Genomic DNA, 72,089 nt, shown 5'->3' on the forward strand with positions numbered 1-72,089 from the left:
GGTAAAAGTGAAGGCGCTCTCCTAGGGACGTAATGGTTTAGCATGCTTGTCAGCTATCTAAATTGAAAACACAGCTTTACTCAACAAGTCAGGAGCCGAGTCAAATAAAGCTGTGTTTACTTTTTAGCCCCTAGCAGTAACAAGAATGCAGCTCACACACGTCCAGCACTCAAGTCACAGCCATGTTATAGCCAAATATAGGCCTTGCTAAGGAGATGTGCATTTGTATAGATATCTCCTGAACTGGCTATGTCCTATTTACTTGTTATACAGAGACTTTTTATTATTATGTATGTTTTTAAATTCTCAATCACATCTGGAAAACATACTGCTGGGATCAAATTAATCACTGGAAACAGGTTTTTTTTTAATTTATAATTTTTCAGCTGTTCTTGATTAAACAAATGAAATCTTGATAAGGGCCACGTTCAGACGCTGTAAGAACAGTGGCTAAGTCACACAGCAGTGTCAAACAATGGCCACTGTCTGACATGTTCACCCGGCCGATACTGCAGTATCAGCCGGATAAACATCACTTTATTTTAGCTGGAATGTGGGCACATTTGGGTGTGCCTGCGCTCTAATTTGCCATAGACCACAGTGTAAAGTATGGCCAGGTGCCATACTTTACACTGTGAGCACAGGCTATTTTGTACGGCAGCAGCTGCTGTACAAAATGGACCTGTCAATTATTTTGTGTGGCCGCAGAGAACAACAGTCGTAGTGTATACAGGGTGTATACACTACAGGTGTTGTTCCATGCACTGCAATGTAATGAAGCAGTGCTGTTAAACAACGGTCGTTGTACTCTGCAACAACGACCATTGTCCATTGTTTAACAGCCAAATATGGAGTGAGAACATGGCCTATATCTGATGACTGTATAATATATCGCCCATACACCTTTAACAGCCAAACATTTGTATGGCCATTAGCTGTGTCTCCTGTTCACCACATACATATGAACATTTAGTTTAGCAGATCATTTATGTGTTCTGAATAGGTCAAACAGGAGGTTATCCACTGTAACATAGATTTACCCCAAAACACATGGGACGGGCAGATGAAATCCAACATGCCTTATCTCTTTTCCAATGTCATCACATTAGAGAGTTGGCCAGTCCTGCTAAAATAAGCAAGGTTGGCAAATGTGTATGGGGACCTTAAGGGATATTCCTGTTGATCTTGAGAATGGAGACTTAAGTTCTTTCTCTTGTGCACCCATAGACCACAAGTATTACTAAACAGAATGGATCAACAGATTGGCAGCTACAGATAAAGATATATGTGTAATAATGAAGTGTGATGATCAAAGACTTTAGGATTAAGTAGACGGAGGGTGAAAGTGCAAGGGAAATATGCGGAGGAAATCTGACCTATTATAAACATGTTCAGTAGAATAGCAGCTGAAAAAGCAATGTCATCTTACACTCCAATGCTAAGAGGTCACTTCACCCGAGTTATTCCGGTAATCACCACATATAAGAAAGTACACTCATGTCGTCTACAGGCAAGGATAAAGGGAAATGTTCATATTTTACATTGCCCTTTGTCTGCTTTCTAAAAAATTTTGATTGTTGCATTGTAAACCACTTGTAAACAGAACAAAGACTCACCAATTCCGAAAAGACATGGCTATGTGCATAGTTTATAAGGCCATATTTTCAGCCTGAAAAACATGACTGTTCTAAAGGCAAAAACCTTCTCAAACTATTTCTTTTCTGCTATTTGGAATGTTGTTTAGACTTGTGAGCTATTCTTTATAGGTTTTTTTCCCAAAACTTTTTTTGGTCTATAGCTATTTGCGAAGCATACACTTTGGAACGGTAATGTCTCAAATAATGTCCCAAAATACCTGCTAAAAAGTGAAATTTTTTGACAATCTTCATGGACAGGTTTGAAAACATAAAGCAGCCAAAACACTGGTGTGCACATAGCATTGGGGTAGACATTACTATTAGCTGGGTCTTATATATAGGCACTGGTGTCCTGCAGCTCTCCTAGCTGCAACATCACATACCTGGCTAAGTGACTGCCCACTCAGCCTATCAGTGACTTGGGGGGGGGGGGCACCGGGTAGAGCCGGGTAGGTGACATACCTGGATTCTAGCAGAAGATGATAGTTGACGGCCGTCAACGGGACCAAGGAGTGGACCAATGGAGGATTGTTCATTATTTTCTCGCACCCACTGCCTGCCTGCCTTTTTTCATTTTCAGGGGACTTCCTCTTTAAAGCAAGTGAGGAAGACAATAAGTGACAGTGACTTTGCAGAGAGCAAAAGCCAATCTCTCTGCTCTTAGGACTAAACAGGTCTGTCTCAAAGTTGAAGTTAATATCTGAAAAAAAAAAACTGAAAAAACATTCTGGAAGCAGTAATGTCCTAAAGTGTGAACACACTCCAAACAACCAAATGACAGCTTGCAATTGGTGAGTGGTGAATTCTCTCCACTCCACACTTGACAAGCCCATAGATAATTTCAAACCGGCTTCCTGAGTGTGGATACAGGTGCAGCCGAGGCCTGAAGCTTCTCTGATTACGAGATCCTGGCTATTGGGGGGGGGGGGGGGGGATATTGTGTAGCCAACTCCCCACCTTTGAGTGAGTAATAAGAAATTTACCAGTTTACCAGTGCAAATAATGGTAACAGATACATTTTAAAAGTTAAAGAATATCGATCCTTATCCTCTCAATATCAGGTACATAGCTAACCGGGGAAAGAATTCCAGTCGCATCTGAGCATCTGGACCCTGGGGTGTGTGATGTACAGAAACCCCTAAATAAGAAGACACCAGTATTACAAATGGTACATGGGGTAGGTAGACCACCCAGTCTTTGGTAAAGAATTGTTAGCTAATTTGTAACCAAAGTCAAGGATAGGGGATTAGGCTGGCCATAGTAGTGAAGAATGCGGCAGTGAAAATTATCAGAATTTGTTAGTACTGTTTACTAATCCAGTTGGAGTTTTAATCAGTAACTCTATTGAAACAGTACCATACAGTGAATATTACTGGCACACTGTAAGCATTGTTATGGTTATGACTGTCTCTTAAACCACACTGGTTGAATAGGAATAGGATATCAGGTAGCTGGGGGGTGTGTGAGGGGAATAATGCCCCCAAATGTTGGCTCCAAGGACAACAGTGCATTTTTAAAGATGAGCATAAGAATGCTACGGACTTTCAAGGCATGGACACATGTAGTGGAAGTAAAATAATAGATCACAAATTCACAAATAAGCACCAAATCTGTGCCAAAATGTGCACAATTTGGTGCGAATTTGACAGGTGCCAGTCCTGTCATGTTTTTGTTCATAGGCAGGCTGTAAGCCCATATTAAAATGCTACTTATACTACTTATGTACATGTGTTATAAACATTATGGGAGACATTTATCAAGGTGTGTACCTAGCGCAGACCACTGAAAAGGTGCACATAATTGCACAAGAATTGTATAGCTACTGAACAGCTCAACAAGTAGGCGGGAAAGGGGCATGGCATTGAGCAATCGGAGGTGAGTTCTCCTCATGCACAAGATTCATTATATTTTAAATCTCCAAATTTAGCTAAAATTTATGCCAGCTCGGAGTTGGGGTAGATTTCTGAGGTTGCCAAGTGGTGAGCATCTCTTGATAAATGCAGTGGAGACGGGGCGATTGGAGACTAGGTAAATCCCCCTTATGTGACATGTACTCAACCTTTCTGTATTTTTCTGTTAACTGTTTTTCTTATTGTTGTTGTTAAGGGTCTGTGATACAATGTTCTGTTTGTTCTTATTTGAGAAAATAAAATAAAGAGTATTATAAAAAAAAGTCTCATCTATTTCAAAATTGTAATAATAAAAACTACAGATTGCTATGTGATCCCTGCTTCTCGAAAAAAAAAACATTTCTATACGGTGAGACAATATGATGACCAAAGAAGTCTGGTCAGACATTTCCCCGGAAATAATAGGCCTTCTATGCTTTCACTGCAACGTCATGTGACTTTTGCATAAGATAATATTAGTATAAATAATGCAGACAGTATTTGTAAAACAAAGCACAAGCAAAACAAATAGCATAACTGTGTATGTAAATAACTGTGCAGAATCATGTGACCTTTGCCACACTATGACCGCCACCATGTAGCCCAAGCCCTATTCTGTACTTTAAATCCCTGGTTGCCAGTTAAAGTATTTTTCGTATTTGTCTTGTTTGCGGTTGGCATTTCTAGAATTTGCCATATATGTGTCATATGTGCAGTTCTGGTTTTCTCATAGACCTGTTTCTTTGCTGTTAGTCAGGCTGCTTTAGTGAAATAATCAGAGCACAAACTATTAAGCGGGTGAATGTAAATTTTGTCCTGCAGGTGTAACCACACAGGATGTGCATAGGGATAGTTTACCCCTTAGGCTACAGGGTCTTATTATCTGTTTTCAAAGATGCTCCCAATAAATGGGAAACCTATGGCATATACTGTGCAAAACAAATTACTGGAATGCCGAATGCCACCATTGTATACCATGAACTCAAATCCCAGATGAGTCCATAGACTAAAAGAATCAGTTTCATCTGCTGTAAACCGGTGTTGGTAAGAATATGTTAAAGGGATACCCCGGCGAAAATCTCTTTTCTTTCAAATCAACTGGTGTCAGAAAGTTATATACATTTGTAATTAACTTCTATATAAAAATCTCCAGTCTTCCAGTATTTATCAGTTGCTGTATGCCCTGTGGAAATGGTGCTCTCTGCTGACATCTGGAACTGTCCAGAGCAGGAAAGGTTTTCTATGGGAATTTGCTGCTGCTCTTTACAGTTCCTGTCTCAGACAGAGATGTCAGCAGAGAGCACTGTGTCACACTGGAAAGAATACACCACTTCTTGCAGGACGTAAAGCAGCTAATAAGTACTAAAAGACTGGAGATTTTTAAAGGGAAGTAATTTACAAATCGATATAGCTTTCTAAAACCAGATGATTTGAAAGAAAAAAAAATTAACTAGAGTACCCCTTTAAGAAAACAGTTTTTACAAAAGCATAGACCACAACAAGGTATCTTGGTATCATTATAAATGATTGTAAATAGGCCTTGCTGCAATGTGTAGATAAATAAAGAGTATACAGGAACACATTATTCGCAAATAGGATTAAAGATAATGAACTGTTTAGCTGCCCTTTACCATAAGCCTGTTGATTAAAGAGTAAATATAATAAACACAATTGGGAACTATGTTAATGCACGGAACTTTAATTGGCTTCATATAAATAAATGGACCCGAGCTCATATGTTTCAATGTAGAGTTCCAAAAATCTCTTTGATGTCTATGGCGCCGAATCTGCATTGTGCTTTAGGCCCAGCCACAAGTCATAAACAAAATGCAAAGAAGGATTAACTCATTGTATATATTACAACCTCCTTTCAAGTATTACGTTGGTATATCTCAAGGAGGAAAATATTAATGTTAAATTAAAGACTGTAATAAAATAACAATAGTGTAGATAAATCACTATTATTTATACAGATATAATGGACCATGCCATCAAACAAATATGTAGGTCAAGCAAATGGGTAGACTCATGTGCCACCATTCAGCCTCTGTGTTCATGACCATATTGGTGCCTCTATTCTCCCTCAGGGCTTGTTCACATCACTATTTGGTCCTCTGTTCCACATATACAGTACGTCAGCAATCCGTCAAATTCGGCTGCTGACGTACAGTATATGTCCATAGTGAGCCATGGGCCCCTTTGACTTTGCTACACTGTTCTTTTAAGTCAGACTAAGGCTAATTTAACACACTGTTATGTAATGTACAGTGGTATATCTTTAACGTAAGTAAGACAAAAGTTGGCTGCACCTCTATGCCTCTGTTCACACTGTAGGTTGCACGATACATGTGGCTTAAGTACAGATTGGCACTTAAAAACAGAAGGTGCAACAGCAACCTACAGGTGCCAGTGCTTAACATATATACTCCCCCCAGCATATACACAATGAAAACCTGCTCTATGGCTATTAAAAAATGAGGATCTTGGCAAACTATTTGATCAGAGTGTAACATGTCACCACGTTAAGGTGTCCTCAGAGACATGGTCCGACATGGTCATTCTCACACTAGCAATGGGGGGATGTGGCTACCTCCTGTTGGCTTGCACTCCACCTATGTCTCGTGGGTGGTATAAATAGAGATTTGGCTCCTATCTGCCCAGTTGTAGGCTTACTGTTAGCCCAGGAGAGGCCATTGCTAGTGTGAAAATGCTAGAGTCCATGTCTCTGAGGACACCTTAAAGAGAATAGATCGGTGCCGCGGTCCATTCTATCCACAGGTTCCGGGCCAGGGCTGAAGCACTGGAGGCGGGCCGGCTTGCGCCCAGTGGGAGGAAACCCCCGCCCCTCTATGACCCAGCTCCATTGATTCCCACTGGGAACAGCCCCTGACGAAGTTCCGGGTTAGGGACGTAACACGTAAGGTGCTTTGAACCCCACTCAGCTGACCACACTCTACTTGGTGATATCCTATCTTGTGTGCTTTGGTTTAGCCACTCACTTATATTTATATATATATATATATATATATATATATATATATATATATATATATTTTTTTTTTTTTTTTTTTTTTTTCAATAATTGTATGTTGTATATTGTTGGATTTTTGCACTTTGGCACATTGTGATTTGATTCATTTTTGAGGTCTTATACTATTGACATTTATTTGGTAGAGTGTGTGTACATTTACATTAAGCTGAGTGGGGGGGATCCTATGTATTGTAAATGGGTCCCTTCTGGATATATTTTGTTTTTTAAGTGTTTTTAATGTTTTGGAGATTGTGTAGGGTTGTTTTGTATGTATTGTTTCATGAATAAAGATGGTATTTATATATTTTTCAACTTTTAGTTGTGTGCCTAGTGTTTTATGACCTCTGTTTCTTTTGTATGAAACTGTCGCTTGTTTGGTATGTCACACTATGAGCACCATTGACTTGGCTGTGCATTACCCTCTCTTTGTTGTGCAACTGAATATAAAGCTGGCCATATAGTGCAGTTCCTTGGACTGTTATAAAAACTTGGAGAGCATACATGATCAGCTACTATTTCTGGTGACCTATAGTGCTTAACCCCTTAACGACATCGGGCATAAGTATACACCCCCGCAGAGTGTGCTTTAACGCAAACGGGCGTATACTTACGCCCGATGTTTCCCACATGGTTCACACACAGCTGTCGGGGAAGATGGCCTGCTATAATGTATAGCAGGCCATCTCTGCTCGTCGGCACGGGGGGTGATTAACCCCTCCTGTGCCGACGATCGCTGCTATAGGCTGATCAATACAGATCAGCATATAGCAGCTGAAAACATCTTTCCGGGTCATAGGTGAGAGACAGCACCAATCGCCATCAGTGTCCCCACCAAAGATGGCGCCGATGCCACCCCCACAATCGCCGTGATAGGCCGGCCAGTACCGGCCGGCCCATCACGGCGATCATACTGTAAAAAAACTGTTTTTCCGGGTTCTGCACCCCTCAGCTACCTAGGTGTGTGTGGTGCAGGTGTACCATACTCACCTGATCTGGGTGTCCGGTGCGGCGATCGGTGGTCCGCGCGTCCTCTTTTTCTCGTCGGCGCGACTTCCGGGTTTGCTCGGGTCCAGCGTCGGAAATCTTCGGAAACACTCGGGTCTTCGCGTTCGGCGGGCCTCGGCAATCTCCGTCAGCGTCGCTCTACTGACCCCTAGCGGCTGATCAGTGAATATCATTCACTGATCAGTTGCTTTGTGTTAAAAAGATTTTTTTTTTTTTTTTCCAATTCTTTTTTTATTTTTTTGCGCCCTAATGCCGCTGAGTGCTGATCAGCATCACACGTAAGTGCGCCGCTGATCAGCAACTCCTCCTTTTTGCCGTAGGGGCGTTTTTTCCCCCCTATATCCTACCGCCACTGTCTGCTGATAAGTGCCGCACATAAGTGCGGCATTTATCAGCAGCTCCTTTCTTGGCGTAGGGATATTTTTTCTTACTGTCAAAAAACACGTAAAAAACACTACACTACACCACACTACATGGAATAAAGTTTTACACTACACCACTACACATTTACATACCCCATATACCAATCCCTGTATAAAGATGGCCCCCAGGGTGTTTTTGGCGTCAGAGGCATACGTTATTATTGCCTCCGACACCGAAACAGCCAGTGAGGATGAATGGGGGGGATCCTTCTTTCCTTCATTCATTCTCATCATCATCATCATCATCATCATCATCATCATCATCCAGTGACCTGTCTGGGGGTAGCGTAGAGTACGCTGCCCCCCAGACACGTCTTTTCCGCCAGTACCGTCCCAATAAGAGGTGATGGTATGCCGTGAAATTCTACAAACTCTGTGAAAGTACCTCAGGGTACTCTTACAGATTTAGGGTACGTGCACACTGCGGAATGGCGAAGGATAACCCTTTGTGCATTCCGCAGCTGGCATCCGCCGGCGGACTGATGCCGGCGCGCGTCTCCCCAGTGTCATAGACTCCATTCTATGCACGGGCATAGAATGGAGTGTGACACAAGAGGAGACGCGCGCCTGCATCAGTCCGCCGGCGGGTGCCAACTGCGGAATGCACAAAGGGTTATCCTTCGCCATTCCGCAGTGTGCACGTACCCTTACAGTGTATGAAGGAAGGGACACCCGAAGCCAGCCCCCAGGTGTCCCCCCCATCCTCGGAGTTAGTGGGGAGATCATTCGGGAACTGATCTTCCCACTGCTGGATAAAGGTTACCACCTGTACGGGGATAGCTTTTATACCAGCATCCCCTCTTCAGGTCCCTCCCTGCCTGAGCTACTGTAGCTTGCGGCACGATCCGTAAATATCAGAAGCTGTAATAAAGCCCTAATATTTAGCAGCCATGGAGCGGACCCAGCGCTTCTGGATATGAAGGACCCCGTATCACACCAGTGCAACATTTTCCAGGTGACCTCCCCCACACTGGAAAACAGGAGACCCCAGAAGAAGTGCAGAGTGTGGGGTAACAGGGGGATCAGGAAGGACACCATTTTCTAGTGTGACGCCTGTCCTGATCAAGGCGTACCACACGTCACTGGGGTTCTACATTTTCTAAATTCTGTCCCTTATTCCTATTTCAGGGGTCACGTTGATCCAGGGATTATTCTGACTGCCATTATGGAGTCAAAAAAGGAATTTTTTCCCCTGTGATGAGGCTACTGTCGTCTGCCTCACAAGGGTTTCTTGCCTTCCTCTGGATCAACACAGGTTGAATTTGATGGACACCTGTCATTTTCAACCTTATAAACTAATAATTGGCCTAATACCCCCAAATAAATTAGAATTGTCCCTTTTCCCCAGCTAAATAGGTATGGCCGCCATTCCCATTAGAGGCTTGCCATGATGCAATTACAAAGCCTCTGTGCTGCCAGGACCGTAGAAACCCCACACAAGTGACCCCATTCTGGAAACTACACCCCATAAGGAATCTAACGAGGGGGGAAGTGGGGATATATCCCCCTGGTGACGGGCACATTTGTGGCGTGAAAATGAAAAAAAAATTATTTTTTATTTTCACGGCACATGTTCCACATATGTGCCCGTCACCAGTGGGGTCCATATGCTCACTGTACCCCTTGTTGGATTCCTTATGGGGTGTAGTTTCCAGAATGGGGTCACTTGTGGGGGGTTTCTACTGTCCTGGCAGCACAGGAGCTTTTTAATTGCGACATGGCCTCCATCCTCCATTCCAGCCTCTAAATGGCGCTCTGTCCTTTTGGTGGCATGCCCTGTGCCCATATGGCACATTATATCCACATGTGGGGTATTTTCGTACTCAGGGGAAATTACCCTACACGTTTTGTGTTCACTTTCTTTTTTAACCCCTTGTGGAAAAGGAAAAAATCAAGGCTAGACCAACATTTAATGTAAAAAATGTTTAATTTTTACACTAAATCATTGATCTTGTCTTGATTTTTGCATTTTCACAAGGGGTTAAAAGATAAAAAAAACACTAAATGTGTAGAGCAATTTCCCCTGAGTACGGAAATACCCCATAAAGCGCCATGCGGGTGCAGGGTAAGCCTCCAAAGGGAAGGAGCGCCATTTGGCTTTTGGAGGCTGGATTTGGCTGGAATAGATTTCGAGGGCCTTGTTGCATTTAAAAGGCCTCTGTGTTGCCAGGACAGTTGAACCCGCCCACAAGTGACCCCATTATGGAAACTACACCCCTCAGGGAATGTAACAAGGGGTGTAGTGAGCATATGGACCCCACTGGTGACGGGCACAAAGCCTTAAATTTTTCATTTTCACAAGAGGTTAAAAGAGAAAAAAAACACACAAAATGTGTAGAGCAATTCCCGCTGAGTCCGTAAATACCCCACATGTGGACATAAAGCGCCATGTGGGCGCAGAGCAAGCCTCCAAAGGGAAGGAGCGCCATTTGGATTTTGGAGGCTGGATGTGGCCAGAATGGATGATGAACGCCATGTCGCATTTACAGAGCCCTGGTGCTGCCAAAACACTGGAAACCCCCCACAAGTGACCCCATTCTGGAAACTACACCCCTCAAGGAATCTAACAAGGGGTGCAGTGAGGATATGGACCCCTTGATGACGACCACATTTGTACCGTGAAAGTGAAAAAATGAAAATTTTCCCTTTCACGTTACATTCTTCCACATTTGTGCCCGTCACCAGTGGGGTCCATATGCTCACTGAACCCCTTGTTAGATTCCTTGAGGGGTGTAGTTTCCAGAATGGGGTCACTTGTGGGGGGTTTCCAGTGTTTTGGCAGCACGAGGGCTCTGTGAATGCGACGTGGCCCTTGAAATCCATTCCAGTAAAATCCAGCTTGCAAAGGCCAATTGGCGCTCCTTCCCTTTGGAGGCTCGTCCTGCGCCCGCTTGGCACTTTATGTCCACATGTGGGGTATTTCTGTACTCGGGAGAAACTGCGCTACATGTTTGGTGTTTTGTTTTTTCTTTTATCCCCTTGTAAAAATGAAAAATGAAGGCGAGAACAACATTTTAGTGTAAAAAATAGAATTTTTCCTTTTTTACACCACATTGTTCTTAAAATCTGTGAAGCACCTGTGGGGTCCAAGTGCTCACCGCACCCCTTGTTACATTCCTTGAGGGGTGCAGTTTTCTAAATGGTGTCCCTTTAGGGGTGTTTTTTATGTTTTGGCACCCCAGAGCCTCTGCCAACCTGAAGTGGTACGGTCAAAAATGACCAAACATAACGGAGGCGTTGAAATTCACTAGGCGCTCCCTTATATCTGAGGCTTGTGGTTGCGTCAAATAGCGCAATAGGGCCACATATGGGGTATTTCTATAAACTGCAGAAACGGAGCAATCAATATTGGGGTGCATTTATCTGGTAATAGGTTTATCATTATGAAAGATATTGGATTACAATAAAATCTCTGCACAGAAAATAAACATTTTCAAATTTCTTACACACTTAGTTTTTATTTCTGTGACTCCCCTAAAGGGTTAAAAAACTTTCTGGATATGCTTTTGCAGAGTTTGGGGGGTGCAGTTTCTGAAATGGGGTGCTTTGTGGGGCTTTCTAACATACAGTCCCCTCAAATACACTTTAAGGCTATGTTCACACTGCGTTAGTCTCCGGACGTAGCGCGTTCCGTGAATAAGCGGCCGGAGACTTTTGTAGTTTGCGTACAATGGAAAGTATACGATGTACGGCTGCACAGTTCACACTTCGTACGAACTTACGCCCGGATCGTACACGCCGCCGTAAAAAATGAACCAGACCATTGTTTGAGGAAGAAAATGCCGTAACTTACGCCCGTAGCGTAACATGCGGTCCCGTACGTAATGGTGATTTCTTCATTTTGCAAGTTTTTTGTGCCGATCCAAAAGGTTCTGTGGGGTGTCCGGGGCTAGGCGAAGATTTCCAAGTAAAAGACCGCTGTCAGATCGCTACGTAGGGCGCTCGGGAAGCGTAAGTAGACTACGTGCGTAAGTTCGCAGTTCGTACGTAGCCGGCCGCAACTTGCGTAAATTCCCGGCCGCAGTTTAACACGTATATGTCCGTCCGCGAAAATATGCGGCCGGACATATAGGTAGTGTGAACATACCCTAAGGCTGCGTTCACACTACGTATATTTCAGTCAGTATTGCAACCAAAACCAGGAGTGGATTAAAAACACAGAAAGGATCTGTTCACACAATGTTGAAATTGAGTGGATGGCCGTCATTTAATGGCAAATATTTGCTGTTATTTTAGAACAACAGCTGTTGTATTGAAATAATGGCAGTTATTTACTGTTATATGGCGGCCATCCACTCAATTTCAACATTGTGTGAACAGATCCTTTCTGTGTTTTTAATCCACTCCTGGTTTTGGTTGCAATACTGACTGAAATATACTGACTGAAATATACGTAGTGTGAACCCAGCCTAGAGGCCGGGCCAGGGTGAACACCCGACGCACACACAGAGTACACACACTATATCCCCACTTGTCTCCTACCCTTTTCTATATTTATCTGATTTTTCTATTTATTTAAACACAACAATTCTATATAATCTCTAAACAGTAACCACTGTGTTTTGTGAAGGTCTCCTGATGATCCCAGGGACATATCTGGGTGAAACGCGTAGAGACTTGGATTGAGACAGAGATACCTGTTTATCGCAATTTTTTTCTGAAGTCTGGTTTTATCTTTATACATCTGGGCTAATCTATCCCTAAGTATACCAGTCTATCAGAGGGTCAACACCCTAGATCTGTTGTGAAGTGCCGATTTCATATGTGTAGAACACTTGTTTTAATACATTTTTTACTTTTAATGCATATCTAATAAAAGTTAGATTTTATACGTGATTCTGGGAAAGTGAACCCAGCCTAAACCTGAACAGGTCCCTAAAAATATCTGATTTTGAAATTTTACTGAAAATTTGGAAAATTGCTGCTAATGTTTTAAGCTTCCTATTGTCTAAAAAAAATTAAATATAGTTTAATAAAAGCTACCAACATAAAGTAGACATGTTGCTAATGCTATTTAATATATAATGTATGTGGTTAAGCAGAAAGGTTTCAAAGTTGGAAAAGTGCATTTTTTCAAAATTTTTCACCTTATTTTGGGGTTTTTCATAAAGATTCCTTATGAGTATCGACTCCATTTTCCCAGAAATGTAAAGTACCATATGTCATGAGAAAACAATCTCAGAATCGGCCAGTTAGGTAAAAGCATCCCAAAGTTATTAATGAATAAAGTGACACTGGTCATATTCATAAAATTTGTCTCTGTCCTTAAGGCCATTTCAGGTTCTGTCCTTAAGGGGTTAATAATACAGATGGAAATATTGCAATATGTAAGGAGACTGTATGAATAAACATAAGTGATATATACCATACTATGCAGGCATAAGCATGGCAATACATATACTGTATATACCAACTCATTATCATTATTGTATGGATGCTCACTTGCTCAGAACTATACTGAGTGAAGAACCAGGCCACTTTCCCAAGGAAACTCAGAAGAATGTGCCTAGTGTAAGATGGGGAGAGCAATGTGAACACAGACTTTGTTTGTTTGACAAGTAAAGAAAATAATTTGCAGGCGATTATGACAGTACTGCACAGCTCTGGAGATCAAGTAAGCAATCAGGGAATTAAAAAAAAAAAAAAAAAACAGCCTTTAGATGGCGATGACCACTAGAGTTGGATACCCTTTATGTTCATTTTCTCATCAGAGGTTTTTATTGTTTTTTTGTTTTGTTTTTTATGAACAAGAATTGAGAAGACCCATTGTTTTAAGTAAAGTTTTTTTTATAACATTTTTTTACATTTCTATTGATGTTTTTTCAGATCAGATCATTTTCCAGCAGTGCCCTTCTTATCAACACAAACAGAAGAACAGTAACAGGTGACGTTGTATTGTTTAAAATATTACTGTCATTTCAGGTGACTTTTCAGGATGCACTGTCCTGTCTATGTATATGAGGAGAAGGACTACATCTGGCCATTCTGTCACTAGTATATGCTTGTTTGTTGGCTGATTGTATCTTTTGTGCAGCCAAAAAAATCATCATTGGCCACACATTGCCCTGAGTAAACAGGGGATGTACCGGCAATAATGATGAGTTAAATGGTGTATGATGTATGATGTATGATCAAGCAATTAATTAAGCTATCTAAATGCTGACAAAAAAAGGCACTGTAAAAGGCTCTGTAAATGATCGCTAATCACAAGGATCGGCGCTTATTAGCTGAAGCCATTAGTGCGTGTAAAAGAGCCCTAACACTGTTGCTTTGTGTATAAGTACTCCTCAGCCTTCTGTGAAGTTTTTTATCTGAAGTTTTTCATCCTTGCCATTGGTGCTTATTTGCAGAGCCTTTACACGACTCGATTAATGAAGCCACTGGGCTGCACTAATAAGCCTTGATCATTCATGCATTACAAAAGGAGATGTGTGGTCAATAACAATGACTTTTTGGCCACTCAAAAGATGTGATCATTCGCCCGATCAGTCAATGTGAATGAGCCTCAAGCACCAAAATTCGGGAATTAAATTCTAAAATTAACTATTTTAAAAGATCAGTACATGCAATTCATCAGTCATATCCAAAAAACACTGGTGGGGGCAGTATGAAAGTTAGGGCCCTATTACATAGGATGATTATAGTTAAGAAATTATAGAAAAATATAGATATCATTCAAATTTAAATGATGATCTTTCTTTGTATATGCAGGCAGGCAACAGTCGAAAAATTGTTTACATGTGGTTGATTGCATCTTTTAACCCCTTAAGGACTGGGCCTAAAATGGCCTTAAAGGGGTTGTCCGGGATTTTTCAATAAACTGGCATTGCATTAACCTCTAAGGGTGTTGCATATTCTACATACACTTCTATTTTTTATTTAGAGCGCTTACTGTGTTCTCAGGTTCAGTCACACTGCCTGTGTTTTATTTACTTCCTGTGATGTCATGCTCCCTTTCTGTTTCCTGTTCCTACCAGTGTAGGAACAGTGAGTTATCAGGTGGGTGGGGTTATGCCTGCACCCCTTTAGCCCCACCCCTAACATCTAACTAACACCTGAGGCCAGAAGAAACTGCAGCAGTGAGGACAACATGACAGACTACAATCTCTGTACAGCACTGCAGCATAGTGTGGCGGTATAAACAGTAAATAAAGGAAGTATGAGGGGGTGATTTATCAAAACTTGTGCAGAGGAACAGGGAAGCAGTTGCCCATAGCAACCAGTCAGATTCTAGGCTTCATTTTCCAAGGCCTTTTTAAAAATGAAAGAAGCAATCTGATGCTGCTCAAAAGACACCTGTAGTAATACAAACATTTCCTGCCTATAGGTAGAGTGGGCGGAGCTAGATTTAGAGAGGGGGTGGAGATGAAGGCTTGCAGAGCAGTGATGTCACTGCTGACCCCTGTGACCTGGAAGTTCTTTATGTAAACAAACACAAATCCAAAAAGCAGCAACAGAGAAGAATGCCCAGGGACACAGGTTAGAGAAAACCACTAAGAGAAAGGGACAGATTACTAATTATTCCAATAATAAAAAAATGTTGGAAAACCTCTTCAAGGACCAAGGCAAATTTTATGAATATTACCTGTGTCACTTTATTCAATAATAACTTGCTTTTACCTATCCGGCTGATTCTGAGATTGTTTTCTAGTGACACATGGTACTACATATGTGGTAAATTGGAGTCGATACTTAGCGAATCTTTTTTTTAAACTCTTTTCATTGAAGGGTGTACATATTTCACATAAGTATCGTACAATGTTAATGCAAAACAATTTTCAAAATAAAAAATACAGTGACATTTGAAGCTAAAAGCGTGCAGAATGACATCTACGGAATGTAAACATAAAACAGGATAAAGCATTTTCATGTGAACTGAGACGAATGGTAAGCGTAACAAAGAGGGATACAACAGGTTGCTAACTATCAGCACTGGGTCCGCGAACCCCTTCACAGACCAATAAGGACATGGTCAGGTCCATACCACAAGTGCACACATCGTGGATACATTAGTCATTTCCTCTCGGTGAGGGTAGGTTGTTATTGTCCATCCTTGCGAAACTATTTGGTTGAAAAGCCGTCAACGGCGAATCACACCACCAGCCCCACACCTTCTTAAATTTGCCGGCACATCCTCTGTGTTTAAACACTATGGGAGGCATTTATTAAGTCCGGCGTTTTTTACGCCGGACTTAAAAATGCCCCCGCAGCTCCGGCGGTACGGGGATTTATGTAGAGGCGGACTGCCTGTACATAAATCCTGTGCGCGCCGGTGCGCACCGCCGAAAACCTACGCCAGCTGAGGACTGGAGTAGGTTTTCGGCGTACATTTGGGCGGAACGGATGATAAATCGCGCGGACTCTGAGTCCGCGCCCTCCGTTCCGCCCACTTCCCGCCTACTTTCCGCCCCCTTTCCGCCCCCTGGCGTACTCGGCGGAAAGTGCCGATTTGCGATTATTTTATTCGCAAATCGGCCATTTGCGTATAAAATAATACGCAAATCGGCACTTTCCGCCAAAAATCATCCGTCCGCCGGATGATACATGTGGCCCTATGTATTCATACGAAAGAGTAGAATTAGTAATTTTAATCCATTTACCTATCATGGGGGGTCTGATGTCCATCCACCTCATTGCTATGACTTTCTGCGCCATAAATAAGGATTCCCTCTTTATGAAAAAAAAATAATAATGTGAAAAATTGCATTTTTCCAACTTTGAAACTTTTCTGCTTATACAGAAAAAGGTTATGCCACATAAATTATATATTAAATAGCATTAGCAACATGTCTGCTTTATGTTGGCAGCATTTATTAAACTATCTTTCATTTTTCTTAGACAATAGGAAGTTTAAAACATTAGCATCAATTTTCCAAATTTTCAGTAAAATTTCAAAATCAGATATTTTTAGGGATCTGTTTAGGTGTTAAAGTGTATTTGAGGGGCCTGTATGTTAGAAAGCCCCACAAAGCACCCCATTTCAGAAACTGCACCCCCCACACTCTGCAAAAGCACATCCAGAAAGTTTTTTTTAACCGTTTAGGTCAGTCAGAGAAATAAAAGCTAAGTGTGTAAGAAATTTGAAAATTTTAATTTTCTATGCAGAGATTTTATTGTAATCCAATATCTTTAATAATTATAAACCTATTACCAGATAAATGCATCCCAATATTTATTGCCCCGTTTCTATAGTTTATAGAAATACCCCATATGTGACCCTATTGCGCTATTTGATGCAAACCACAAGCCTCAGGTATAAAGGAGCGCCTGGTGAATTTCAACGCCTCCGTTATATTTGGTCATTTCTGACCGTACCACTTCAGGTTGGCAGAGGCTCTGGGGTGCCAAAACCTAAAAAACACCACTAAAGGGACACCATTTAGAAAACTACACCTTTCGAGAAATGTAACAAGGGGTGCAGTGAGCATTTGGACCTCACAGGTACTTCACAGATTTTCAAAACAATGTAGCATGAAAAATGAAACTTTTTACACTAAAAGGCTATGTTCACACAACGTTTTTTTTTTCAGCTCCGTTTAAAATGGTGTCCGTTATTTTGAGTTTAAAATAACGGACGTTTTTTAGCAGCCTGCCTCCCCTTAGTGCAATGACTGGTGTTTTCACATTATTTTAGTTTGGGGTTACTAATTGCCCTTTGGGTGTGTGTTAATTTAAAAGTCCATTGAATTTAATAGTAAAAACGGAGAAAGAACGGTTACAAAAGAACTGTGTGTGAACAACTAATAAAAAACGTCCGCTATTTGCAAAAAACGTCCGAAAATAATGTTCATAATGTCTATTATTTTGACATCCGCTGCAAAAATGCCCGTTTTTCAAATGCATTGTGCGCATAGGACGTCCGTCTTCCCATTGACTTCAATGCAATTGCATTGACGTCAGTTAAATTGCTGCAAAAACTGACGTTTTTTAAATAGCGAAATCAGACGTTTTTTCTCCATTTTTGACGTTGTGTGAACATAGCCAAACGTTGTTCTAGTCTTCATTTTTCATTTTTACAAGGGGACAAAAGAAAAATTAAACACAAACCGTGTAGCACCGTTTCTCATGAGTACGGAAATACCCCACTTGTGGACATAAAGTGCCAAGCAGGCGCAGCATGAGCCTCCAAAGGGGAGGAGCGCCAATTGGCTTTTGGAAGCTGGAATGGATTTCAAGGGCCATGTCACATATACAAAGCTCCCATACAGCCTAAACAGTGACCCCTCAAGTGACCCCATTTTGGAAACTACACCCCTCAAAGAATCTAACAAGGGGTGTAGTGAACATATGAACCCCACTGGTGACGGGAACAATGTGACGTGAAAGTGAAATTTTTCATTTTTCACTTTCACGGCACAAATGTGGCCGTTATCATATCCTCACTGCACCGCTTGTTAGATTCCATGAGGGGTGTAGTTTCCAGAATGGGGTCACTTGTGGGGGGTTTCCAGTGTTTTGGCAGCACCAGGGCTCTGTAAATGCGACATGGCATTCATCGTCCATTCTGGCCAAAACTAGCCTCCAAAATCCAAATGGCGCTCCATCCCTTCGGAGGCTTGCCCTGCACCCACATTACACTTTATGTCCACATGTGGGGTATTTACGGACTCGGAGGAAATTTCTCTACACATATTGTGTCTTTTTTTTTTCTTTGAATCCCTTGTGAAAATGATAAATTCAATGCTAAGCCAACATTATAATGTAAAAAATTTAATATTTCATTTTCACGCCACATTGTTCCACATTTTTGCCCGTCACCAGTGGTGTCCATATGCTCACTACACCCCTTGTTACATTCCTTGTGGGGTGTAGTTTCCATAATGGGGTCATTTTTGGGGTGTTTAAACTGTCTTGGCAACACAGGAGCCTTTTTAAATGCAACTTGGCCTTCGAAATCCATTCCAGACAAATCTAGCCTCCAAAAGCCAAATGGCGCTCCTTCCCTTTGGAGGCTTACCCTGAATCCGAATGGCGCTTTATGTCCACATTTGGGGTATTTCTGTACTCAGGGGAAATTGATCTACACATTTTGTGTTTTTTAAAAAATCTTTTAACCCCTTGTGAAAATGAGAAAATCAAGACAAGATCAATGATGTGTGGTACACCTTGAAGCGATCCAGTATGCAGAAGCCAGGGTGATCAGGACAGTTGTCACACTGGAAAATGGCGTCCTTCCTGATCCCGCTGTTACGGCACACTCTGCACTTCTTCTGGGATCTCCCGTTTTCCAGTGTGGGGCACCTGGAAAATGTTGCCCTGGTACGATACGGTGTCCTTCATATCCAGAAGCTGGGTCCGCTCTATGGCTGCTAAATATTAGGGCTCTAATTACTGCTTCTGACTTTTTCGGATCTTGCCATAAGCTACAGTAGCTCGGGCAGCGAGGGACCAGAAGAGAGGGATGCTGGTATAAAAGTTATCCCCGTACAGATGGTAACCTTTATCCAACAGTTGGAAGATCAGTTCCCAAACGATCTTCCCACGAACTCGGAGGATGCGGGGCATCTGGGGGCTGAATTCGGGCGTCCCTTCCTTCATACACTCTAAGGGTATCTGCACACTGCAGAATGGCGACAGATAACCCTTTGTGCATTCCGCAGCTTGCACCTGGTGAACTGACGTGTCCTTCGTCCAAAAAATTAACGTGTTCATTCTTTGGATGGATGACGGAAAACAATTTGAAAAAAAAATCCACATATAATATACACTGATCAGCCGCTAGGGGGCAGTAGAGCGAAGCTGGCGAAGATAGACGACAGGGGAGCCTGAAGAGCCGAAGATAGACGAAGATAGACAATGAAGAGCTGACGGGAGCCGAAGATAGACAACGAAAGAATAGGACCCCGCGGGACCGCTGGATCTTTGCTCAGGACGCCCAGATCAGGTGAGTATAGTGCACCTACACTATACATACCTGTTCTGCACCCCAGCGATGACCCGGAAAGCTGTTTTCAGCTGCTATCGGCTGATCTGAATTGATCAGCCAATAGCAGAGATCGTCGGCACGGGGGGGTTAACCGAAGATCGCTGCCGACGAGCAGAAATGGCCTGCTATACATTAAAGCAGGCCATCTACCCCGATCGCTGTGTGTATACACACAGCGATCTGGGAAACCACAGGCGTGAATGTACGCCTGTTTGCATTAAGGCATGGTCTTTGGGGGCGTACATTTACGTCTGCGGTCATTAAGGGGTTAAGCTGACTCTAAAATCATTGTTAGGGTAGCTTCACACATACCGGTGTGAAATCCGCTGCAAATCCTTGTACAGTGAAGTTCAATTGGGTTACATACCCGCAGCAGAATGTATGCCAGTATGTAACCCAGCCCCTATAACCCCCCCTCAGCCCACGATCGGAGCATATATTACCTGCTCATCACCGCGGCTGCACAAGAGGCTCCCATCAGTCCCCGACTGGATGGGGACTGACGGGAGCTGGGAGCCTCACATGCTACTGCACCGCCAAGCAGGTAATGTATGCTCCAAGTGCGGGCTGCGGGCAGCGAGCTTCAGTGGGTTAAAGGAGCCGGGTAACATACTGGCAGAGGAATGAAAACTCCGCTGCAGGTATGTAACCCATTCCACTTCACACTACATGGATTCGGAGCAGATTTCGCTGCCAACTCGCAGCATGAAATCCGCTGCGAATCCGGTACGTGTGAAGGCACCTTTAATCTTTCGCTAAATATTGGATAACTTTCCGTGTATGTACACATCTTTTCTTCTTTTGCTGGGTTCAGAAGAAGTCAACAAGGAGTCTGATTAACAACTGTACTAACAATCGTAACTAGCAACTAACACTGTGTTATAGTGAAGGATTTCAGCTCATTCCCAAACACGCTTGTTTGCGATAGTTTAAAGCTAATTGGTTAAAACAAAAAATAATTTCCTCTAATAGAACCCTTAGGACCCTATTACATGGAACAATAATCTGCCAACTCAGGCCGTGTAATAAAGACAATGATCATCCAATGACAGCGATCAACCAATGACAGCGATCATCGGCTGATTGTGTCTAACGTTGTCTGCCAATTGTGCATCGCTACTTGTAATCAGTGGCGGTCTTTGGCACCAAGCACCCCAAGCGATCGCTTGGGGCCTCCAACATCCAGGGGGGCCCCCATGCCCTGCTCTTGTGCTCAAGACCGCTGGACAGGGCCGCTGCCCCGTTCGCTGCTGCCATCTGAACTGTAACTATGAGCACTCGTAACGAGCGCTCATAGTTACATGCAGCAGCACTGACAGGGCGGGAGACATTGGCCCCCTTCCTGTCAGTCACTCTTGTGGCTGCAGGAAGGGTTTTCCCTGCGGTCACAAGTGGCAGCTTTGTCCTTGTGGTGTCAGCACTCCAGTGACATCACTGGAGCATCGGCGCCAGGACAAGGGGAGTGCAGCCTCTTGTGATCGCAGTGAAAACCCTTTCTGCGGCCACAAGAGTGAAGAGAAGAGGAGACGCCCGGACCCAGGTGAGTATAAGTGTTTGTTTTATTGTGTTATATACTATATGGGAGGGGGAGCATACAGGGGTCTGTTTAACTGGGGGAGTGCACATCGGGGTCTATATAAATGGGGGGAGCCCACAGGGGGGCTATATAACAGGGGCAGCACACAGGGGGTCTATATACTACTTGAGGCAGCAGAATGGGGTCTATATACAACTTGGAGAGCACACAGGTCTATATCCAAGTGGGGGAGCACACAGGGGGGCTATATACTACTGGGGGAGCACACAGGGGGGCTATATACTACTGGGGGAGCACACAGGGGTCTATGTACTACTGGTGGGGCACACAGGGGGTCTATATACTACTGGGGGAACATACAGGGGGTCTATATACTACTTGAGGCACACAGGTGGTCTATATATAACTGGGGGAGCACAAAGGGGTCTGTATACTGGGGCAGCACACAAGGGGTCTATATAATACTGGTGGGGCACACAGGGGGTTTATATACTACTGGAGGAGCACACAGGGGTCTATATCCAAGTGGGGGAGCACACAGGAGGTCTATATACAAGTGGGGGAGCACACAGGGGGGCAAAATACCCCTGAGGGAGCACACAGGGGGCCTATATACTAGTGGGGGAGCACACAGGGGGTATATACAACTGGGGGCAGCACACAGGGGGTCTATATACAACTGGGGCAGCACACAGGAGGTCTATATACTTCTGGGGGAGCACACAGGGGGGCTATATATAACTGGGGGAACACACAGGGGGCTATATACTACTGGGTGAAGCAAACAAGGGGTATATACTACTGGGGGCAGGACACAAGGGGTATATATTATTGGGGCAGCACACAAGGAGTATATATTACTGGCGGTAGCGCACAAGGGGTATATACTACTGGGGGCAACACACAGCGGTCTATTGTGTCGAGGGGGGGGCAGACATAACTTCGCTTGGGGCCCCAGAAATGCCAAGACCGCGCCTGCTTGTAATAGCAGTGCACGGCCAAAGGCTTGTGTAGCTTTTGCCTGCTCTCCTGTACCTTCCTGCCTTCTGTCCACCAGTGGAACTGCAGAGCCAGCCTCTGAAGTGACAGGCCACCCAGCCAATCACTGGCCGAGGGCAGGGATTGGCTGAGCAGCCTGGCACTTCAGAGGTTTCCTCTGCAGTACTCGTGGCGGTTGTGGGACCAGGCAGAAGCCAGGAAGAAATCAGGGAGTGGGCAGAAGCTCCAGGGAGATTGGTCAGGTATGTATGGACTTTAATATTTTACACTAGGCAAGGGCTGCATGGACATTGCTAACGAAGTCCGTGCAGCCATTGCGCTCAAAGAAGAGAAAAAGCATATGCACAAAAACGCAGCACAGCAACCAATACTTTATTGAAAAAAAAACGCTATACAAAAAGCCTGATGGTCGAGCCGTGTAATAGGAGATCTAGCAGATCGGCGCTTGTTTACAATATTGATTGGGTCGTGTAACACAGCCCTTAAGCTCTATGAATACTTGAGTCGTGGATTCTAAATATAATGGAATCTTTTACATATACCATCTGAGCATAGCCTGCCTTAGTTGGTTGCAATGGAGCAAAATGGCAATTAGGTTCTAAGTAAGATCAGTAAACATACTATACTATAACTGACTTTAATACTATACAACTACTATATTTACTATAACTCTACTATAAATATAGTATATTAGTATCTTTTAAATCCTTTTAAATTATAATTCACAGAACTATTACCTCCAACCTAGCAGTGGGAGGAGTCTAACAATACATAATGGCAACGGATATTTAGTGCCTCCTTGTATAGGCTGGTGAGATACAGCCTGCTAATGGAATCTCAAAGCAACTAAACAAAATTAAAAATGGTCTGTAGCTTCCCGGGCTTCTTAAAGGGAACCAATCACGCAGAAAATCACCCTAATGATAAGGAAATGTGCTGGCACATCACCCAGCACGCTTCCCAAACATCCCCCTGTACCCTCCGTGCCCACCTCTATTAGATCGTATTCTTACTTTAATGATGTCCCGCGCTGTATGTAAATACCACGCAAGTTGTCACGGTGGGCGGTCCTGGGCGGATCTAGTCACAGTCCTGGGCAGTGGAATAGCTGTAATCATGCGCACCCGGGGCGACATCTTTAGCACGCCGCGCATGCGCTGTATGGCGGGAAAACACAGGCCCCGGGTGGAACCGTGGAACACAGGCCCCGGGTGACGTCGGCAGAAAGCAGGTCTTTCAATCACGCCCCTCTGGGGGTGATTACAGCTATTCCACCGCCCAGGACTGTGACTAGATCCGCCCAGGACCGCCCACCGTGACTACTTGCCTTGCATTTACATACAGCGCGGGACATCATAAAAGTAAGAATACGATCTAATAGAGGGGGGCACGGTGGATACAGGGGGATGTTTGGGAAGCGTGCTGGGTGATGTGCCAGCACGTTTCCTTATCATTAGGGTGATTTTCTGCGTGATTGGTTCCCTTTAATATTAATGATATTAAAATAATGTTTATATGCATTTTTCTAATACATTATGTAGATTACCTAAACTTAAAGGTATTATCAATTTTTGTATGGTAAACTTTTCAACTATAATCCTCGTACGTTTTCCTCCTTTTGTAATAGTTTTGAAAACTTTAAGGGGCGGTGAAATATTGCAACTTTTATATGTATTTTTCCCTAGCATGCCACCTAGTGTTATTGTCTATGTACTGCAATAAAAGCATATGTAACATAAATTTGTTCAGTAGGGAATTTGAGGGTGAATGAGCAGTAACTGCTCACAAAGACAGCGTACTGTATCCTGTGTCAAATGATACCATTAATCTGTAGAGTGCATTGTCCCACTTCTAATGTACATCCAATGCTGCTACTTTCATCACTGTGCTGCAAAATGTGTAGGAAGTTCAAAAGAATAGCTGCCAGTGGTTTCAATAGCTGATCCATAAAAATATCATTTGCATTATTTTTTATGTTGCACAGTGGTTGGAGTGTTTGAGCTTTCTTTCTTCTAAGTGCTGATCTCTTTAAGTCACCAGTAACACCCCTTTTATATCCTAGTCACATACAAGAAGACACTTACACTTCCTTTTTAACCATTACCTGCTCACAGTTTAATACATTTTACATAATCCTTACGCCAGCAAAACAACAAAAGAGTTAATTATGCCATTGATATTCTTGGGGCCTGCTGTGGTTGAGTGGCTTCTTCCAGATAGTGTTATCTTGAATCTGCCTAAGCACATTTTGCATGTGGCTGATAGAGCTTCAGGTTGGAGCGCAATCCCTTATAAGCACAATGATCCTTTTATAGGAAGTAGCTGTAAGGAGTCTTTCAGGCTGTGATGTTCTAGTAGTGGGCGATGGGGTAAAACAGAGGTGCTTTTTTCATGATCAGGCAAGTTGTTAAAGCACTGGACATTCCTCAGCTTTTCTGAGCACTGAAGGTTTATGCTACTCATTTCATCCTGGAAGATATATATATATGATTTTCTCTTTTTTTACACAAATAAGGAAACTGAATAAAATTCCCTAGAACCTACAACAGATGATCTAATATCAATAGCAGGAGAAAACAAGAGTATAGGTGAAGCGAGCTGCTAATTTTCAGTGAACGACCAATGATGATTTGAGAACATGTTGAAAAACCAAGTTGACTGATTTCTCGCTCATCACTTGATCGTTCTCTGTGTTTACACGAGCTGATTATAGCGCAAATGCGATTTTAATCGTGATAACTCAAACGATAATCACTCCGTGTAAAAGGACCATTAGGCTTAGATTGTAAGCAGTTCCACTTTCTGATGAAGAGAGCTGGGTGGAGGTCATTTGGCAGTTTTCTCTTTTGCCTTCCCACAATCTGACCCCCCCTGTACCATCGGATAGCTGCTTTTAATCCAAAATCTGTGCTAGTATCCGTTTAGCAGGTGATGCAGTTATTGCCCTAAAAAACTACTTTTAAAGTTGCAGCCCTGTGTCAAACTGGCGTGGCCTAGAGTGTCTGTGGCCAGGTCTTGCTCCGCCACTCCGTCCTTCCTCCCAGCCCTCTTCACCATTAGGAACGCTCCTGGTCAGCATTTCTCCTATTCATCACCTGCATGCAGGTGCCACAGATCTTGGATTAAAATCAGCTATTCAAAGGTACAAGTGGTTTGGGGGAGGGGCAGATTGGGGGTACAGATCACTTTAATATATTACTAAAGGGTATTTAACCTTACTTGTCTCCTATACAGAGGATGGGATGAGTATCAGATCGCTGGGGGTCCAGCTACTGTGCCCTCTAGGGCACCAATCTAGTGATCCCCAAGGGGCACAGAGGTCGGACCCCTTGCAATCTCATACTTGTACCATGTCCTGTGGATAGGGGACAAGAAATGTTTAATCAGAAAACCTCTTTAAACCTGGCCATCTACACCCTAAATTAAACTGATGCAACAAATAACTAGAGAAAGCACACCTGTCATCTTAGGTAATTTTCAAAGGGGAACTCCAGGTAGAGGTAAAAAAAAATAAACCTGCTGCAGAAGTAAATAGCATTGCTTACCTGTCTAACCCAGTTTTAAAACTACCAAAATCCATTTGTTTGGGGGATCTTTGTTCTGTATTGTGTGGCTGTACTTCCTGGTTGAGCAGTTCTACACAGTACTACAGGTTCCAGAATGCATTGCTTTCCTTCTAGGCTGTGTTCACACATTGCAGTTTCATTGTGGTACTGAATTGCAGTATTCTATCATTTCATTGTTGTCCCACCCACACAGCTCACTGTTACTACCTGTAACACCACACAGCACGCTGTATTCTACCATTTTTGTGAAGATGCTGCAGTACTGCAATGAAGCTTCAACATGTGTAAACATAGTCCTAATTTCACTGCAGACTTTTGCGCAATCAGTGAGGTTGCAGCAACTGCTTCTATCACTCCTTGCCTGCTCAGGTGTAGACTAGAGAGGCTAGTCAGAGATGGTGAATCACTCAGGGGGGTGGGAGACAAGATCCAGCCAAGTCTCCTGTGACATCATGCCCTGCCCCCTGTCTGCATCATCAGCCTGTGCTCAGCAAACACACACAATGTGAGACAGGGGCCTGTAAGTCCTGTCTCCTGAGGAGAGAGAGCAGAGGGAGCAGGAGACAAAGTTGATTGGCACACAGCTACTAGTGTGGCAGAACCGTACAGGTATGGTATACATTGTATAGACACAAATATTTAACTTTTAATGTACTTTTAATAGAAAAAAGTTTTCCCTATCTGGAGTTCCCCTTTTAGGATAGGCTGTTCTGTGTGTGTACAGAAGACGTAGCACAATTTCTGGCCATTACATACCTTGTATATAGCATATATCAATAGATTTTTGCTCTTAAGTAGTGTTGGGCAAACTTGTTGAACTGTTTGCAACATAATGGAGGACATAGAGAAGTACTATTTAGTGGATACAAGCCCTGAAGTGAGATCTAATGTTCACAATAAATTTGTCTAGTGTATTTGCAGTCTGTATTTGCGTATGTCTCTAATCAATAACCTTTTAAATAGTTTTAATATTTCCCAAGCTTACTGTAGTTATAAACCAAGGTTGTACATCCATTCAATCATTTTTCTATTCTTCCTATTTTTCTATTGGAGCTGTAATTCTTAAATAACAAAAACAAAATTGTAAGGCATTACAAATAGCAAAAGAGTCGCAATAAACAGAACATCATACAAAAAAATAAGAAGTTGGCCTATAGTTCATAATCATGACCCATATGTGTATAGAGAGATTCTGTGACACGTTGTAATGTACACAGCCTTAACCTTGTGTATTCTATTTCATCTTTTCAAAACATTAGTAAAACCATTTACAAAAGACAGAAGAGTTTCTACCCATTTACAGATAACTACAAATATAAATGAACTTTCTTATATCTTACGCATGTGTGTTCTGCTCATTCAGCCTCATGGTATTTGTACAGATGGGGGGTTGGGGGTCGTGGATCCACTGAACTGCTGCTAGCGATGGTGTAAGCTGCACCTGGGACGGCTGGTCTTTACTAGAGCCCGCCACAAGGTGGGTTGGAATTACCATGGAAGATGACCCCCAGATCACTATCCCTAGCTAGGCTTGCTAGCGGTGGTGGGCGATGCAGTTTGTGACACGTATGTATGGAAGCCAATTTAGTTGCTTACAGTTAATAAATTCGATATAGGTATTTATGATTTTTTTCCCACATGTATTTATTTTTCTTTTCCTGAATGACCTATTTAAGTGATTTATAGTCAGCTCCTATTAATATGTCAATAAAATTCCATGAATGTTTTTTGTCTTTTATCTCTAGGGGCTCCTTTTTATGTGTCCATCTCCTGTGACAGTACTTGGGAATGAAGACGGATGCAGGATCAAGATGAGATGACTACTTGTACATCTGGTCTGGAGTCTGTTATTAAAGGAATTATGCATAACTTAGCACCAGGACAGAAGCTGTCAAACCAACCTGATATGTTTCTACGAAGAGGTGAGTAGAAGCCTGGATGGGGGCGCAGCTGTGGATATCGTGTACCTGGATTTTGCTAAAGCGTTTGACACAGTTCCTCATGGATGTCTGATGGGTAAGTTAAAGTCTATCGGTTTGGAAAGTTTAATGTGTAACTGGATTGAAAACTGGCTTAATAATCGTACCCAGAGAGTGGTGGTCAATGATTCCTACTCCGAATGGTCCCCGGTAATAAGTGGTGTACCCCAAGGGTCAGAACTGGGCCCTCTTCTGTTTAACTTGTTTATTAGTGATATTGAGAATGGAATTAACAGCAATGTTTCTATCTTTGCAGATGACACCAAGCTTTGTAGTACAGTACAGTCTATGGAGGATGTGCAAATATTACAGGATGACTTAGACACACTGAGTGTTTGGGCGTCCACTTGGCAAATGAGGTTCAATGTGGATAAATGTAAAGTTATGCACCTGGGTACTAATAACCTGCATGCATCATATGTCCTGGGGGGAGTTACTCTGGGAGAGTCACTGATAGAGAAGGATCTGGGTGTACTTGTAGATAATAGACTACAGAACAGCACACAATGTCAGGCAGCTGCTTCTAAGGCCAGCAGGATATTGTCATGCATTAAAACAGGCATGGACTCACGGGACAGGGATATAATATTACCGCTCTATAAAGCCTTGGTGCGGCCTCATCTGGAGTATGCTGTCCAGTTTTGGAACCCGATTCATAAAAAGGATGTTCTAGAGCTGGAGAGGGTACAAAGACGGGCAACTAAACTAATAAGGGGAATGGAACATCTTAGTTATGAGGAGAGATTAAAAGAATTACATTTGTTTAGTCTGGAGAAGAGACGTTTAAGGGGAGATATGATTAATTTATTTAAATATATAAATGGCCCCTACAAGAAATATGGGGAAAAGATGTTCCAGGTTAAACCCCCTCAAAGGACAAGGGGGCACTGCCTCCGCCTGGAGAAAAAAAGGTTCAATCTCCGGAGGCGACAAGCCTTCTTTACCATGAGAACTGTGAATCTGTGGAACAGTCTACCACAGGATCTGGTCACAGCAAAAACAGTAGAGGGCTTCAAAACCGGCCTAGACAAGTTCTTAGAGCAAAATAATATAAATGCATATGTATAGAACCTATCACCCCTCCCCTTCCCTGTATCCATCCCCTCCTTGGTTGAACTTGATGGACATGTGTCTTTTTTCAACCGTATTAACTATGTAACCAGCACTACTCTTGCCCTCAGTTTTGGTGTAGTTTTGCAGCTCAGTTCCATTTAAGTGAATAAGGCTCAATTGTAATACTGCTCACAGCCTAATTGCAGGTGTAATGCTACATAAAAAAAAATAATAATTAGCTGTGCTTTTTCTAATCTTGGATTACCATGGTGCTGGTTTGGTGTGTGTATAAATGGAGGGTCTGGCCTAGGATCTGTATGCATTATCTTTGCTGTGTTACATTGTATGCCTGTCTGGAACTAAAAGAGACAGTACCTTCAAATATGTGAACTTGGACTCAAACTATGAGTGCCCAATTGGGCTTTGATCCTTTCAGATTGTTTCACCATAGAGATTCTGGGATAGTCATGTTACATGTTTGCAGCTGTTGTAGGCCAGTATCCATGAAAAGTACTGGCATGGCAGCCATGATGACCTTGAGAAGTGCAGAGTATTCCCTCTTTCTGAGTGACCCCCTGTAAAGGCCAAGCAAGCTATGGTAAAGATAGATGTAATGGCCCAGGACGGTATTTATTGTCAGGCGTCTGGAAATGTATTGTTGCTATTGGCAACCTTAGACAGTCTGTATTAGGGCCTATGTATTTGCTGCTCTTCCTTAGCTCTCTTGCAGTGGTATTGTTTTCTGCTATGTATTTATTTAATATGTTGTTATGAATTAATTGCTGGCCAGGGGAAAGCTAGCTCCGCCCACCTTTTACCCAGAGGGCTGTGCGGTCTTGTCAGTTGTCAGTTGGTAGTCTGGCATTGCCAGAGTCACATCTAACCTCCCTACGTCACCTCAGTAATCCTGTCAGACTCCATCCTCAACCCCCTAACCTTTTTCTAGTCAGCCATAAGGACTAATACGTGTCTTCAAAGTCTCAGCAGGACATCCTCTGTATTTATTAGTGCCTGCTGTCGGATTGGTGAAGTGATAGAGGGTCTCCCAATTACCGTCAACATCATTCTGGCCTCCAAGTCAGTGTGTCATGCGTCTTCCTCCGACATGATAGTGAGCGTCGACAGCATCAAGTCTCTTCAGTAACTTCAAGTACCTATTCACACGTACCTTATAAAGGCTGAAAGCTATAAAGTCCCTGGAACAGGTCTGTCTCTTTGAAATCCTATTTATCCACCAAGTCTAAGCTATAGTAACCAAGGTAACCCTCCCCCTGAAGCAAAGGACTCTGATCAAGCCAACAGTTTGCCATCATCAGATGCCCCTGTATTGGATTGTATATAGTTATCCTTCAAGTAAAGTCTTGATATACTTTCACTGCTATTGTGTGAAGACTTTTATTAAAAAATTATATGTCCCTGCGTGTATGCTGAAGAAGACAAGGGCCCCAGCACCCTCGGACCCCACCGTGACAGGAAGGTTTCAGAAGGTGAGCCCTAAGGTTGCACTACACCACCCAGCAACACAATACCCTCAGCATATTACAATAATACCACCAAAGGGACATTAAAATTTTTCTTGGCGTCACACTATGGACATGATATAGACCCGTAATGACTTACAGTTACAGGTTAGGACAGGCTGTTTAGCCTACAGTCCCTTATCCAAATTGGTGGGAATTACTGCAGAAATTCTTAATCCTGGTTAGGAACTGCACCGTAGAGTCATGCCATATGTTTATACTAGAGCTGTTGATGTTGCCCTCTTTCTTGAAAACCCATCTTATATGTGGCCACAGTATGTCTCAGTGGACACAATACAGCAGCACTATGAGGACAGGCTGTGATGCTTTAGGCTCTGTGAGCTTTCTCTGTTTCTACATGGTTGCATTTTGCTAAGGTGTGTCTGCTGTGTACCACACAACTTTCTATGCTGGCACTATATGGTCTAAAGTGTCATATTATTTAAAAATGGAGCCGCTTTTGGTATTATATGGGCTCTACATGGGTCTGTGCAGGCTACATGCGAGTGCTGTGCTGGCTTTATGTGTATGGATAAGCCAGGAATGGATTTGAAAATAGGAGAAATCTGTATTTTCTTTATGACCTGTTCCCTGTTTATAGTCTGTTCCTGGCTTTGGCTTCAAAGATCTGTCAGATAAATCTCTCTGTGTAAACGCACCATAACTGAAAAGGTTAACCTATTTGTCGGTCCACACATGGGAGGACCCTGAAGAGAATCTAATTTTATTGAGACTACAATAAACCATATGTATTAAAGGGGTTTTCCAGAAATTCATTGATGGACCATCCTATTAGCAGATTAATGGTGCGTTCACACCTACAGGATCTGCAGCTGATTTTCTGCAGCAGATTTCATTTAAATAACTGAACACCGCATCAAATCTGCTGCAGATCTGCTGCAGATCCTGTAGGTGTGAACGCACCCTAAATAGGCCGCTGCACTCATTCAAGCACTGTGAGCACTTCTCTTCCTACCAGGTAAAGTTCAGGTCTTTTCACACAATAAAGACACAGACATTTTTGAAAATATTTTCATAGGGGTTTTCCAGACTCTAAAAAATGGGATCAAACATCTGTGCTATGTGTTAGCAGATCTAGAAAAAGTAATATATTTTTTTTTATTATGTTTTTTTTTTTACCAATATTTCAGTTCCTAGCTCACCCAAAAATCATTAGTACTGTCAGTAGTTTACATTATATGGCAAAAAAATACATATTCCATGATGCTCCAATTTTGTTGGCTTGTACGTGTGCTGCAGCTATAGCAGTACAAGCAAAATAGCTCAGCTTATTAACAATCACATTTGTAGTGTTCTTTCTGTGTACTCAGCTTTCTTGGAACCCTGATCGTTTGTCATGCTTTCTGACACAACCTTGCCTTCTAATTTTGGATCTGAAGTTTATTCAGCAAACATACAGAGTAGATATAATGCAAACACAAGTGAAAGCTGGCACAGCCGCACCAACAGCTTACTCTAGCTTTGGACATTTTGGTAAAAAACAATTAGGATACATGCACAGGGCTAGGAGTGCTCAGTAGAGATGAGAGAGCACACTCATTTGGATCACTATTCGCTCAAGTATCGCTGTATTTAAACGTACTTGATACTTGAACAAATACTGCGTGGTGCCTAAATGAAATTCATAGTCTCCTCCCCACATGTTTGGCAACAGACAGCTGACCAAAATCTTGAAAAATGTTTAATAACACAAGAAAAGCCTGTCGTGGATTTGTGAGGAACAATAATAGATCATCCACGAATGAGGCAGTGTTATGCGTAGTTGGTCCTACTTAAAGACCTTTAACCCCTTAAGGTCAAAGCCAATTTTCTTTTTATGCACTTTTGCTTTTTCCACTTTTGTTCCACTATGTTTAAAAGGCCATAGCGCTTGCATTTGTCCACCTAGAGACCCACATGAGCCCTTATTTTTTGCAAAACCAATTGTACTTTACAATGAGAGACATTTTTTTTCCATAACATATGCTGCGAAACCGGAAAAAAATAATTTGCGCTGTCAAATTGAAAAAAAAAGGAATTAGTTCTGATTTCGGGGAGTTTTGCATTTACGCCATTTGCCCTATGGTAAAACTGACTTGTTATGCATGTTCCTCAAGTTGTTATAATTACAATGATATGTAACATAACTTTTATATTATGTGATTTAAAAAATTAAAAAAAAAAAAGTTTTATGTGATTTAAAAACTTTTATATTATGTGATTTAAAAAATTCAAACCATTGTTAACAAATATATGTTCCTTAAAATCGCTCCATTCCCAGGCTTATAGCGCTTTTATCCTTTGGTCTTTGGGGCTGTGGGAGGTGTCATTTTTTGCGCCATGACATGTACTTTTTATCGGTACCTTGATTGCGCATATGCGACTTTTTGATCGCTTTTTATTACATTTTTTCTGGATTTCATGCAAGCAAAAATGCGCAATTTTGCACTTTGGAATTTTTTGCGCTTACGCCGTTTACCGTGCGAGATCAGGAATGCGATACTAAATATGTTTATTTATTTGTTTAATTATTTATTTATATTTATAAAATGGGAAAAGGGGGGTGATTTGGACTTTTATTAGGGGAGGGGATTTTTTATTAATAAAAAAACATTTTTACTTTTATTTTTACATTAACTGGAAGTCCCCCTGGGGGACTTGTATATACACAGAACTGATCTCTCATAGAGATCAGTGCTGTGTATATACACAGCAAAGATCCATTAGATCTGTGATAGATCGCTGTGGCCTGCTGCAGGCCACAGCAATCTATTGCCGAGCCGGGATCAGCGTCATTGCGTCGCTGAGGCCCGGCATGGGCAGAAGAACGGATCTCCTTCACCCCCCCCCCCCCCCCCCCCCGCAATCTCATCGCAGGGGGGAGGGGAGATCCGTCCCACTAGACACCAGGGATGCACGGAGCTAAGCCTCTAAATGCAGCTGTCAGGTTTGACAGCTGCATTTAGAGGCTTAATTAGCCGGCGCGGCAACGGGACCCACGCCGGCTAATAGAGGCACTGCCCAACTGCAGAGTGCAGCCGGGCAGTGCCCCACCCTGAACACCGCCCTCGGCACCATGACGTACCAGGTACGTCATGGGTCGCTAAGTGGTTAATAGAGAGGGTTTGCTTAAAGGGGTACTCCGGCGGGGGGGCATTTTTTTCCTGACACTGGGGAGGAGGTGGCTGAGGGAAATGACGTCCACTCACCTCCCCGATTCCAGTGGCGGGTCCTGCATCGCGGCGTTCAGCATTTACGTGCGCGGCCACATTGAAATCCACGGCCGTTGTTGCAGCATTACCGGCCAGAAATAATTAACATGTTCATTTTTCCCTGAGCCATATATACAACGGCCATTATGTAATACGTAGTGTGCATTCAACGGCCGTAGTTACATTACATTGCAGTCATGTTAGGGAACCTCAAAACTATGGCCATAGTTTTACGTAGTCTGAACATAGCGTTAAATCGTAAACGGTTCTGACAAGGTGTCATTAAAGGGGAACTTCAGATAAGGATTTTTATTCTATTAAAAGTACATTAAAAGTTATATATATGTGTCTATACAATTTATTACCATATCTGTGCGGTTCTACCTCACTGGTAGCTGATAGAAATCCAGGAAGTGAAGAAAACTGGTCTCTGTGCCAATCCACATTGTCTTCTGCTCCCTCTGCTCTCCCCCCTCAGGAGACAGATGCCTCTGTTTCTCATTGAATTTGTTTGCTAAGCGCAGGCTGATGATGCAGACCGGGGGCAGGGTGTGATGTCACAGGAGACTTGGCAGAATCTTATCTTCCACCCCCCTGAGTGATTCACCATCCCTGACCAGTCCCTCCAGCCTACACCTGAGCAGGCAAGGAGTGACAGAAGCAGCTGCTGCAACTTCACTGATTGTACAAAAGTCTGCAATGAAATTTGGGCTATGTTCACACATGTTGGAGTGTCATTGCAGTACTGCAGCGTCTTCACAAAAATGATGCAGTAACACAATGAAATTATGGTAAACAGCACAGAGGATCAGAAGCGGCACTGCCAATCCCATCTGGACAAAAGTAAAACGAGGCAGTAACAGTATATCCCATGTAAGATAATATGGGATACATTTCTTATTGTGGGGCTCAACTTCAAAGATAAAAGATGCTCGATCATAGTACGTGCGTGGAGATGAGAAGAAAAAAAAGTTAATTAAATTTTAAAAGGTCTTTACTTTATTTCAATAATAGAAAATGTACCCGGCGCTGCCTGGGTATAAAGTGTTAGTGTGTTAATTAGATTTGTTCTAAGGTGCCCAGGAGGCCAAGCTAAAGGTATTGTTTCATCTGAGTTAATCAGTGGAATTAGTGTATACATGTAGAGCATAGTTGAAGGGGTTCTGTATACCCACAATGTATAGTTTTTAGGGGTCTCACATATCTGTAGTGCATAGTTGGGGGGCTTTATACCTATAGTGTATAGTTGGGGGGTCCTGTATACCTGTAGTGTGTAGTTGTGGGGGCTGTATTCCTGTAGTGTATAGTTGCGGGAGGTACTGTATACCTGCAGTGTACAGTTGGTGAAGGTCCTGTATACCTGTACTGTATAGTTCGGGGGTCCTGTATACCTGTAGTATATAGTTGGTGCTGTATACCTGTAATGTATAGTTGGTGGAGGTCTTGCATACCTGTAGTTTATAGTTTGAGGGTCCTGGATACCTGTAGTGTATAATTGATGGAGGTCTTGTATACCTGTAGTATATAGTTCAGGAGTCCTGTATACCTGTAGTGCATAGTTTGAGGGTCCTGTATAACTGTAGTATAGAGTTAGTGGAGGTCCTGTATACCTGTAGTGAATATTTTTGGGGTCCTGTATACCTGTAGTGTATAGTTTGGGGTCCTATATACCTGTAGTATATAGCTGGTGGAGTTCCTGTATACCTGTAGTGTATAGCTTTGGGGACCTGTATACCTGTAGTATAGAGTTGGTGGGGGTGCTGTATACCTGTATTATATAGTTGGTGGAGATCCTGTATACCTGTAGTGTATAGTTTTGGGTTCCTGTAAACCTGTAGTGTATAGTTTGGGGTCCTGTACACCTGTAGTATATAGTTGGTGGAGGTCCTGTATACCTGAAGTATATAGTTGGTGGAGGTCCTGTATACCTGTAGTGTATAGTTTTGGGGTCCTGTATACCTGTAGTGTAAAGTTTGGGGTCCTGTATGCCTGTAGTATATAGTTGGTGGAGGTCCCGTGCACCTGTAGTGTATAGTTTTGGGGTCCTGTATACCTGTAGTGTCCTGTATACCTGCAGGGTCGTATTTACCATTAGGCACCCATGGTCTGGTGCGTAGGGTAGCACCTTGCAGTGGGGCAGTACCCTCCCGTTCAGACTTGCCAGAAAATCTGGTGTATTTTCGAGGGGGGTATGGCGGTATTGGTCAGGTCTGGTATAGCGGTGTTATCCATTCACAGTATGGCGGTATTGGTCAGGTCTGGTATGGCAGTGTTATTCAGTCACAGTGTGTCGGTATTGGTCAGGTCTGGTATGGCAGTGTTATCCAGTCACAGTATTGCGTTATTGGTCAGGTCTGGTGTGGCGGTATACTCCAGTCACAGTGTGGCGGTGTTGGTCAGGTCTGGTATAGTGGTGTTATCCAGTCACAGTATGGCGGTATTGGTCAGGTCTGGTAAGGCAGTGTTATCCAGTTACAGTATGGCGGTATTGGTCAGGTCTGGTATAGCGGTGTTATCCAGTCACAGTATGGCGGTATTGGTCAGGTCTGGTATGGCAGTGTTATTCAGTCACAGTGTGTCGGTATTGGTCAGGTCTGGTATGGTGGTGTTATCCAGTCATAGTATGGCGATATTGGTCAGGCCTGGTGTGGTGGTGTTATCCAGTTACAGTATGGCGGTATTGGTCAGGTCTGGGATAGCAGTTTTTTCCACTCATAGTATGGTTGTATTGGTCAGGTGTGTTATGACAGTGTTACCCAGTCACAGTTTGGCGGTATTGGTCAGGTCTGGTATGACAGTGTTATCCAGTCACAGTATGGCGGTATTGAACAGGTATGGTGTGGCAATGTTATGCAGTCACAGTATGGCGGTATTTAACAGGTATGGTATGGCAGTGTTATCCAGTCACAGTATGGCGGTATTGGTCAGGTCTGGTATGACAGTGTTATCCAGTCACAGTATGGCGATATTGGTCAGGTCTGGTATGACAGTGTTATCCAGTCACAGTATGGCAGTATTGGTCAGGTCTGGTATGACAGTGTTATCCAGTCACAGTATGGCGGTATTGGTCAGGCTTGGTGTGGCGGTGTTAAATGTGACGTGTGGAGCTATTACCTACCTATCCTGATGCTAATTGGTGAGTGAGGATGGGGCGCCTTCAGGTTTAGTGCTTAGGGCAGCAGCAGCTGGTAATACTGTCCTGTATACATGTACTGTATAGATGGAGTGGGGGCCCTGTGTACATGTCCTGTATAGATGGAGTAGGGGTCCTGTATACATGTCCTGTATAGATGGAGTAGGGGGCCCTGTGTACATGTACTGTATAGATGGAGTAGGGGGTCCTGTATACATGTACTGTATAGATGGAGTAGGGGGTCCTGTATACATGTACTGTATAGATGGAGTAGGGGGTCCTGTATACATGTACTGTATAGATGGAGTAGGGGGTCCTGTATAAATATACTGTATAGATGGAGTAGGGGCCCTGTATACCTGTACTGTATAGATGGAGTAGGGGGTCCTGTATACATATACTGTATAGATGGAGTAGGGGGTCTTGTATACATGCACTGTATAGATGGAGTAGGGGGCCCTGTATACATGTACTGTATAAATGGAGTAGGGGGTCCTGTATACATGTACTGTATAGATGGAGTAGGGGGTCCTGTATACATGTACTGTATAGATGGAGTAGGGAGTCCTGTATACATGTACTGTATAGATGGAGTAGGGGGTCCTGTATACATGTACTGTATAGATGGAGTAGGGGGTCATGTATACATATACTGTATAGATGGAGTAGGGGGTCCTGTATACATGTACTGTATAGATGGAGTAGGGGGTCCTGTATACATGTACTGTATAGATGGAGTAGGGGGTCTCCCAGTTATTTCTGTGGATCTGTTGTGAGGCAGCTTCCCTAGCAACCAATCAGATTCCAGCTCCCTGTGAAAATGAAAGCAGTAATCCTATTGGTTGCTAAGGCTCCCAACTGCCGTTTACTGCTGGAGACATGCAGCTAATTATATCACCTGTGTTTGCAGTGTGGAAATTTTCCCATTCATCTCTATGGGGCGCTGATCTTCCCCCTCCCCCTCCCCTCCTGTACATCTGGCGGGGACGGGGCCTTCGCAATAACCTTCCCGGGCACCCAATGTATCTGTGTGCCAAATTTGGGGTCAAACTGTTCAGGCGTTCGGAAGCCTATACGGGACAGGCAGACTTTCATTTTTATTATATAGATTATTAGTTATGAGGGTCACAACCATGCCTCCTTTTCACAATTTTAATCAGGTTCACAAATACCTCTTTATGATAATTATATTCTGACTGGATACACTGCGGGTCACAGGACTTGACTGAAGACTTGAGGCAAAGACACCTCAGCGTGGGTAGCAGGTTCCCCTGAGACAAGTTGCTCCTCTGGTGTACTAAGCAATCCATGCTAAGCAGGCACAGGAATACAGGATCAGCACTACAGTAAGGGTGGTATTACACGGGCGGATGGGGGCCCGATAATACCTGTAAACGAGCAGCGATCACTGGCTGCGGCGGTTCCGGCCTGTGATTGGCCGAGGGGCCTGTCAGCTGACACAGGCCACTGAGAAGCCGGAGCGCACGGGACCCGGTAAGAAGCTCTGAGGAAGAGGAACCCTGGACCATGGATTAGGTATGTATTCTTCTTTGCTTATCGTCAGCGTCGGCCGCGCACCGCTATTACACGTAGCGGTGCACGGTCGGCGCCCGACGATTATAGGTCTGAACTTATATCAACGATCAGCCGATCAGTGTCTTTAGTACACGGAACGATAATCGGCCGAATCGGGCCGATTCGGACGATTATCGTTCCATGTAATAGTACCCTAACACAGGCATGGGCAATGGCCAGCGGCCAGGCCCCTGGAGACGACTCGCCGGCTCTGAATACAGCTTGTGCAGCTTAAACAGGAACAGCAGGGATAGAAAACTGACATGGGGAGACTTTGGCTAGGACATTAAACCTTTGATGACCCTTCAGAATAGGCTTGCTATCTGTAACCAGAAAGCTCATAGAAAAGACATAGCAATACAGTTTACTTATCCTTCAAACACAGATTATATCAGAGATATAAAATATAGTGCAGTACAGTGCTGCCTGAAATATAAAGCTGCAGTGATAATAGGGTTCTGGGTCACTACATAGTGCACTGGTTACTGTACATGAGTCATAATGACTAGAGTCCCTGCTCTGAACAGGGTTTCCCACTCAACAGCAAAAGGCTCCTGCTCCAAGGTGAGGCTTTGACAGAACTGCAATTTGTCATTTTGTTAATTCTGTCATCCCTTTTGAGAAAGTTCTATGCAAAATACATGGTTGTCCCCAGTAATGTGATAAAAGTATGTTGTCTGGACTAACTCCGCTGACAATGTAGTAGTTGATTCTTCCCCGCCTGTATCATAACCTAGCCCCCAATACATGTTGCCAGGTCTCCCGTATTGTGGTGTAGTCAGTTATAGATGACACTGTCCCTTTTAGTTCTGATATCTCAGTCTTCATATTGGGATATTTGTTATATTAGGTTTTTTTTCTTGTTATTGTTGAATCTTGCTACTGATAAATATTATAGTGAAAAAGAAAATATATAGGTGCAGCTCACAGTTTCAGTAGCTAATTGGGTCGAGGTGAAACTAAAATGTCCTTACCTAGAAATGGGCAAGAAGAATAAAATTGAGAGAACGTGTAGTATTTAGTCCTCCAGACCACAAAATGTCCCAACCTTTACATATAACAGTTTTAATTAATAAAGATAAAGATACCGTAGGGTAGTAAAATATACTATATAGTAGGCTATAAATGCAATAATAAATAAAAATAATTGATAAAAGATAGTTGATTTCAAATTTTGTGCAACAAATACATATATAAAAATACAAGATTCTCAGTGTAATACCGCTGGGTATTGGCCAAATGCTGTATTTAGCATCAGTTCAAATATGTCAGTTGAGGCCACAGATGGAAAACGTTATATGTAAGTCACAGTTATAGGACCTATAGTCCCACTGTTGGATGTGTATCTTACCGCTCCCGATACCCGGTGTAGCGAGGCACCCGATATCAAGCAGATCAGTTCAAGTGAATCAGTTAACGCTTAATGTGGCGATATAAAATACACTTTATGTATGCGAAATGGCGTCTGTGACGCCGCTCATCCATCCGAGTTGGTAGCTGCTGTCGTGGCTCTCTCCCTCCTGTGGAGGCTCTTAGTTACGGTCACTTGTTCTGACCTGGAGAGGCTCTTGCAGTATGACTTCGTGGTATTGGCGTCCGCGCGCTGTTCTGTATCACGGCTTCACTCTGTATCTCAGCCTCGTTATCGCTCTCACCTCGGATGTCTCCGTCTAGGGTGAGATGCTGATAGGGATAATAGATGATTGCTGTAAGTTGGTCGGGTGAAAAGGAGTAGTGGGGGGCCCCCCCGTAGCCGTAGAACTTGTAGTGATAAGAATTTCTCTGATAGGCAGTTTATATGATATGGCATTGCGTCGCGTCACACCCGTGGCATGCGCGTCACTCCCATGCCCAATGGGAAAGACGGCCCTGGCGACACCCGCTTCCCAATGCCAGCGCTATTCTATCCATATGCAAAACCTAAAGCGAATGTATTGATGGTATATTGGCTTTAATGACTTAACCATTTTTTTAAATTGTTTTCCTACAAAGCAAAGTTAATAGCAACGTTGGTAAATTCACATACCACGTACCACATACATACAGCTGTGAAAATGTGCTTTAAGGTAAAATGTGCTGTTAGGCTGTTGTGTATCTGATCACTTCCTTGGATCCTCTCTGAACTATGACCCTGCTGTTGCCTTGCAACACTGCAAAGCTTTTCCACAACCTCCTTACTTGCATAGAGAACAGAGAAAAATTTGCTATATGTTTGTAGTTGTAGTACTTTTTCTATTAGAGCGAAAGCATAAGTTTATTTTCAATTCAAAACTGAAAATTAAAAGTTTGGCCACCTCTAGCCTGGATACAACATGACATATGGTTGGGCATGGAGGCATACAGGTTCCAGATGGAATCCTGTGGTACATTTGCTCTCACAGCTGGGACTGTAGATCTTGCACATTTGTTGGTTGCCAAAGCTGGCTAGCCATAAATGCTCAATTAGTGATAAATCTGGTGACGGGGCAGACCAAGGAAATGTTATCTGGCAGAGACATTCCTAGGAAAATCTTGCTGTGTGTGGATGAGCATTATCCTGCTGAAAAATGCAAGTTAGGCAGGATGTCTGGGACTGTGACACCAAACCTCTTTCTGCTAGAAATAGTGTGGCTAGAAATGGTCCGGACTGTGACCAGGCTAGGTAATGAAGATGCCACATCTGGATGGTGGAGGCTCAATGGGTTGCTTTTAATCACAAATTTCTGATGCTGTGTATACAAAAGGAAGTGATGGGGGATTGAATAGGTCCTTTTTATTTTATTTTTTAACCTAGCTGGACCGTAATTAGACAACCACTTTGGGAGGTTTTACACACAGCATTTCTTGGAAAAAGCCGTTGCAGTTTTTTAACCAAAACCAGAAGTGGATCTAGCAGGAAGGAAAAGTCCTTCCTTTATGTATTCTTTTGACTTCACTCCAGGCTATAGTTCAAAAAACTAAATTTCCACAAAAAAGCTGTGTGTGAAACCCCACTTATAGTTGTTGTCTGTGGAGACAGGACCTTTAATGTTGCACTCCTTTTTCAGCCTTTGTCCAGCTAACTCTTTGGCCGCCTAGTCGACAATGAAGTGCTCCCAGTGTTTGAATTTAAGCCTAGCGGTTCCACTTTCCTGCCGGACAAATAATTCATAATGCGTTTTGGCTGAGAAATAGTCATATTTACACATAATGAGAAAACTAAACTTGCCATTGTGCCTGTGTACACATTGTACATAATGTCTTTCATGTGGCAATGACCTGTGCAAACATTAAAGTATTTGCAAACTTTACTCTACATTTCACATTATTTTATTGCAGCCATTATAATTCTACAATTATGGCATCTACTTTGCAGAGAAAAAAAAGGGGAACATTTTTTTTTTTTATTCAAAGCAAAATTACGATCTCTGCATACTTAAGGTCGTGAATCACTGAAATGAGGTAAGCAGATTTTACTTTCGGTTCCCCTGCATATTCGAGATTCATTCCTTTGCAAAATGTCATCTTCAAAGCATTTTCTTATTATGCCCTCTAGTGTGACTTTTAAGCTTGCTTTATAGGAATATTCAAAGCTTATTATTAAGTATTCGAAATAAAGATAAAATAATGTGTTCTTCCAAAAACATATAAACTTAGCTAGATGGCTATTAGGACAATGACTCCTGATAGATTAACAAAAAACTGAAGGATTGCAAAGAGTATGCAATATTGGGCAGTGCTTTTATATAAGAGGTGAGGGTTACACCTGTCAGGGGAGCTACAGGAGCAACTGGGCTCTACTACACATGTATGGTGATAATAAAGAGGTTCCAAATCAATCAATCAATATATATATATATATATATATATATATATATATATATATATATACACCCCCCCCCCCTAACAAAACATAGCAAACTTTACTAGCAAAAAAATATATAATTTTATTGAATTAATTCATCACAAATACACTCACCAGCCACTTTATTAGGTACACCTGTCCAACTGCACGTTACCACTTAATTTCTAAGCAGCCAATCACATGGCGGCATTTAGGCATGTAGACATGGTCAAGACAATCTCCTGCAGTTCAAACCGAGCATTAGTATGGGGAAGAAAGGTGATTTGAGGGCCTTTGAACGTGGCATGGTTGTTGGTGCCAGAAGGGCTGGTCTGAGTATTTTAGAAACTGCTGATCTACTGGGATTTTCACGCACAACGATCTCTAGGGTTTACAGAGAATGGTCCGAAAAAGAAAAAACATCCAGTGAGCGGCAGTTCTTTGGGCGGAAATGCCTTGTTGATGCCAGAGGTCAGAGGAGAATGGGCAGACTGGTTCGAGCTGATAGAAAGGCAACAGTGACTCAAATGGCCAACCGTTACAACCAAGGTAGGCAGAAGAGCATCTCTGAACGCACAGTACGTCGAACTTTGAGGCAGATGGGCTACAGCAGCAGAAGACCACCCGTTACTAGCATGGTGTACCTAATAAAGTGGCCGGTGAGTGTATATAAAAAAATCATGTTGTCATGCATTCAATTCCTCACATTGAATACATGACTACATGATTTTATATATTAGTGATGATTTAATTCAGTAAAATTATATATATTTTTGCTAATGAAATTTGAGGTGCATACATGTGTATGGTAGTATAGCCATACAGCCTTGCACTGAAAACTGCAACTTCTGAGAGTATTGAAATACCACACAGAAACAGCTTTTTTATTATGTGAAAATGACCTTAAAGTGTACCTGTTATTATAAAAAAAACTTTTGAGATGTCATAGAGACTTGTCAAAAGTTTTGATCGGTCCAGGTCTTGGTGTTCAGACCCGTACCGATCAGGGGATAGAGCGGGGAGACGACCGCAGAATCGGGCTCCATAGAGCTCCATTTTAAATCCAACTCTTTTTTTTAATTCAAAGCGGGGAGTGGACACGCTGCAACATGTCTTCCCCCTGCTCTATCTCCCGATCGGTATGGCTCTGAACAGACCCCGACTGATCAAAACTTTTGAGATGTTTTTATGACATGTGGAAAGTTTTTTACAATGACAGGTACACTTTAAATAAATGATTTTCCAATCATGTTAAACTTTAGGATCAAAAAATAATGGAACACATTCTGAAGCCTAAATACTGGGCATAGGGAGAGCTTATCATGCATGTTGATAACACAACAGATAAAAACATGTCCACAAAACAGAATGCACTCCATACTTTAGGTATTATTATCCTTTTTTTGTTGCATAGATACATACAATTATACCCTACTACACAACACAATTAAAAACAACATATTAACTAGGGACCTGTTAAGATATCAGTAGTCTCTCAAGTACCCAGACCATTTATAAAACAACTTCTCAAATTGTTAGTGCCATAATAAAGTACAATAAGGTTTTATGTAAAGGATTTAGAACAGATTCGGTATTAATAAGATTGTTGTGTGGCTGAGGAATATTTGCTTTGCACTTTAACCCTTTGAGGACCAGGCCCAAAATTACCCAGTGGACCGCGCAAATTTTGATCTTCGCGCTTTCATTTTTCCCTCCTCCCCTTCTAAGAGCTCCAGCACTCTCAGTTTTCTATCTACAAGCCATGTAAGTGCTTGTTTGTTACAGGAATAGTTGTACTGTGTAATGGCGTCTTTCATTTTACCATAACATGTATGATGGAATTCCAAATATATTATTTATGAAGATATAAATTGGTGAAATCGTAAAAAAAGAATGCAATATGGTAACGTTTGGGGGGTTCCTGTGTCTACGTAATGCACTATATGGTAAAAGCGACATGATACCATTACTCTATAGGTCAGTCCGAACACAACCATATGCAGGTTACACAGATTCTCTAATGTTATATATTTTTTTTAATGAAATCCTTTTTTTTGGCAATTAAATATTAATAAAATGGGCCTATTGTGACGCTTATAACGGTTTTATTTTTTCACCTACGTGGCTGTATGGGGTGTAATTTTTTTCCGCCATGATCTCTAGTTTTTAATAATACCATATTTTTAAAGATCGGACATTTTGATCACTTTTTTTTATTTATTTTTTATATATAATGTAACATAAAATCGGTAATCTGCGCACTTTTTTCCCTCTTTTCGTGTACGCTGTTCGCCGTTCGCAATGACGCTTGTTATAGTTTAATAGATCGGACAATTACGCACGCTACGGTATATTATATGTTTATCTATTTATCTATTTTTATATGTTTTATTTGTATAATGGGAAATGGGGGGTGATTTAAACTTTCATTGGGGGAGGGGTTTTGGGGTTGTGTGTTGGTGTTTTTAACTTTTTTTTTTTTACACATTTGAAGTCCCTTTGGGGGACTTGTACATACAGTACTTTGATTTCTACACTGATCATTGCTATGCCATAGGCATAGCATTGATCAGTGTTATCGGCGATCTGCTCAGTGAGCCTGCCTGTGCAGGCTCAGTGCAGCAGATCGCCGATTGGACCGCACGGAGGAAGGTAAGAGACCTCCGGCGGTCCGTTTTACCGATCGGGACCCCCGCAGTCACACTGCGGGGGTCCCGATCAGTAAGTGACAGGGGACTCCCCTTGTCACTTACACTTAAACGCTGCGGCGTTTAAGGGGTTAATGACACGCGGCAGCGCGATCGCTGCAGCATGTCATTACCGGTGAGGTCCCGGCTGCTGATTGCAGCCGGCCCCCACCTGCACCTTCATAGCTCAGGACGTACCGGTACGTCCAGGGTCGTCTGGGGACAGACTTCCAGGACGTACCGGTACGTCCTAGGTCGCCTAGGGGTTAAACAGTGTTGCTTCACACACTGCTTAACAGCAAACTATGAAGGATATTGTCAGTGCAAGGGTAAAATATTTCTAGTGTGTTTTGGTCACATGATGTATCTCAACCAATTAGAGCAGTCCCAAGTTCAATCTCTGCTTACCTAGAAAGGGGTGGACCCATACCTGCCCAAGCCTTGGATTTGGCCAATGCACATGTCTACTAGCTCAGGTCCTGCTAGTCAGACCATCCAGACAGCTAATAAACTGTAAGTTCTTTCTGTATCCTGTTTATACAGGAAAAGACAAGTGAATAGGGAGATATTCTATGACAGGTTCCTGCTCCTGAAGTTGTCTCTATGCACACCCTGATTCTGAAGTAAAGATTAAGTCCAAGGGGAAGATCTTACCTCTGCTACAAGCCACTACCAGTACACACTTTGGGCCCTATTACACGGAACGATAATCACTGGCCAACAAATTTTCAGAAGTTGTTTGGTTCAGAAATAAAATTAGCCATTTCTTAATGAATTTTATGTGCTGAATTCAAATATCACAAGTAAAAATGTGAATTGGCTCTAGTTTCTATGATATGGAAGAGTTCTCATGTTATTGTTTTGTGAATTGTATAGAATACAGTATAATAGCCGACATATTTATTACTTCTGCAATCATAAGGAAGCAAGTTTATTGTTCATAAACTTATGAAATATATTCATAGGAAACTTAGTTCTATCTGAAATCAACTACAATTTACAGGCAGATCCAAGAATATTTACAAATTAATTATGTTAATTGAACTCTGGAATGTAGGTCCTTATTCCATGGCTTCTCGGTGCATTTAAACATGTCCTTTGTATTCATACATGGGATTGTCTCTGATAAGGCCTAGTTTACATACATACGTCCATCTGTCGGCGTCTCCCTCCGGCGCAGTAGAGAATCACCGGAGGGAAACGCATCTCTGAACTGATCCCTGATTGTTTTTAATGGGACAGTTCGGATGATCTGTTCTACAACTGATGCTGCCGGACCGACGGACAGACCGCACTTCAGAATGCTACATGCAGCGTTCTGACGTACGGCCAGCTCAGCTATCCAGCACTGCCTTCATTAAAGTGAATGGAGCGCCGGAGGCATGTCGTGCACAGATGCACGCATTATGCTTCCTCCAGCTTTTGCCTCCAGCGCTCCATAGAGATGTCCTTTTCCGTGCCCCCCCATTAACCCTTGTCACCCTGGCCATGCAGCAGAGTGTCCTCTTGCATGGGGGGGAAGCCCCCCAGCTCCTCTCTACAGTGCAGCACTATAGGACAGGGGTAGGGAACCTTGGCTCTCCAGCTGCTGCAAAACTACAACTCTCATCATGTCTGGGATATCCAGGCATGATGGGAGTTGTAGTTTTGCAACATCTGGAGAGCCAAGGTTGCCCATCCCTGTAGTAGGAGATGCCCCCATGTATTGCTGCCCACAGTAGAGGGCTCCGGTCTCCTGCTGCTCCCTATATAGATCGCCCCCTGTAATGCTGAAGAGGAAAAAAATGATGACAACTAATGAAATACTGTAAATGTATGGAAATCATAGGAACTGATAGTTTTTTTCTGAAAAAAGGATAGAAAAACTGATGACAACTGATGCCTTTTTGACATCAGTTGTGACATCATTTGTGGTCAATATAACTGTCCAACAGTAATCTTCAAGCATTAATGGCTTCCATGAAGGCTAGGTTCACACTGCGTTTTTGCAATCCGTTTTTTTTCATCCGTTTTGTGTGCATCAGTTTTTATCCGTTTTTCCATTGACTTCCATTACACCCGTTTTTTTTTTACGGACACAAAAACATAGCTGACCCTACTTTTGTGTCCGTTTAAAAAAATGGATCCATTTTTTTTTATTATGGAGGTCAATAGAAAAACGGATCAAAACAGATGCACACAAATGCATCTGTTTTTTTATCTTTTTTTGCAAAAAACGGATGAAAAAAAACGGATTGCAAAAACGCAGTGTGAACCTAGCCTTACCCTGATACCTTTTTTCCATATTGGTCATTCTAAGATGATGCAATATACCAGTTGATGATGCAATACTGATGATGCAAACTTTTCCCAGTATTGTATCACAGGCTGTGAGAAATATAGAAAGTACGTCTATATCTTGAAAATTAGAGCCAATTTCAAAATTTGAACATCATTTTCGATCTCAGCACCCCAAAATTAGTTAAGATCAACTGTTTTCATGTCAGAACCTTTTTGGATGTTGACCATTGAATCAGCCGAATTGGCTCTATCCAGCAGATTATAGCTCCGTGTAATAAACACAACGATCAACGGATGACAACAATCATCGGCTGATCGATGATATAGGTTTGGACCTATAATTGTCAGGCGCCTACCGCGCATTGCTACAAGTAACAGCGGTGTGCGGCCCGGCAGCTGACGATTTCCAAACTCTATACATTACCTATCCATGCTGCAGGGCTCCTCTTGCGTTCTGTTTTTCCCCGGGTCCTGCACGCTGCAGCTACAGAGCGGCCTGTCTAAACTGACAGGCCACTCAGCCAATCACTGGCCGGGACCACCGTGGCCAGTAATTTGCTGAGCGGCCTGTCAGCTCAGACAGGCTGCTCTAGAGCTGCAGCGCGTGGGACACGGTGAGAAGCAGACCGCAAGAGGAGCCCTGCAGCATGGATAGGTAATGTATAGAGTTTAAGCAAGGGCTGCAAGGACATCGGTAACGATGTCCATGCAGCCCTTGTTAAACGGTTATCAGGCTGTATAATAGGCCCAGTAAACAAGCGCCGATCTAGCAGATCGGCGCTCGTTTACAGTTATTATCGGGCCCCCATCAGCCCGTGTAATTGGAACCTTTAAGGATATGTTCTACTTCAAACTCTGTCAAGTCCAGGGTTGGAGAAATTGCTCCAGGCGCCCCTGACATTGCCGTTCTTTAATAGGCCTCTGATTGGAGACTGTGCTGAATGGCTCCCATGTCAGTGATCATGCTCCTCAGAGGTCCCTCTGGGTATTGTGTAACAGATCCGCAGAGTTCTTCTGTGAGTATGAATGTGTTCTCTCCTTAACCACAACCAGCCAAACTGTGAAGATCTTGATACACAGAGTTTATTCTAATCCTTTAAGTAGATCAATAACCCATAACAATCGCTATATTTTTGTACTGAAGCGTCTTAAAGCTAAATACTTCAGTTAACCTGCTAATTACAGTGACCCTAAAAGGAAAGTAACCAAATTAATTTACCAGACAAAAAAATTAGTCATCCTAATATGGAAGTACAGATAAATCGTTAAGCCTGTGCAGTCGGGGCAGCGGTTAAATTACATGCTCATGTAACATGTAACATGTAATGGTCGGGAAAAAATCCAGAGAGGGACCAAAGACGAGTTTCACAGCTTGTGGATCAAAAATGCTTTCAAACCCAACAGGAATTGCTCCAGTCAATGAATGAAGGTAAATCCCGGGTGCTGTTTGTAGCCCAGGACCTCCGCTTTTAGCGTGCGCGGTCCAATCGCTGCGGTCGCTATACATTTAAATGCAGCTGCATTTAAATGTATGCTGTGGCCTTTTACCTGGTGTCTAGTGGGGGGATCTCCCACCCCCACCCCCCCGCGATGCAAAGGCGGAAGGAAAGATCCCCTCTTCTTACCAAGCCGGGGCTCAGCGTCACACTGACGCTGTTCCCAGCTCGGCAATCGATGTGTCTGGTCTGCTGCAGACCAGACTAATACAGCAATGATCTAATTTTTTTTCAATTTCACTGCACAAAGAATTTTTTTCTGGTTTCACAGCATATTTTATGGAAAAATTAAGTCTGCCATTGTAAAGTACAAATAGTGGCACAAAAAATAGGGTCTCATGTGGGTCTGTAGGTGAAAAGTGCGAGCGCTATGGCCTTTTAAACACGAGGAGGAAAAAGCGAAAATGGAAAACGAAAACTAGCCTGGTCCTGAAGGGGTTAACTTAGGCTAATTATACTATTAACTTTGGCTAATTATAATATCAGCTATGCATACTTACAAGGAGACAAAGCTCTTGGTTATGCAACAATTCAGTCAGTACAATGCTTCTATGTGGTTACAGAGGTTTTTGGTGCTGTGTGAAAGGAGAGTTGACCAGATAATGCAATCACCCCCAGGATTCTCTGCTACTGAATGTGGACATACTGCATCTGTACACATGCACAGTGAAGGGAGACACCTAGTGGCCATATGTGGGACATTGATTTAAACATAAAAATAAAAAAATAAAAATAAATTTATTGAGTATATTGTGAAACTGTTTGCAATCATAACCCCTGTTGAATTCTTTTTAAAAAAAATCATGAGAGTAACTCTTTAAAGTAGTTTCACAGAATCCTGGTTCAGAAGTTATTCAGAAGTCCTAGTTCAGAAGTAATATCTCTGAAACAGCTCCTTGAAAAGGAGTGTGTTTGGTGCACAGGAGACACTAGCATCACCACTCTAGCAACACCATGTGACATACATTACACACTACTGCACAACCTGTTGCAACCCCTTGTGGTCAAGGCACTTTCATTTAGCTAAATAGCACTGATGTGAAGATATATCTGCCTGTCTGTTTCTGGATCACACTGTCTAGGCAATTCTTACTTGTGTAATGTTGCATCATCAGCCCCTCAATGAAGCTGTCTCCATCTTCTTCTAACACTAGATATGGATTCCTAGTGCATTTGCAGTCTAAGAAACGGCTCACTGCAGACAAGCATACTCCCAACAACTGGCTGGTTGCACTTTATTATAGCAATAGCCCTCTTCTTTGAGCAGGCAGGTTTATCTTATACTAGAAAATGTACCCGGCGCTGCCCGGGTATAAAGTGTCAGTGTATTAATTAGATTTGTTCTACGGTGAAATTAGTGTATACCTGTAGTCAGGGGTGTAACTAGAAATGGCTGGGCCCCACAGCAAACTTTTGATTGGGGCCCCCCCCTCCTCGACCAACCACTATGCCATCAACACACCCAGCTCTACACAGGTTCTATACACCATATAAATTACACTGCAGTTATATTAAGTGACTCACAGGGGACGCCTTCTCTCATTAGAGTTGTTTCCTTTTCATTTTCTTCTCCATCTGTCCTGGGCCATTATAAGAACTCCGAGCCACGAATCCACAGAATCTGCCAGACAGACAAATTAGGCTCTGTGTAGACAGCTTATAGATTGCCCCTTGTTCCGTCCTCCATATAGATGGCCCCATGTGCATCTACTATAGTAGAGATCCCCCTCTGTGTAATCCATTTATAGTAGATGACACCCTCTGTGCATCACCTATATCAGAGGTAAGGAATCTCTGCTCTCCAGCTTCTGCAAAACTACAACTCCCATCATGTATGGACAGTCAAAAATAAAGCTGTAGTTTTGCAATAGCTGGAGAGCCAAGGTTCCCTATCCCTGCCCTACAGTATATGGTCCCCTCTGTGTAGTCCTCTTAGATGACCCCTCTGTGTCAACCCCCCCAGTGTAGTTCCCCTTATAGATGCCCCCTAGTCCCCTTCATAAATGGCCCCTCTGTGTAGTTCCCCTTTTAGATGGCCCACATTCCCCATAAAAGTAGCCCCCAGTGTTGTCCATCCCCGTCCCGCATATAGGTAGCCCCCAGTGTTGTCCATCCCCCATATAGGTAGCCCCCAGTGTTGTGCATTCCCATCCCCCATATAGCCCCCAGTATTGTGCATCCCCCCATATAGCCCCCAGTATTGTGCATCCCCCCATATAGCCCCCAGTATTGTGCATCCCCCATATAGCCCCCAGTATTGTGCATCCCCCATGTAGCCCCCAGTGTTGTCCATCCTTAGCCCCCAGTGTTGTCTATCCTTAGCCCCCAGTATTGTGCATCCCCATCCCCACATAGCCCCCAGTATTGTGCATCCCCATCCCCACATAGCCCCCAGTATTGTGCATCCCCTTCCCCACATAGCCCCCAGTATTGTGCATCCCCTTCCCCACATAGCCCCCACTATTATGCATCCCCTTCCCCACATAGCCCCCAGTATTGTGCATCCCCTTCCCCACATAGCCCCCAGTATTGTGCATCCCCTTCCCCACATAGCCCCCAGTATTGTGCATCCCCTCCCCCACATAGCCCCCAGTATTGTGCATCCCCTCCCCCACATAGCCCCCAGTATTGTGCATCCCCTCCCCCACATAGCCCCCAGTATTGTGCATCCCCTTCCCCACATAGCCCCCAGTATTGTGCATCCCCTTCCCCACATAGCCCCCAGTATTGTGCATCCCCTCCCCCACATAGCCCCCAGTATTGTGCATCCCCTCCCCCACATAGCCCCCAGTATTGTGCATCCCCTTCCCCACATAGCCCCCAGTATTGTGCATCCCCTCCCCCACATAGCCCCCAGTATTGTGCATCCCCTCCCCCACATAGCCCCCAGTATTGTGCATCCCCTTCCCCACATAGCCCCCAGTATTGTGCATCCCCTTCCCCACATAGCCCCCAGTATTGTGCATCCCCTTCCCCACATAGCCCCCAGTATTGTGCATCCCCTTCCCCACATAGCCCCCAGTATTGTGCATCCCCTCCCCCACATAGCCCCCAGTATTGTGCATCCCCTTCCCCACATAGCCCCCAGTATTGTGCATCCCCTCCCCCACATAGCCCCCAGTATTGTGCATCCCCTTCCCCACATAGCCCCCAGTATTGTGCATCCCCTTCCCCACATAGCCCCCAGTATTGTGCATCCCCTCCCCCACATAGCCCCCAGTATTGTGCATCCCCTTCCCCACATAGCCCCCAGTATTGTGCATCCCCTCCCCCACTTAGCCCCCAGTATTGTGCATCCCCTTCCCCACATAGCCCCCAGTATTGTGCATCCCCTTCCCCACATAGCCCCCAGTATTGTGCATCCCCTTCCCCACATAGCCCCCAGTATTGTGCATCCCCTTCCCCACATAGCCCCCAGTATTGTGCATCCCCTTCCCCACATAGCCCCCAGTATTGTGCATCCCCTTCCCCACATAGCCCCCAGTATTGTGCATCCCCAGCCCCCACGTAGCCCCCAGTATTGTGCATCCCCTTCCCCACATAGCCCCCAGTATTGTGCATCCCCTTCCCCACATAGCCCCCAGTATTGTGCATCCCCTTCCCCACATAGCCCCCAGTATTGTGCATCCTCAGCCCCCACATAGCCCCCAGTATTGTGCATCCCCTTCCCCACATAGCCCCCAGTATTGTGCATCCCCTTCCCCACATAGCCCGCAGTGTTGCCCCTCTGATTAAAAAAACAAACACATAACTCACCTAACCCCACGCTCCCCCGTCGGTCGCCGGTCTCCTCTTCTCTCTGCCTCCGCCCGATGAGCAGCCCTCTGGTGAAGTCCCGGCAGCGTCATCGCTGAGCGCTCAGTGTGCGCCGCGGCGGCTGGGACTTCCGGTTTGTGTTCTTAGTACCGGAAGTCCCAGCCGCGGCGGCGCACACTGAGTGCTCAGCGATGACGCTGCCAGGACTTCACCAAAGAGCTGCTCATTGGGTGGGACACTCTTGTGATCGCAAGCAGAATGCTTGCTTGCGGTCACAAGAATGATTGACAGGGCGGGAAGCCTATGGCTTCTCGCGCTGTCAGTCAGAACACTGAACACCCGGGAGGCCCGCTCGGCCGCCGGGTGTTGCAAGCGGTCATCTTCGGGGGGCCAAGGCCACGGGCCCCCTGATGTTAGGGGCCCCGTAGCAGCCGCTACGGCTGCTACGGCGGTAGTTCCGCCCCTGCCTGTAGTGCATAGTTGGAGGGGTTCTGTATACCCACAATGTATAGTTTTTAGGGGTCTCGCATATCTGTAGTGCATAGTTGGGGGGGCTGTATACCTATAGTGTATAGTTGGGGGGGTCCTGTATACCTGTAGTGTGTAGTTGGGGGGGCTGTATACCTGTAGTGTATAGTTGAGGGAGGTCCTGTATACCTGTAGTGTACAGTTGGTGAAGGTCCTGTATACCTGTACTGTATAGTTCGGGGGTCCTGTATACCTGTAGTATATAGTTGGTGCTGTATACCTGTAATATATACTGTAGTTGGTGGAGGTCTTGTATACCTGTATTTTATAGTTTAAGGGTCCTGGTCTTGGTCAGGTCTGGTATAGTGGTGTTATCCAGTCACAGCATGGCGGTATTGGTCAGGTGTGGTATGGCAGTGTTATCCAGTCACAGTATGGCGGTATTAGTTAGGTCTGGTGTGGCAGTGTTATGCAGTCACACTATGGCGGTATTGGTCAGGTGTGGTATAACAGTGTTATCCAGTTACAGTATGGCGGTATTGGTCAGGTCTGGTGTAGCAGTTTTTTCCAGTCATAGTATGGTGGTATTGGTCAGGTGTGTTATGACAGTGTTATCCAGTCACAGTATGGGGGTATTGGTTAGGTCTGATATGATGGTGTTATCCAGTCACAGTATGGCGGTATTGGTCAGGTCTGGTGTGGCGGTGTTACCCAGTCACAGTTTGGTGGTATTGGTCAGGTCTGGTATGGCAGTGTTATCCAGTCACAGTATAGCGGTATTGGTCAGGTCTGGTGTGGCAGTGTTATCCAGTCACAGTATAGCGGTATTGGTCAGGTGTGGTATGGCAGTGTTATCCAGTCACAGTATATGGCAGTATTGATCAGGTCTGGTATGGCTGTGTTATCCAGTCACAGTATAGCGGTATTGGTCAGGTCTGGTGTGGCAGTGTCATCCAGTCACAGTATGGTGATATTGGTCAGGTCTGGTATGAAAGTGTTATCCAGCACAGTATGGCGGTATTGGTCAGGTCTGGTGTGGCAGTGTTACCCAGTCACAGCTTAGTATACCTGTAGTGCCCTGTATATACATGTACTGTATAGATGGAGTAGGGGGTCTACCAGTTATTACTGTGGATGTTGTGAGGCAGCTTCCCTAGCAACCATTGCTCCCTGTGAAAATGAAAGCAGTAATCCTATTGGTTGCTAAGGCTCCAACTGCCATGTCTGCTGCAGCTAATTATATCACCTGTGTTTGCAGTGAGGAGATTTTCCCATTCATCTCTATGGGGCGCCGTTCTTCCCCCTCCCTCTCCCCTCCTGTACATCTGGCGGGGACGGGACCTTCGCTAAAACCTTCCCGGGCACCCAATGTATCTGTGTGCCAAATTTGCGGTCAAACGGTTCCGGCGTTTGGAAGTCTATTTGGGACAGACAGACAGACAGACTTTGATTTTTATTATATAGACTAGAAAATGTACCCGGCGCTGCCCGGTTATAAAGTGTCAGTGTGTTAATTAGATTTGTTCTAAGGTGCCCAGGAGGCAAAGCTAAAGGTATTGTTTCATCTAAGTTAATCAGTGGAATTAGTGTATACCTGTAGTGCATAGTTGGAGGGGTTCTGTATACCCACAATGTATAGTTTTTAGGGGTGTCGCATATCTGTAGTGCATAGTTGGGGGGGCTGTATACCTATAGTGTATAGTTGGTGAAGGTCCTGTATACCTGTACTGTATAGTTCGTGGGTCCTGTATACCTGTAGTATATAGTTGGTGCTGTATACCTGTAATGTATAGTTGGTGGAGGTCTTGTATACCTGTAGTTTATAGTTTAAGGGTCCTGGATACCTTTAGTATATAATTGGTGGAGGTCTTGTATACCTGTAGTATATAGTTCGGGGGTCCTGTATACCTGTAGCTGCCGTCCATGCAGCTAATTATATCACCTGTGTTTGCAGTGAGGAGATTTTCCCATTCATCTCTATGGGGCGCCTCTCTTTCCCCTCCCCGTCCCCTCCTGTACATCTGGCGGGGACGGGACCTTCGCAATATCCTTCCCGGGCACCCAATGTATCTGTGTGCCAAATTTGGCGTCAAATGGTTCAGGCGTTTGGAAGTCTATAGAGGACAGACAGACAGAAGGACAGACAGACAGACAAACTTTGATTTTTATGATATAGATTAAAGGATAATATGTAATTCATGGGATGCACCCTCTTTTGTGAACATATTCTTGTCTGTTGGGTTAGCATTAGGGCTGAACCCGAACGCTTGGCATCGGATTCCCGCTGTCTGCCCACTATGTGCAGCGGGTGGATACAGCGGGAGGACCGCTGGCGTTCCAGGCGATCTCCTCCCACTGGATCCACCTGCTGCACGGAGCGGGCAGACAGCGGTAATCATTGCGGATGGTTCGGGTTTGTACGAACCCCGTCCGAACCAGGTTCGGACCATCCCTAGTTAGCATGCTACGGTTTATATGATATGTCAATGGAGGAGCGCCCATTGATATTAGTAGTGCCCATATAAACACCCATGTTGATAATGCTTCGTCTGCCTGGCCACTAAGCAAAGTTCATCAAAGTATATCATGAGGCTGTTAATCTTCATACTGGATACCAGATATATCTTCAGTATTATCAATAGAGCTTTTTCTTCTTTTGACCATTCCAGGAATTTTCGTCGTCCAAACTCACACTACTGTTTCAGCTTGGACACTGAAAAGGCTCAAACAGTTTACTCCAAACTAACATTGCCCATTTTCTGAAATGTTTCTCTAAACACATGATTTGAAAAGAGTTGAACCAGAAATAAGCCCCATATGAGACCAGTGGAGACAGGTCCTGTAAGAAATACAAAGCAGCAGCTGGTGAGAGTGAAAGAGACTTTTCTGGAAAAATAATTAGGACAGAAGCTTAGAACAAATTGAAGCCACATGTGATTCCTGGAGCTCATTGTAACAAATGCACAGCCTATCTGGTCTACTGCACAGGGTGTTGGTGGTATTTTGTTTTTATTATCATTTTGACCCTTTTTGACATGTATATTTTACAAGATCTTTTTTTTGCACATGGGTGTTTTGTGTCCATGCTTAGCCTGATGGAGTCCAACCCAGTCTGTGCCCATGGTAACACATACAGGAAGTACTTAAGTAAGGTGCAAGTATATAGAGTAACATGATTAGTTAATGTCCCTCAGCATGGTAGTGGGTTACTTTGTGGTAAAAGCTTGCAGGATAATGCTCTACCCTATGCCCTTGCAGGGTTCACCTTGGAAGCAAAGTATTGTGCAGTATGTTATTTAAAGAACAGTAAAACATACAATAATAATGCTTTTTGGGATCCCTTTCTTAAATCAGACATGACCCATTTTGTCTGTTTTGAAGAAGGGATTTATAACCTTAAAATGTGCTATCATTGGAACGTTTTACTGTACTTCAATAAATGTTATTTGTTGCGTGATACATTGCCCCCAGGATGAACTCTGCCAATGCATAGGGTAGAGCAGTACCCTTAAAGTTTTTACCACAAAGTGATTTTTTAAGCTACAGACACACAGGAAAACATGAGCACCCTCAGCTTTTGGGAATTTGTGGATATTACTGCTTAAAGGGGTTGGCCACTTTATAGTAAAATTGTTCACTGTACAGTATTAGTAAGTGTACTCACTGCTCTTACTGAAAGTAGCTCCCCGTGTACCTCATACAGCTAATATCAGATTCCCCTCCTCCAGGCTGGGCTGCCCTGCTTTGTGGGGATCCTGCCCATAAGATGGCCGACATTGACAAGCATGTGACAATGCCCCTTCCTCTGTGTCCTCCATAGGCATATACAGGCTCAGTGATGGACACAGAGAGTGGGGCATGATCACATGCTCCTCCATGTCGACCATCTTATGGACAGAATCACCACAGGGCAGGAAGACATAGCCTGGAGAAGGGGGCCTTTGACTTTAGCTTTATGAGGTACATAGGGAGCTGTTGTCAGTAAGGTCTGTGAGTACACTTACTAATACTGTACACTGAACATTTTTAATATAAAGTGACCAATCACTTTAAAGGTGAACTCCAGGTAGAGGCTAAAAAAAATTAAACTTCTGCAGAAGCATAAAGCATTACTTACCTATCTATTCCAGTTTTGAAACTACCAAAAAATTTGTTTTGGGGGGTTTTGTTTTGGTTTGTGTTTCTGCACTTCCTGGTTGAGCAGTTGTACACAGTACTACAGTTCCCAGAATGCAATGCTTTCCCTCAGCTGTTCATCACAGTCCTCCACCCTGCACATTCCCCGCCCAAATCTATTGCAGAACATCTAGGCTGTGTTCACACATTGCAGTTTCATTGTGTTACTGAATTATTTGCAGTACTTTATCATTTCATTGTTGTCCCCCCCACACAGCACACTGTATTCGCTACCTGTAACACCACACAGCACGCTGTATTCTCTACCTGTAACACCACACAGCACACTGTATTCTCTACCTGTAACACCACACAGCACGCTGTATTCTCTACCTGTAACACCACACAGCACACTGTATTCTCTACCTGTAACACCACACAGCACACTGTATTCTCTAGCTGTAACACCACACAGTTCACTGTATTCTCTACCTGTAGCACCACACAGCACTGTATTCTCTACCTGGAACACCACACAGCATGGTGTATTCGCTACCTGTAACACCACACAGCACGCTGTATTCTCTACCTGTAACACCACACAGCACACTGTATTCTCTACCTGTAACACCACACAGCACACTGTATTCTCTACCTGTAACACCACACAGCACACTGTATTCTCTAGCTGTAACACCACACAGTGCGCTGTATTCTCTACCTGGAACACCACACAGCACGCTGTATTCTCTACCTGGAACACCACACAGCACACTGTATTCTCTACCTGTAACACCACATAGCACGCTGTATTCTCTACCTGTAACACCTCACAGCACGCTGTATTCTCTACCTGTAACACCACACAGCACGCTGTATTCTCTACCTGTAATGCTGATATTGGAATAAAGTAAAGAACTTTTTGATTTTTTTTTCTTTTCATTTCCATGCACATATTATGATCAAGCATCTGTTATCTTTGAAGTTGAGCCCCACAATAAGGCTCTGATCCTCTCTGTCATTTAGCATTATTTACTTGTGTTACTGCATCATTTTTTTGAATACGCTGCAGTACTGCAATGACACTCCAACATGTGTGAACACAGCCCTAATTTCACTGCACACTTCTGCACAATTAGAGAAATTAGTGCAACACCTGCTTCTGGCCGGTCAGAGATGGTGAATCACTCAGGGGATTGGGGAATCCAGCCGTGCCTCCTGGGACATCACACCCTGCCCCCTGTCTGCATCTTCAGCCTGATTTCAGCAAACACACACAATGTGAGACAGAGGCATGGAAGATTTGTCTCCTAAGGGGGGATAGGAGAAGCAGCAGGAGACAATGTGGATTGGCACAGGGGCCATTTTTTTCACTTCCTGGATTTCTATCAGCTACCAGTGTGGCAGAACCGTACAGATACGGTAATATATTATATAGACACATCTATATAACTGTTAATGAACTTTTAATAGAAAACAGGTTTTTCTTATTCGGAGTTCCCCTTTAAGGTAGTGCTTTATTCTTTATTTTTCTCCTCTTATCTTTCATCAATAATATCTGAACTACTTTGCATCTTTAGGTAATTTAAAATAAAAATACTCCCCTGCCCTGATCCCACTTTAGTATCAATGATGCCCAGTCTTGGCTGCATAGCAATTGCTGCTTTTCTTTTGACATGTAGAAAGGGCCTTTCTGAAGGCCCTCATACACATTAGACAAAAGCAGTGATGTAACATGGGTAGGTAGCCCCCAGGGCGAGGCAAACTATTGTGCAGCTCTCTCAATACACACCTGACCCACACACAGGATTTTCTAAAGGTTTGGGATTTTGAAAATGTAAAATAATACCTCCATACCAGAGCCACATTTTAAGGCTATGTTCAAACATAGTATTTTTTATCAGTCTTTTGGACAGTAATTTTTCAACCAAAACCTGGAGTGGATTGAAAACACAGAAACTGGGAGAATCTTTCCATTATAATTTTGCCCCGTCAGTTCCACTCCTGGTTTTGGTTCAGAAATACTATCTGTGAACATAGCCTAAAAATGCAGTGACTGTATAATACAATCATACTGATTCTGAATTAAACCACTCTACACAGACCAATAGTGGTGAATGCAGCTCTATACAGGCTCTACAGACAGTATAAAGCTTACACTGTGATTACATCCAGTGACTCACAGGGGGTGTCTTCTAGAAATTGTTCTTTCCTTTTCTTTTCTATCTGCCTCAGATAGAAAAGACTTTTTCCAACCATTACCTGTCTCTGCAGAATCTGACAGACAAATATCTTAAACTCTGTGCTTTCCTCACACTGTCCCTATGCTCAGTACCCCAAATAATGCGTTCCTTCATGTCCTGCATTGCATGAGTGAGTAAGTAATAAAGGCCTGATCAATATTGTAAACGAGCTCAGATCTGCTAGATCGGCGCTTGTTTACTGGCCCTATTACACAGCCTGATAATTGTTAGCGATGTCAGTGCAGCCCTTGTTCAAACTGTTAATACATTACCTGTCCACATTTGTGGTGTTCTCCTGCGCACTGCATGCATCCTGGCACCATGCACTGCAGCTTCAGAGCAGGCTGTCTGAGCTGACAGGCGTCTCAGCCAATCACTGGCCACGACTGCTGCGGGGCAGTGTTTGGCTAACAGGCCGCTCTGAAGCTGCAGCGCACAATGCTGAAATGCATGCAGAGCGCAGGAAAACACCATGAACATGGACATGTAATGTATTAACTGTTTGTTCAATCATTAGCCGTCGGCCGTGCATCGATGTTTTTAAGTCTGCACCTAAAGAAACGATCAGATGATCGTTTCATCGGCTGATCATTGTCTCTATTAAACGTATCAATAATCGGCTGAATCAGGCTGATTTGGCCGCTTATCGGTCCATGTAATAGAGCCCTTAGTCAATCAGAATGTTCATGTTTATAGAGGAATAGAGAGAGATAACTTTTAGTCAAATGTTCAAAAGTGTTTGGAATCGCTGTTTGAATTGAAGCTCAACAAAATGGACAAAACTTTCTACTTACCTCAATACAACACATTATACATCAATACTGATTTAAGCTCTTTATTATTTCCGAGTCTTATTGACCTCCTGTTCTAGTTAGCTATTTTAAAATGTTAAAGCATGTGTAAACGAATAATGGCTGGCATTCACAACAATATTATATGACATTCTGAAAGCCATGCTATTTCATTTTTTGATTAAGAAGTATACATTAGTTCAGTTTCACAAATATTAGTGATAACTATAACCCTATTCAAAGACTACAAATACAAATAAGGATCTGCTACTTTAGATAAAGAACTATTTGTTCTAACCCCCCAACACATCATTGTATATTAGTACAGTCAAGGACCTTGAAAGTATGTAAGCCATTTATACACAGTCAATAGAAATTGTTGACAATTGTTCCTAGTTCCTATAGATGATTGACTTTCCAGATTAATTTCAGCAGCCAGGCCACGTGCTTGGTTCCCAACTCTGCCAGAGCGTGTGGCCGGACGCTGACGCTGTCCCTAGTGATAAGCTGGGCCAGTTGCTGGGGGCGTGCCAACGCGGCCTGCTGCTATAGCACTGCAGTGCTTTACTTTGATATAGCCACTTCCGGGTTTTCACTGCCCCCGGCCAATCGGCATTAGGTGTATGTAGTTTGTGTAACTACCAGCTCACACACCAGTCAGCTGTCAACAAGTGGGCCGGACCTGGAGTCTCGGCCCCAATCGTTTCTGGGGCCGGGTTCCATAAGTACCTTTGCTTGTCTCATGTTTTTGCCGGTTACCTGACTTCTGCTATTTACCCTTTGATTACCCCTTGGACACGGTTTTTGTACTTCGCTACTCATTTGGTTTTTGTGTGTTGCATTTAATAAGATCAGGGACTGCTGTACAGTTGTCCGTTGCTGCTTAGAGCATCTGAGGCAAGTAGGTAGGGACAGAGGGGCATCTGCCAGTGTCAGGGTTCACCTGCCCTTATGTCTTCCTGTCCCAATCCTAACATTAATACTACTGTAGCTTTTAAAGGGAAAGTTTAAAAGGATCTAACCTGCTGAAATGTACCTATAGTGCACAGGGCACTGAGTATGAAGATCAGTTACTTACCTTGATTCTCTGCCCCATTTCCACATAGTTTGTAGTTTAATCCATATGCTAATGGGGCTGTTGGTGCAATGGTGGTGGGACTACCACCCTTAGTGCACCGATCCACCCCAGCCACAGCACCCCTTCTAATTAATATTGCTGTGGTACTCTGCAGTGACATCACCGGATAAATATCCATTACAAGGGTGGGGCCGGCCGAGACAGATTGGTGCATTGAGGGTGGTAGTGCCTTAATAGCATATGGATTAAACTACACAGAAATGCTGCCGAAGATCAAGATAAGAAGCTTACCTTCATCCTTAGTACCCCATGCACTATAGGGACATATCAGCAGGTTAGATGCTTGGAACCTGTCGACATTTACCCTTTGAGGTATTTTTGCAGAAATCATTGTTATTCAGCTCTTTTATTGGTTCCATTAACAGTAAACAAAATATGAAGAAATTAAAAATTAAAATGTTTATTTATTCATCAGGTTTTACCTTCCAACTGGCTTTATGATCCAACAGATTACAGAAGTTCGGTTAGACAATCTTAGGCCACCTTCAAACCTCAGGAAAATCCGGATAAATTTCCTGAACCATAGGGTTCTACTGGGCATGGACACCTTTCAAAACCTTAGATTTGAAACATCACTATACTGTACCTGAACATGTGAATAAACTGGACTTATTTTTCATTATGGATGCTGTTGGAACTTCTCTCTTCAAGTCTACCTGCTGTAGGAACAATCTTTTTTTTCTTTCTTTGTAATGTATACATGACGTCAAACGTTTTTACAAATGACAGTAACGCTTTCAATTTAAAAATACCTTTTCTTAAATTTAGTCTAAAGGCCCCTTTATATAGTACAGATAATTCCCCTTTGTAAAATTCTTATTAATCAGATGGTGAACAAACAAACATTCACTGGTTGATCGCTTGTTTTGTTCAATGTTTAATCCTATAAATCAGTGGTCCCCAAACTTTTGCAACTTGCAAGCTTCAGCTTTGCATGATGGTCAGGAGTAGAGATGAGCAAACCGGTTTGGCCGGTATGGGATCCGGTTCGCATTTTTCCAAAAATCCGAGTCCGATTGGATTCGGATTTTTGGAAATCCACTCCGTTTTTTTTTTCTTGCTTTCTAAAATGGAAGCCGCCATTCTAGAAAGCAGGAAGTGTTCCGGGCAGGAAAAATGCTTTCCCATGATGCCCGGAACACATCTAATCAGCAGAGATCTTGAACTAGCCCACCCCCTGTGTGATGTCGGTATTGCTTTAAGAGGAGCGATCACATGACCACACCACTCAGTGTGTAGAGAGAGAGGAAGGAGGTTGTTACTAGAGATGAGCGAACCTGCCGGATTTCTGGTTCGTACGAACCAGAAATCTCGGTATCTGACTCCCGTTGTCTGCCGGCTCCGTGCAGCGGGTGGATACAGTGTAAGGAACGCCTGGAAAACTGGGATACAGCCTATGGCATTTTCTGGGCATGCTCTGTGACCTGTCCAAGTGGGGGCTCAGCTGTCAGCTTCAGCAACTGTGCTTTCCTCTACTGTATAAACTTGTGTCACCTTTCATTCTAATCCTGTCTGTGATTAAAGAAAGGAACTGCTGGAAAGTGATCTGAACAGAAAAGGAAGTCTCAGCATAATATATGTCCTAGTGGACAAATTGAAAGCTGCAAGATTTCAGGTTTATTTTATAAAATAGATAATAAAGTGGAAAATTTGAAAAATAAATTCCCACAAATTCCTAATAGGTAAATCTAGCATAAAAACTTTATTTAAACAATAGGTTAAATATTCCCTTTAAGACATGAAATTAGTGCCCAGTTTGAGAACCATTCAGGGACCTTTAGCATTTTAGTAGATAAGCAAACTTTTCAAAAGTTTCATTCTGTAGGTTCGACAAACTTTCAAACAAAGTTCAGCTCCATCCGAACCTTAAACAAAACTGCATTTTTTCATTCCAATGTTGCTAAATGAAAAACAGCAACACTGGAATGTAAATATGCTGTGATAAGTAAATATACACAAAAGAAGCTGGTGGGGGAAAAAACAATTGGCATACATCTATGCAAAGGTAACATATAAAAAACTAACAGCTGCCTAATTCCCTAAAATATAATTTGGTAAATAGTAGGTGATCTATCAGTGCTCCTATAGCCAAGAATAGTACCCCTGCTATACAGGTCGGTGTTGCAGATTCTTGCCAATAGAAGTAACTGCTAACTAACCCTATGGCATACGCAGTAGGTTACAGGTGTCAGAAGGGATGTCAAGGCTTTGTTGTTCTTGTGCTGCTGGACAAATCTGTAAATCTTCTATGCGATGAGTGCACCCCAGACAGCGCTGCATACTTCACTCACTGGTATAGCGCTTCCAAAAAGGTAAAATCCTGTGTAAAGTCACTAGCAGAACAATCCTCATACAGCCCGGACATCCCATCTGACAACTTAGAACTACTGCATATTTCATAAGGTTAGTTAGCAGTTACTTTCATTGGCAAGAATTTGCAGTACTGACTTACGGACTATTGTTGGGTATAGGAGTGGCGATAGACAACCTACTATTTAACAACTATGCTAGCTTCGCATAGACCCGATCCCCATATATGCCAAATGCTTTCTCCCCCGCTAGCATCTTTTATGTATACTTACTTATCACAGCATGTTTTCGTTCCAATGTTGCTGTTTTTTAGTTTCCAACACCAGCAATGGAAGGTAAGCATAGGCTTTTTTATTTTTTATGTGTATTTAAATAAATCCTTACAAATTCCTTGCAAACTTTGCAAAAACAAAATCAGTTTTGTAACTGCCTGCACTTTCTGCAAAGTTTGTAACGAATTTCGGTTCATGAAAACCAGGTAGCCTGTCTCTAACTGCAACATAAAAAAAAATTTTCTGGACCCAATAATACAAGCTACTTTACAGCAAAAAAGTGTAAACCTAGTCTAAGATGATATACAAAATAAAGAGTAGTGTTCTATACAAAGCTATTATTTCAAATCTGGTTTCCTTAGTGCTGTTGTATATAATTAAACTCAATTTGTACCCTCTTAGATTTACCTTTTTTTTCTTGGTGCAGTAAATACTGTGTCAGTGTCTGAGGAGACGTCCAGAGTCTCTTTTGCTCAAGACAAAATGAGGCCTTTCAGCCCTGCCAAAAAAAATGATGTCCAGAATGAAGCTACAGTAAATGATTCATTTTCCTGCCAAATACTGAAAAACTCTTTTATGAATCAAAAGGCGAATCGTGAACAGTAGCGTTACTGTTACTGCATTGTGGTTTTTCTGAAATAACAAATGCTTTGAGCACTGGCTGATTTCCTGATTTCATGGGAGGAACGCTCCTTCTCCAATCCTTAATCATCACTAATTATAGTTTTTTTGGGGAGGGGGAAATACCCCCAGTTAATCTGTAAACCTAAAAATACTGTGGATAGATCTCGTTCCTATATAAACAGTGAGAACAAGGGTAACTTTATAAAATATATATATTATTTAAGATATTGTAGTTGTAAAACCCCTTGTCTGTGCATACATAGAATAAATACCCAATGACGTCAGCCTAAATAATATTCCTCCAGAAATTCAGGTGACACTATTTGTTTGGAGGAGTTGAAAGTCAAAAAGTTATGGTAGCAGGACAAATTCCAGCAGCCGGATGCCCCACGATCAGTTGGTTATCCGTTATCATGTGGCTAACATGGGAAAACCCCATTTATTACACTGTCCACATTGTTAGTACTGAGAGCAAAGCTGTTCGACATTTTCACAGTTTAAAGGGGCTATCCAGCGAAAATCTTTTTCTTTCAGATTAACTAGTTTCAGAAAGTTATATAAATTTGTAATTTACTTCTATTAAAAAATCTAAAGACTTCCTATACTAAGCTGCTGTATGTCATGCAGGAAATGTTGTTTTATTTTCAGTCTTACACAGTGCTCTCTGCTGACATCTCTGGCAGACACAGGGACTCTCTAGAGAAGGAAAGGTTTTCTATGGGAATCCAAACATCCTAAGCTCCACACTTTTTGTTCAACTCTTTTTCCTACCTTTAGGGTCTCATACAGTTGTAATTCCACTGATGTCATGCACAGTAAAGTGAGTAGGTATGTGGCTTGCCCTCATTTGTATATAGTAATAACATTCTCTTCTATGACCCCCTCCATATAGAAATAATGCCCCCTGCTGTGCCCCTATATAGTAATAATGTCCCCTACTGTGCCCCCATATAATAATAATGCCCCCTAATGTGCTCCCATATAGTAATAATGCCCCCTTCTGTGCACCCCACATAGTTATGTCTCCTGCTGTGCACCCCCACATATCAATAATGCTCCTGCTGTATACAGTTTCCCATCCACAGTAATGTCTTCTGCTGTGCCCCCATAGTAATATTGCCCCCTGTTATGTACACTTCCCCACTCCCAACCCATAGTAATAATGCCCCCTGCAGTGCCCCTCCATATAGTAATAATGCCCCTTGCTGTGCCCCAATATAGTTATAAAGCCCCCTGTTGTGCCCCCCTATAATAATAATAATGCCCCATGCTGTGTAGAGCCCCTTTATAAGTAATGCCCCCTGCTGTGACCACCCACCCAGAGTAATAATGCTCCCCCCCCCCACTGTAATAATACCCCTTGTTGTATACAGCCATCCCTCCTGTGCTCCAACATTAAAAAAAAAAAAAAACATACTCACCTATTCCATGCAGGGAGCAGCTCTTCTCCATCTTCAGGCTTCCAGCTTATCAGCCACGGGATGAATCCTCCAGCAGGCGCAATGACATCATATCATTGCACCCAGCTACTCATAGGCTGCAGACACAAAGTGTCCACAGTCCATGACAATGAATAGAACAACAGGACGCTGACAGCCCCTGCTGCTCTATTCTGTTACTGATGGTCAGCTTGTTCACCCTGCAGTGAGCGAGCTAAACATTACAGCAGCGGCAGGAAGGGAGAGGGGCCAGCAGCCTGCTCAGTTGTCCCCCTTTCAGCATCCCTAGAAGCTGTGGCCATGCTGCTTCTAGGGATGCTGAAAGAGGGACGACTGAGCAGGCTGCTGGCCCCTCTCCCTTCCTGGTGAAAAACCATATGAAGTCAATGTTATGAGGTTTGCTCATTTGCTAAATAGTACCCAATAAAGTATACTTTTAATTGTAATTAAATGGAACTGTGATAAAAAAAAATGTTGACATGTCAGAAAGACCTGTCAAAAGTTTTGATCAGTCATGTCTGAGTGTTCAGACCACAACTGATCAGGATATGGGGCCCACCTAGGTCTCATACACAGAGCAGAAAGAGCAGTGTGTGAAAGAGCGGTCATCGCCCTGTCTTGGTTGCGCGATCAATCAGGAGAACAAGCCAGGAGAAGTCCACTTGCCGTGTGTTCACTCCTGGCTCTGTGACCTTTTCTGATTTGGTCAGCCCCATAGACTTAAATTATGTGACCTTCCAGATCACATAACACAGAACTGGGAGAGAACGTACTGTAGACTGACGTCTCCCGGCTCGTTCTCCTGATTCTTATCTGCTTCATAGTAAAAAATGATGTCATGATGACATATAGCCTTCTAAGATTTTTAATGTACCATACCACAGTCCAAAATCTACCACGTGCATGAATCTTCCAATAACGTTATTCTTCAGAAAACTTTTTTTTCATGAGAAAACTAATAGGAATAAAAATACAGCACTGGAGTCAGCAAAACCAACTGAAGCCAAAACTCATTAGAATTACAAAATCAGCACAATTAGGGAGTTCTTTTTTTGCCAAAATGCCAAATGCCTACAGCGCATTAAACCTTCATAGCTTTGCTGTAAGTGTTTGTGTTCAACAGAATGTCAATTTCCTGAAATGGTGTTTTGTTTTCTACCATTAATTTGAAAAATGGCATATGTAATACAGTAGGTGACATTGTCAGATAAACCTCTATGGTCATTATGCAGGGAAGTATAACTTCTCTAGAAGCCTTGGCTGGCATTCCTTCATTTACTCCCTCCTCACATATCTTGGATGTAAACCTAAATCAATGACCCACAATTACTAAACTAATCGCAAACTTAGACTAGACAATCTTTAAATGTTCCAGATGTATCAGACTGTTTGATAAATTTGTTGCGCTTAAAGACTGTCTAGTTTTTTGGCGCAAAGTTTACACGATCTATTACTGGGCTTGAATCCCCTTGAGTTCAGTGAGTACTGTGTTTTGTTGGTTGATTTGTCATTGCTCCAACTAGCAAGATTCCTGCTCCACACTGACGAGGGGCAAATACCCTGAAACGGCTGTCTGTGGATGGATGCCTGCCTTGGCAAGCCCTTGTCATGTCCCAATACTCGCACCTTGAGTTAGACTTTGACACAAAAGGGGCCACCCTGTTGTTTTCCTATTTATGTTCCAATACTCACAACCGAGTGGGACTTAAGGGGCTATCTATCAGGGTGGTGTGGTGCTCTCCCCATCATGGAGGCACCCAGTGGCAACAGGCTAGGGATATCTGGCTATTCCCGTGTTTTGAGACTCGCAACCAAGGCTCCACAGACTCTTGTTTTGCATATTTAAATTTTAGGGGCATCAGTGGAGACTCTTGATTGAGTACTTCATTGGAATTTTTTCACTGATCTCCTTGAAATCAGTGATTACTGTGTTTTGTTGGGCTTGAAGTCAGCCATCATTTTCAGACAGATTTTCTGAAGTATTTTTGATGCAAAACAGTCCATGTTGTATTTTTGCATAAACCCCGCCCCTTTTTGTACCAGGTAGAAAGTGTCTAAAATGCATAATAAATGTAGAGAAAAGTCCCATGCGTTACTTTTTTAGCCAAAATTCTGGTGGAGACACATTAGTAAATCTAGGCCAATGTGTCATGGAATCAATAATGTGCAATTACTGTGTTAGTTGTGTTAATAATCTGCCCTCTTTAGCCTTTAATAACCCTGCAATTTAACATTTTAACCTGTAACTTTTTTATTTCTTAATCTACAGAGCCATATAAAGGCTTGTTTTTGTGTGACAACACATGTTTTTCCAAAAACTATACCACGGGAGAAGGGGGGGGTGGGGGGTTTACATTGTTCACAGTGTGGTAAAATGGATGTTATCTGTCTTCCTTAGGTTGGTCCAATTACAGTGGTACCCAGTCTGTACAGTTGTTATTATCATGTATTGTTACTTTAAAAAAATGAAAAACTTTTTCAATATTTTCTCACCAGTCTAACTTTTTTTGACATTTTATAGCTGTATAGGGGCTCATCTTTTTGCGCTATAAGGCTATGTTCACAGTACATAAGCTACATAATAATCAAGGCCATTGTTGCCGATTTGCAACAACGGCCATGATTTCTACGCAGCTTGCGTAGTGCTACCTTCAATGGAATCCCAGCCGGAGTGTATACACATAGGGGGGATTTACGAAGACCAGCGTACAAGTACACCGGTCTTATATAAGGCCCCGCCCCCTTATTGCGGCAGGATTCACTAAGAGGCATACGCCTCTTAGTGAATCCGGCTGGCTGGGCACCCGAATCTGCGCTCAGCATACCAAATCTACACCTGCTTCCCCCCCATAGTATACATATGTGGTTTTTATTGGTGTCATTTGTGTGTAGGTTGGATCTTTTGAATGATTTTTTTATTTCTTTAGTATAAGATGTAACAAAAAATGGTAATATTACTAGACATGAGCGAATTTATCAGCTAAGCTGGCTTCCTTTGGGCTCTCTGCTGGATCCAGTACTAAGAAATGTCTCCCAGTTTCCTAGCACTGGAACCAGCTTTTCTAGGCACCCAAAGCAGAGTGACATGGAGTTCAAAGGCATCTTGCTGATAAGCCACTTGACAAGCTAACAAATCAATTCACTTCATTTGAGTAAATTCGCTCATCTCTAGATATTACATTTATAACATTCGCCATGCAGTTTTGTTAACATTATATTTTAATAGTATGGACATTAGTATATTACTGACATTTGCGTTATGTTCGAGGTGAAACTTTTGGTTTTTGTTGTTTTTGTTTTTGTTGAAAATACTTTGTTACTAAAAATGTGTATATGTGTGTATGTATGTATATATGTGTGTACACGCAGTGTGTGTGTGTGTGTGTGTGTGTGTGTATATATATATATATATATATGTGTATGTATATGTATGTGTGTGCATAAATATGATAAAAAAGAAAATAGGCATTCTTATACTATATAGTATAATAAACATACTCCTGTAGTCGTCTGCGTGCGACATCTTTTTGTCAGATAATATTCAATATTATATGTATGTTTCCTGTTTTTGACAATGCCGTCAATAAAATATCTTTAAAAAAAAAATAAAAAAATAGTATGGACACATCCACGCATGATGATTTTCATAATTATTTAGTTTTTCGGTATTTATTTTTACTTTTTATTTGAATAATTTGGATGATGGGGGTATTAGGAGAGGAATGGTTTTATTTCATTTAAAAAATATATTTTACACTTTAATTATTTATGTGAGCTGTCATTGGTTTGCCCATACCAATCAATGCAGTTCATTGAATCCTAGCAGCAATGGATGCCCAGCAAAGGGGACCGACTTGTGCCTCTATACCACCAAGGTTGATCTGTGCAGCCTTTTAAATACCACTGTCAACTTTGAGAGCAGCTTCTAAATGGCTAAATAGCCATTGTGGCCATTGCTCCATGACTACTATTAGCGGCAGCCTATGGATGCTAAAAGAAGCTGGAGGTTGTCATGTATGAAGCGGGCTCGAGTTCCGAGGTCTCTCCATAATATCCCCATGATGAAAATAAACGTCATAGGTCATTAAGGGGTTAAATAGAAATACATAATAACATGGTTTGTAAGGCTGAAAAGACATATGTCCATCTATTTCAGCCTAAACTGCTTTTCCATGCTAGCATGATGCTGATAAATATGGTCATCATACAGGGGGTCTCCTGCTAATGGACCCTAGGCAGCCCAGTCCGATATTGTTTGGCAGGTTGACCATATTTACCTACATTATAATACATAGGTAAAAAGTAGGATCCTAATTTTAGAGACATAAAAAATAACATAAGCAGAGGGTTTATTCCAGACCTGTCATATATGTATTTTCTTTATCATCATTTATTAAAAAACACCCCTTCTCGGGGCTAGAAACTTCCCAGCATGGCTCTAGCTGATTCATTAAATGTCCTAAGACTACATTTCCAACCCGTTTCTATATGTTTACAGAGAAAACATACCAACTTCATACTTTAACTGTGAATGCTGCTCTGACTTCATCATTTCTGAATAATAATCCCTTAGGAATTTGTAAATCGATTTACAAAACACTGTCTGACTAGTCAATGTATGAAATATGTAAGTTCATTGTGCCCATTGAAAACGTTAGGCTCTTACAGCCAATCATTGTTCCTATAGTTAGATGTTAGATTTTCACTTGTGCGACACAGAACAGTGTTTTCACAGCGGTGCCACAATGGCATGTGCATACACTGTGGGAGCTGTTATGTATAGCCCAAAAACATCACTTCCATATGCTTAAATGCTAGTGCCCATGTAACTTACTGTGGTAGTGCCCATTTAACTTTACTAACCTGCTTTCTGATGCAGCTGTGGGCCAACTACTGGTGAACAGGATTCCACACACTCTATTACAGTCAAAGTAATTGCTAATAAATTTTTTAACAGTATTCAGCATTATGCCAAAAAATATTCTAAGCCACAATGTATGCTCTATACCCTGGTTTCCACTCCTATGATCTCATCCTTACAGGATTACTTTCAGATGCCTGACCTTACTTGCAACAAACCAAACCTAGGATTGTCACCGATTGTGTCATACTTCATACTTTCTTCTCAATACTATTTGGCTGAAGTTTTACAGTGGAACGTATGTGATGAAATGAGAAGTACAGCAAGTTGAAGTTAAAGCGGCCACGTCATCAGCTGCTCAGCTGCGATTGGCTGAGCACCGTTATGCTCAGCCAATCGCGGCTGAGCTTCGAATGACGCTGCAGAGGGCGGCCGGCACTCGGGAAGATCCGCCGGCCGCCCGAAGAAGACGTCACTGCTGTGGATCGGAGAACGTGGTCGGCACGTGACAGGTGAGTATAGCGCACCACACTTCCGGGTACACGGTTGGGGGTGGTGGTACACGGGGAAGGGGGCCATTCACAGACATAACATACATTACAAAGTTGTATAACTTTGTAATGTGTGTTATTCTGTGAATAATTTTTTTGCGCCGGACAACCCCTTTAAGGAATTTATGTGTGACTGACATGGTCTTCAAGATGATGCAAGCACCTTCCCAAAAGGCACAGGAGGGAGAAAAGCCACTTCTTCAAGAACATAGGCTGGTTTTAGGAAATGCTGCAACGGGCACCAGACAGACTCGGTAGCGTTGAAGAACTTTTAGAAGACTTAGAAGCAAATGACAGCTCCCCTCTCCATTTAAATAACCTTGACAATGCGGCTGTTGGCGCCCTTAGTGGTGGCCATGGTTCAAGATTAAGAGCTCCAACAGCTCAGAACATGTACGTTAATTCCTGCTTGTTTGCTGTAGTACATTTACCTGTTTACACAACTCATTGTGAATTTTAAATATATCTAATAAAGTATCAAGAAGTTTTAGTCTACTTGTGGTGTGTGCTACCAGTTGATCCGGTGCTCAACCGCCGGGATGATATGTCGGTGGTTGGAATATAGCTCAGCCAGTCAGGATGTAGTTGTGACGCCAGTGCTAACTCAGCACACAGGTGTGATGGTGTGTGTTCACTACTACAGCTGGTCTTTCCCGGACAGGGAACCAAGTACAGCAGGGATGCCTGGTCTGTGTGTGTCCTACCCCACTTCCTCTCCCCTACAGGGTGTGTGTAAAAGTCCCTGTGAGTGGTGGAGAAGAAAAGTGTGCC

Source organism: Dendropsophus ebraccatus, chromosome 5 (assembly GCF_027789765.1).
Source record: "Dendropsophus ebraccatus isolate aDenEbr1 chromosome 5, aDenEbr1.pat, whole genome shotgun sequence".
In the NCBI taxonomy this organism is placed as follows: Eukaryota; Metazoa; Chordata; class Amphibia; order Anura; family Hylidae; genus Dendropsophus; species Dendropsophus ebraccatus.